Genomic DNA, 72,089 nt, shown 5'->3' with positions numbered 1-72,089 from the left:
CATATGTAGTGCTGAAAGGCGTAAGTAGCACTGTACATTTTGACATTTAGAGACAGTCCCTGCTTGGAAGAGCCTACAATCTAACTTGGACAGACAGACATGACATATAGGGTTGGGGATGCAAAACCCAAGGTGAGATGATTTAGGAGTTAAAAGCACTCTCAAAGAGGTGGACTTTTAACTGGACCTTGAACATTGCCACAGATGGAGCCCGCCGTAGGGATTTGGGCAGCTTGTTCTAAGGATATGGTGCAGCAAGGCAGAAGGGATGGAGTCTGGAGTTGGCAGTTGAAGAGAAGGGCACGGATATAAGGCACTTACCAGCTTAATCTGGTGTGTTTTCCTTATCACCTTATGTACCAAGGAGATGCTTGAGGTTTCAGAAAGCAACACCCTTGACTGTGGATTCTGAACATTATGGGCCAGATTCTGCAAATGGCACCATAAGTTAGTTTAATCGGCACACTAATTGACTGTGCTGATTAAAAATCAATTAAAATCTCATTTAAAAAATGTAAGCACCTGGCATTGGAATTGCATCTACAGAGATGCATAGTGGTGCCTAAGGTCAAAGTAAGCATGGTTTGGGCTGGAAAAGAGCTTAGGCATCGTTAGGCATGATTCTCCATCAAAGGTAGGCACCAATAATATAGGCTGTTAAAACCCTGGCCTACATTACTGGCACCTACATAGAGTGATTGACAGGAATTCAGTGGTGTTTTTGCAGGTGACCACCGATCTGTGGCATAGCAAGGGTGAGAGGCGCCTGGGGTGGAGGTGCCCCTCCCCACTCTCTTCCCTGCCACCTTCCTTCCCCACCCTCACTGCCGTGTGCATGCATGCCCCTTCCCTTGTACCTCTTTAAATTCTCTGGTGCGAGCAATATCATTGACTTGCTGCTCACTTTGGTGTCGGCTATCCCTCCGACGTCACTTCCTAGGTGCGGGACCCAGAAGTGACATCAGAGGGATTGCCAGCACTGGCGCATGCAGCAGGTTGGAGTTGCTGCTCGTGCCGCTGAAGAGCTAGAGGTATGGTAGGGGAAGTGAATGCGCATGCACGGTAGGGGGAGGATTGGAAAGGAACGGGGGACAGAGAGGAGGAAGGGGTGCCAGCACCCCCACCAATATGAACATAAGAATAGCCTTACTGGGTCAGACCAATGATCCATCAAGCCCAGTAGCCCGTTCTCATAGTGGCCAATCCAGGTCACTAGTACCTGGCCAAAACCCAAGGAGTAGCAACATTCCATGCTAACGATCCAGGGCAAGCAGTGGCTTCCCCCATGTCTTTCTCAATAACAGACTATGGACTTTTCCTTCAGGAACTTGTCCAAACCTTTCTTAAAACCTGCTACGCTATCTGCTCTTACCACATCCTCTGGCAACGTGTTCCAGAGCTTAACTATTCTCTAAGTGAAAAAAATTTCCTCCTATTGGTTTTAAACTAAAACTAAAACTTAACTTTATATACCAGGTCAACCAGAGGAAGCTCGACACGGTTAACAATAAGTTAAAAAAATATGCTAAAATACAAGGGGATTAATTTTCAAAGTGTTTAGCAAATAGAAAAGTTTTAAAGATTTACGAAAAGATTGGAAAGAGCTGGGACACCTCAAAATTAAAGAAAGTTCATTCCATAATTGGGGGAATTTAAAAGCCAGAGAAAGGCTGAAATTCTTGACTCCTTTAATTCCTTTCCTAGAAGGGAGGGAAAGTTTAAATCGTTGAGTGCTTCTCTTATATGAAAATCTATAGACATTCCATAGAAGAGGAACAAGAGGAATGAAAATACCATTTAAAATTTTAAAAATAATACATATAAATTTAAACTGGATTCTGAGATAAACTAGAAGCCAATGGAGACTCAAAAGCAAAGGAGTCACGTGGTCAAATTTGCTTTTTCCATAAATCAGCTTCGCAGCGGTATCCTGAATCAATTGTAGTCTTTAGAGGCAGATCTTTTGATGCCAAGATAAATAGCATTGCAATAATCTTCATCAAGTGTACTATAGTCTTTGTAATTTTTGACGCAGTGAAAAATCGATCCACTTGTACCTGTTCTACTCCACTCAGGATTTTGTAGACTTCAACCATATCTTCCCTCAGCCGTCTCTTTTCCAAGCTGAAAAGCCCTAACCATTTTAGTCTTTCCTCATATGATAGGAGTTCCATCCCCTTTACCATCTTGGTCGCTCTTCTTTGAACCTTTTCTAGCACCACTATATCTTTCTTGAGATAAGGAGAACTGGGGCACTCAGGCAAATGGTGTGGTTCACCTCCTGCCATACCAAGGCTTCCTGTCTGAACCCCATCTTTGGGTGTGGTGAAGCAATCCTTTAGCCCCTTCAGAGGCACCACAGGAACAGCAGGGTAAGCCTTCTGTTTGCCTCTTCTTTTAGGCATAAATGAGGGTAATTGAGGAATTAATAGGGAAAAAAGAAGGAAGCAGTCATAGAACTGTCTCAAAGAACTTGCTTCATGCTACCATCTTCACCCCAAACTTTATATATATATATACATATATAGGTTTGATAATATATCTTTGGCTATTGAAAGTGTAGTGTGTAAAATCAGAATTTTCAAGCTACCAATATTCTTGTGAAGGCTATTCTTTTCCATAATTACGCACACAATCCCTTTAGCCCATATACTGTATAAACAGCATACTTTTTTATCTTTACAACTATTCATATGTGAAGAATGAGTATATGTGGTATTGAAAGCTAGTATTTATTATTTTGTTAACAGCATAACAATAGTAAAATGACCAAATATAATCTTAAATAAATCAGTATAAAGACATTACTAGTTGAAGCTCCAAATTCTTGTAAGTACCTTCCAAACATCCAGTGATAGATGCATTCATTTTTTTAGAATTTTATAAATACAAGCTATCAAACAGTAGTTTCTAGAGATCCATCATATAAAAGTGAAAAAACGTTAACTTTCCTTGAAGAAACTTTTATCCTACCTCATTACATTAATTTGAGCTCCTGTCTCATTTCTCAAAGACTAATACATTAAAGATGAGTATAATTGCAATATATCTATCTTTATATGTATTACTTAATCAGGTTTCAAAAGATGAAAGGCAAAGTTCTCTATTGTTAGATTTTAAACCATGATCCAGAAGGCAACATAAACGTTTCAGCTTAATGTCATAGAAGGTCATCAGTAGAGCGTTCCTTCTGCAATATTTTCTCACTTATCATTCTCTTTAGGGCCATTTTCACATCTTTGTTCCTCAAGCTGTAGATGAATGAGTTCAGCATAGGTGTCACTGCTGTGTACATCACACTGGCCACACGGTCATATTCCAGTGAGTAACTGGAAGAGGGCCGGAAATACATGAAAAATATACTCCCAAAATACAGAGTAACATTTGCAATGTGGGATGAACAGGTAGAAAAGGCTTTAGACCTTCCTGATACAGAAGAAACTTTCAATACAGTGCTGATAATGCGAATATAGGAAATAATGATGAACATAAAAGCCACCATGTCTTGCAATGATCCCTCTGTGAAGATTATTAGCTCATTGAGGAAGGTGTCTGTACAGGAAAGCTTCAGCAGTGGGGGAACATCACAGAAGAAGTGATGAACTTTGTTGGAGCTACAGAAGGATAAGCGACAAGTCAATAAGGTATGTAACAAGGAATTCAGAATCCCAATGAGCCAGCATACTCCCAAGAGACAAAGACAAGTCCTCCTATTCATAAGCATGGGGTAATGCAAAGGGTTGCAAATGGCCACGTACCTGTCATAAGCCATAACGGGAAGTAGTGTTACCTCAATACCAACACATAAAATGAAGAAAAATAACTGTGTCATGCAGGCAGTGTATGAAATGATCTTATTCTCTGAGAAGATGTTGGTTAGCATCTGGGGGATGATGACTGAACTGAAGCACATGTCCACAAATGACAAATTACTGATGAAGAAATACATAGGGCTGTGTAGGTGGTGATCAGTGGCTACTAAAGTAATCATTGTCGTGTTCCCTAGTAAATTGAGTACATACATGGATAAGAACAGCAAAAAGAGGGGAACCTGATGCTCTGGGAGGTCTGAGAAGCCTAAAAGAAGAAATTCTTTCACAGTTGTCCAGTTCTGTGGCTCCATATGTGCAGATTGCTTGCATAGATTACCAGTATATCTGTAACAGCATTGGGAATACAAAGAGGGAGAATTTATCACAAACAGGCCTTAAACATAAGAAAAAGACCCCCCCCCCCCCACCTAAGCACTGTTCGGTGCGGTTGTTAATCAGCTGCTAGGCACCCTTCATAGAATCACACCTAGCAGTGTCTAAGTGCTCTGAGGTGACAGTAGGCATTGAATACTTTGGTACAATTCAGAATTTGTTGCTTCATGGCCCTTAATTTGAATTTCTGTTTCTACCCTACAATATGAAAACAAAAACTGTGGATACAGATGTTCTGGAGATAATTTATTAAACACTGACATATAAAACCATGAAAATTCAATTTAAAAAGTACAATGGTAAAAAATACTGTGATAAAAATCCAACCGGACCCTACACGGTCCGTGTTTCGGCGAACACACCTTCCTCAGGGGTTCAATGGTTTGCAACCTCACATATAAAGAATTGGACTGAAAACAGTCTATTGTCTTTAAACATGTGAGCAAAGAACACCGCAGACAAGCTGAAGTAGCAAAAAAAAAAAAAAAAAAAAATGCATCTACCCTACAATAAGCAACATTTTAAACTTTTTTTCCACATGTAGCTTTTGCCATTTGAGGCTTTCACAAATAATAACATTGGCTGAAATCATTCTCTAATTCTTAATTAATGAGCTTCTGTGATGCAGGATCATGCAAACCATTTCATGAATTCAGAATTCCCAGTACAAAGATATCTTCACATTATTACATCTCTATAAGGTGTAGTTTTCTTTGGGGGGTTAACCAAGAAGCAAAACTGCACGCAAAAGTTTGCTAATGAGCTCATTTAAATAGGTAGCGAACTTTTGCATCATTAATACTGGTTACTTTCGACCTGTCCTTGATGAAATCATACTTACTGCAATTCTAAAAATCACAGAGTTTAGATCTAACTCTGTTCAGTAGCTCTTGACTAACCATCAGTATTCCTTTATTTGCAAAATTACTTAGAAATATGACATAGTACATTCATCTTAATATGGGCTTTGTGCATTACAAGTTCTGAGACCTTTTTGTTTAGTTTCCTGGTTAAAACATTACCTACTACAGGTTCTCAGGTTTTTTTATTTTATTTATTTATTCATTCAATTTTCTATACCGTTCTCCCAGGGGAGCTCAGAACGGTTTACATGCATTTATTCAGGTACTCAAGCAGTTTTCCCTCTCTGTCCCTGTGGGCTCACAATCTATCTAATGTACCTGTTGTGTTGCTGCAGTTCAATTCGTCAACTGCTTTCAACATGGTCAAACATACTCATGCTTTCAAAATTAGAGGTGATGGACCCAATAGGGGCTAGGGGGTCCTTTTACTAAGGTGCGCTAGCCGTTTTAATACATGCTAAATGCTAACGCATTCATAGACTATAATGGACACTTTGCTGTAGAATCTAATGCTTGGGAATGTTAATTGAATTGCTTACAGCTCGATTGTCCTGTGCCCTGAAACAAGAAACAAGTAAAGCAGCTTATGAAATGCATTTTCTGGATATTTGAGAAAACCTTCAGGTTAATGCGAACAAGGATTATTGAGCAATGTAGAGAGAGAACTGGGAACTAAGATTTTAAAGGATATGGCTTTTAGATGCAGAATGGGTGATGGGCAAACACGATCAAATATTCTCTATTATGTAATGCACTAGTGATGACTTTTGTGCATCTTCCATGGAACAACATTATCACATCTAATCTAGTCCTGGTGCCAATGTCTGGGTTTTTTAATGGGTTTTAGTTGACATGAAAATGGCCTCACTAAGGCAATGAGATTAATGGCATATTGTATCAGATCCAAAAAAGCAAAAAAGAGAGAATATCTCCTATAAAATAAAAATTCTCACACAAAATATGTAATTAACTAGAGAATTCATATAAACATATAAATAAAAATATATATATAAATGTGTTCAGTGACGTGAACAAATCATGTAGCCACAGGGAGGCTGAAGAAAGTTCAACTTATAACATTATCAGATGACATGTTGATTGGCAACTGCTTGTGCAATTTTGACCTAGATTCTAATAAAAGGCAAGAGGCTGCCAGGAATTCTTTGAGACAGACCTGAGGATTCAGTTACATTTAAACTGACCAGGTTCTGTTTTCTAAAAGCTTTTATGATTATTGCAATTGATCCTTGTTTGAAAAGCAAAAAATACAGTAGAATCTACAAAACAAGGATGTAGTTTCAACATAGCGAAATGAGGTCATTTGGCACGCTGTAATCATGGTAATAGATTGGTATATTTCCCGGGGATTCTAGAATGCTCTTTTCTGGGCTTTCTTAACCATTGATATTGGACATCCTTGAGCTGACAGTTTATTTTGTAGTTCCCCTGCTTTCTTTAAATATATATATCATTAGTGCCACATATCCGCTGATAGCGCATAAAGGGGTCCTTTAACTAAGGCGCTCTACCGATTTAGCATTCGATAATCAATTTAGCGCGCGCTAAATGCTAATGTGTCCATTATATTCTATGGACGCGTTAACATTTAGCACGCGCTAACCTTTAGCGCATGCTAAATTGGTTAGTGCGCGCTAAATCAGCTAGCGCACCTTAGTAAAAGAGGGGAAAATAGCGCAAAGGGGACATTAGCTTTCATTGGCAGTGGATGCATGCTAGAAAAAGACAGGAGGGAGTTTCTATCTGTCTGTTTAGAATAGATTGTCTCAAACTGAGTGCCCCTTATCTCCACTAAAACATCTAAGAAGGTAATCTTCACGGGGGTCATACTGCATCTCAAATTTAATATTCACGTAGCACGAATTCAAAGAAATAGCAATTTGAGTGATATTTTGTGCCCCAATATGATATAATCTGATATTAGAAGTTTCAAAGGGGGTTCTGGTGGACACAAGGGCCCACCGAGACAGACAGGGAAAATGCTTAAAGTACCTGTATGCAAACCGCTTTGAGTGTGGTTTTAAAACTGCAAAAAGGCGATATACAAGTCCTAATCCATTTCCCTATCATATACTGTAGTTAAGTTTGAAACACACACACCCCATTCACTTATCTCCCAATCAAAGAAGTAAAATGGAAAAAACTATACGACAGCCTACTATCCACTCAAGCAGCAAAAATAGATAACCAAATCTCAAACCTATTGATAACAACCCCAGACTACAAGATGTTCAGAAAGGAAATAAAAACTATACTCTTCAAGAAATCCCTGAATAAAGCTTAATACCACGAATACCTCCTTCTTACCATCTCCTCCCTAACCCCTGATCCTACTTAACCCTCTCTTGGAAATGATCTCTGATCTAACTTTGTAACCCTTCTTCCATAACTCTTTTTTGTAATCCGCTTTGAACCGAAAGGTAATGGCGGAATAGAAATCTGTAATGTTATGTAATGTTATTGCACTGATTCTTTGGAATAACATCCTTGTAGACATTAGACGAGTCCTTTCACAATATCTTCAAACAAAAATTCTATAATTCCTTTTTGTTGTATTTGCATGCATTGTCCTGTCTCCCAACCTTATATTTCCCTTCTTTTTCTGTCACATCTGTGTAGTTATCATTGGCGTGCGGTCAGGGCTTTCAGGTGATTCCGTGACTCTTCAGCTCTACAGCCCTGGTGTTTTTGTTTACTTTTTGTTTAATACAGTTTGATTTGTTGAGCAGGAATTTAAAGATGTTCTCCCCATGAAGCTGGGTTATATGTTCTTGTAGGGTCTCCGCAACTGGCATTGTGCTTGTTTCAGATTTCAGGGTCTCGCTGTGTGTGTGCAGGTTCCATCTACCCAGACATGGCAAGACCTGAAAAACTGCAACAATTAAAGAATTTCTTACTTAAGCTGAACATCATTCTGTTGATTTTCCTGATTGATCCTTCTTTTCAAGATGTGGTCCTTTTTATGAAAATGTGACCTCAAAAGAAGGGACCTGTACTGTATGGTCTCAAAGGCTCATGCACCACAGTTTTTGGGAAACCTACATATTCACAGAATAACAGTGACATGACCTGCATTTAATTCAGTTTATCTCCAGAACTACACAGTTGCAAGATTTTAGAACTAAGTAAAGATTAATTCCTTCAACTAATAACTAATAGATTGATAAACAGCCTTACCAGAGATTGCAACAAGGTGATCTCAGATCAGGTTTGAGGATTTTCTCGACACAGCAAGATGTTTATGAAAAATACAGTATATCATTCTTAAATCTAAGGAGTAATGATTAAAATCCTCTCCATATGCAAAAGAAAAAGATGTATATATTGCCTTATTAGATGAGTTCAGGGATTTGCTATCTCAGTATAAATTTTAGATCAAAAGTGTGGACAGAAACAATTACGGTTTCTAATCTTGAAGTCCATAGTGGTGGCTGTTGAACTATCAAAGTCTCTAAGGCATCAAGCTACAGTTTAATTTAGTGGAGCTACATAAAGTAATTATCACACTCTAGAAATGCTGATTAAGCTGAGATATTTATATTTATTTCAGACCCTAAGGGATCAATTTCTTATCTCTCAAACAAAAATCAGCCAGAGGAACAACTGAAAAACTTACTTAGAGGGAAGGCTGAAGGAGGGAATTGTGTCTCTGGATATCTGTCTGTTCACATGGTGGAACAATACTCTGACAAACAAGATAATTTTTGAGGGGGTGCCTAGATGTGGAGAAGCATTTCAATATGATATCTAAATTTAAGTTTATATACTCAGCAGTAAAAAAGATTTTAAAGGAAAGATGTTTTCTTTAAAGATCATCAGTAGCGGAACTCAGGATCAATGAACAATTTACACTGTCTTTGCCACTAGCTTCTTTATCAGTCAATTACCATTATTTAGTATTCCATTTTATAATTTGATGACAAAGCAACAAAATCCAAATAGCACCAAAAGGTTCCACAAAGGACATGAAGCAGCAAAACAACAAAATGATTGTGTAACAGAAGATCGGATGTACCAGTTTGTAGTTTAATAAGAGTCCAAAAACAATCCATAATTGACCAACATGATGAAAACCAAATAATGTATACAATAAAAATGACCCTATCAGTCACTTGTGACTGTATAAACCCTTTGTGGATTGTTTTTATGATTATTGTTTTTAAGTTATTTTGACGCTTATTAAACAACAAACTGCTACATCTGATCTTCTGTTCTACAATCTTTTTGTTGTTTTGGTAATTTTATGTCAACCATAACCTATATTAACTTCTCAAAAAAGTAGAAATAACAAAACTTATCTTTGAATTCAGGTTGTCTCATAAAGCCATTGCCAACTTGCATGTTTCACAAAACTCTGATTCAGGGCATTGCTTCTACAATAGAGAATGACACGGGGAAAAAATTTGTCCCCGTCCCCGGCCGACTATCCTCTGCACCGCCCCGTCACCGCCATTCCCTTCACCGCCCCGTCACCGTCACCCCTTTCACCGCCCCGTCACCGCCACTGCCATCCCATTCACCGCCCCGTCACCGTCACCGCAGCATGCATAAAAGCCTCAAACAGGTATGATTTTATATACTTATCTTTATTAACGTATAAAGGAAACATTCTTTACAACTTTACAACTTAGTTAACTATACAAAAACAAAACACAACCTGTACTTTTAATTGTCCTTATTTTTTAACCCGTGGATGAACAACAAATCATCTGCACAAGTGGGTTAAAATGCAAACCTGCTACCATGAAATCTGATTTTTAAGGGCATGCATTCGTGCAATTGTGCCACAGCAAATGGACTTTGGTGCATTTGCCAAGGGAGAATCGCTACTGTGGCTTTGTAAAAGGGGCTCTTACTGAGTGAAGTCCATAGTCACCTACACCAGTGTTTCTCTCAACCAAGTTTCCCAGGCCAATCTCCACCCCTGACCCCCATCCCCATCATAATAGTAAATAGTACTAATTGTAATGCAATTTCTTCCATTCATTTTTCATGTACACTACTGTATATAATATTAATTCATTATGGTAACCACAAAATTAAAAGAAACACAAAGCACACTGTATGCAGAGAAAATATTAATTAATATTTGTTTCATTTTTCAAAGAGGTCAAGAGAGATGACTAAAATATGCAATGTCACTTCAGAAACAACTATAGAAAAATAGACAAATATAATGCAAAATATAGATAACTGATATAAATTCTCAAAACTGACACATTTTGATCATTAAATTGAAAATAGTCATTTTTCATACAATTTTTCTATCACTAATCTTCCCCCACCCCATACATATTCCGCAGGTTTTCAAAGAGGTCAAGGCAGATGATTTTATGCAATGTCACCTCAGGAACAACTATACAAAAATAGACAAATATACCCCCTCCCCTTTTACTAAATCGCAATAGCGGTTTTTAGCGCAGGGAGATGCGCTGAATGCCTGCACTGCTTTCGATGCTCATAGGCTCCCTGTGCTAAAAACCGCTATTGCGATTTAGTAAAAGGGGGCCATAGTGCAAAATATAGACAGCAGATATAAATTCTCAAAACAGACACATTTTGATCAGTAAACTGAAAATAAAATCATTTCTCCCACAAGTGGACATGCTTAGTTACATCAGCTCTATGGCTGCTTTAACTGTAAGGCGCCTGAATCTAAGGCTATATGCTACCATTCTGTAAAGGAACCTCTGGGAGCCCATTCACTGCTATAGAATAGGCATTCCCTGTACAGTCTCAGGGTGCCTACAAGGAAGAACCCACTTGGAGAATTGCCCCTTATTTTTTTAAGGATTATAAAAACAGAAGCAATAATGTGAAAAACAAAACCCAGCCTTAAAACAGGCTGAATTAATTTGTGAACTATTATTTAAAGGATACTCAGAAAAAATATTGTTTTCCCTTAACTTAAATGAAATAAACATATTCCTATCCATCATTTGACTATAGCTAAGGGCAAAAGAACCTCATAGATCTGCAGTGAAATAGAAAAGTGATTTCGTTTTACTGTAATTTCTGCATTAAGTGGATTTGCACACCCCAAGCTCCTTAAATCCTGATGCACTTCTAGCTTTTCCTGTATCAGACTTTGCAAGATTAATAAATGGAGCATCCTTCTGCCTGCCAGTTAAAGGATGGAAAACAAATGCCTATAAAGTTCAAATCACAGCTTGACTAAACTTGAACTTTCTTGATTTCATTCTTCCTGGCTGACCACTTTATCTTTCACAATAGGCACCAAGGTTGCTTGGATCAGAACTTTAAAAAAGCAAGCAGAATCGGGTCCGATGTCCATGCGTTTGGTTTTCTCAAATGGTATACCACTACACTTGCTGCTTTTACTTGCTTCGGGCCTTCCTCGTTGCCGGGACCTGCCTACTTTCTGTTTCCGCGAAGGCAGGACCCGGCAGCGAGGAAGGCCCAAAGCAAGTAAAAGCAGCAAGTTGTAAGCTTCCCTCCGGGGCTCTATTGTGTGCGTGCTGGCTTCCCTTCTCTTCCCTCCGAAACCAGAAGTAGCGTCCTGGGGGGGGGAGAAAGAGAAGGGAAGCCGGCACGCACACGATAGAGCCCCGGAGGGAAGCTTACAACTTGCTGCTTTTACTTGCTTCGGGCCTTCCTCGCTGCCGGGTCCTGCCTTCGCGGAAACAGAAAGTAGGCAGGTCCCGGCAATGAGGAAGGCCCAAAGCAAGTAAAAGCATGCTGGCAAAAAAAAAAAAAAAGGCAGGCGCCAAACAAAATTTTCGGCGGCGAGTCAGCCCGGGAAGGAGCATCGGCGGCAGCAGCAGGATTAGCTGGGCGGTCATCTAAATCAGCCGGGGAGAACACTTACTTGTACCTGATGAAGTTTTCAGGCTTTCAGCTCCTCCCAGTGAAATAAGTGAATCCAATCGAGCAAAAAGAACTGACCAATGAAGAGCCTGTATATTAGGGGGCGGAGTCAATGCGGCAACATGCAAGTCGGGTAGAGAGTTGGAGGAGACAAACATGGCGGAGACAAACATGGCCGCCGGAAAAAATCTGACACCCGGTCCCGAACCAAAGACATACGGTGAAGACAAGGTAAATAGCGGTACATAGAAGGGGGTACATTTGCCTGCGGGGACAAATCTTTTCACCGTTTTTGCGGGCGGTGAAAACTTTTGTCCCCGTGTCTGCGGCGATTTGGCTATAGAGTCTTCATAACCCGCAGCCAAACCGCAACCACACCGCGGCTCCCTGTGGGGATCGCTCCCCGTGTCATTCTCTATTCTACAATATAAAGATAAGAAAATATAAATGTGTCCAAAAGGAAGTTTCTAACTATTCATTATAGAAGCAATATGGCTACTCAGTGTTCCTCTGCCTCACATTTCACATACATATGTCATCAATTACACGGAGATGTTTGATAGGCAGTATTAAGTCACCGACATCCAATCAAGCTCCATATTTAATCCGTTTGGTGCTAAAGTTTGTAGCTCAAATATCCATTGTTATTCCTTGGAATTTAGAAGTGCTTCCATATTACCAACCGAGCAGCTCATGGTCCATCTCTTCCCAATGTGTTACTAAACGTGCTGTAGAAATATGACTTTTCAATTTTGATTTATGCTCTGTTAATCGAGTACTTATAGAATGCATATATAAAGTTTACCACAACTACATTCAATGGAATAAATTACACATTTAGGCAGACATGTTGTATTTGTTCTTGAAAAAAGTAAAGTTAACTGAACAGAGGTATCAGGTTGGTCCTTCAATAGTAGAATCACAGCACTGGCAGGTTCCACACCTGGTGTGTTCAGTCAATGGAGTCTTTATTGAAGCATAGTCTAACCTTTTCTATGTCAACATTTCTCCAATCATTTTTCCTCTATGATGGGCAAATAGCAAAGGAGTACTCAGCTCATCATAGATAAAATAGACCAGTGTTTACAAAGAATAGATCTTAATTTGGTGGCTTTAAATGAAAATGGAAATACTGCCACTAGTCTATCATCTTGTGATTTAGTTTGATATTGCAACAATAACTCACAATTTGCTTAACAGGCTTGCAAATATGCTCTCTTCAAAATCACCTCAGGATACCCATGCTCCACGATATTTAAAATCTTCTAAAGATGAACAGGTTCTTCTCATTCTCAAAAATTGACTAATTGATAGATTCTGCTTCAAATGGATCAGATGAAAACTGTCATAATGTACGTAAGAATTACCGTATATACTTAAATATAAACTGAGATTTTGGGGCCATAAAATTGGCCCACAAATGGGGTCTCAGTTTATATTTGGGCCAGCGCCCAGCGACCCCCTCCTGGACTTGTCGCAGGCCTCTGCTGGGCTGCCAGGCTTTGCACCCTGTCCCCCCTCCATGCCCATTATACTTCCTCTCTGCCGCGTACCTGAAATCCCTAGTGATCCAGAGGTGTGACGGACAGGAGCAAGCTTTCCGTGCTCCTGCCCTGCTACTAAACCGATCGCTGCTGCGAGTTCTGGCTTCAGCTGTACCATGCAGTAGCTTGCTTTGGTGCTGCTACTCAGTGCTGAGCGGCTTCCTGAATGGCTCCCGTGAATTCTCACGAGATTCGCTGCAGCCATTCAGAAAGCCGCTCAGTGCTGAGTAAAAAGCACCAAAGTGCGCTCCTGCTTGGTGCTGAGCAGCTCCCTGAATGGCTGTGGTGAGTCTCATGAGAATTTCAGGCACCTATCGTGGCCCTAGGGAGATGTCTAGGGCCGCTTAAGCTCACCTAAGACCACTTCCGGGAGAAACCATGCCCAGCCTTGGATGAGCTTAAGCATCCCTAGTGAGCATGGGTATTGGACGCCAGCACACTCATAGAGCTGCAGTTGCCAATTAAGCTGCTAGCTTCCACTCAAGGTGTGAAAAATAACAAAAATATGGAAAATGAACGCATAACGCATGGTTACCAAAGTACTTTTATTTTTCCATCATGAAACTCAAAAGACTAGGTGCGTTAGCGGGAAGTCGTTATAGTTGCCAAAATGCTGGCCTTCTGATAACGAGCTCAACTCGATACTTCGAAGCTCCCCATTATATACCTTAAGTCCAGTATGACATCATTGGACGTGTGGGCCAATCAAAACTAACAGAGGTGGTCTTCAAAGTTAGACAAAGAAAATTCCTTTACATGTTTAAAAGTTTCAGAAATCATATTTGTTTTGTTTACATTCATTTCTGAATATACATTAACATTTTATTACATATCCAATATTCTTTCTGTCCTTTTCAAAAAAGTATATTAAGAGAACCTGCATTTAAGTGCTGAGATATTCTCAGCCTCCCTGTCAGCCTTAGAGAAAAAGGAGAAGGAGGGGCTGTTTCCCCCTCTCCCTGAAACCTAACAGCTTCATGTTACACCTACACAGTGCTAAGCGTGGGCTCCCAATGCCCTCTTCCTATGCTAGAGACTGCTACAGATCTCTGATTCTAACTTAACCATTTCCAGATGCTGTGTTCAGGATTTTTCATTAGTGTTCTTTTTATAAACCATTTATATCACCACATATCACATTCAGGGGCCCCTCCATTCATTCATAATTTCATTCATACTTAATGCATGTTATATCTTAGGTTGGGATACGTAATCTAATATACTCTTCCTAACCAGCATCTGGTATCAATTAGAACCACGATGCTAGAAGCGGGAAACCTGAATAAAAGGACACAGGCTGAACACAAAATGGAGTACAAGACACAGAAGATACAGAAAGACAGAGAACAAAATGGAGTCCATATATATCCTGATTTCCTTTATGATCTAGCTTAATAGCAAAGTACATAAAAATAATATTATTATGCTTTTCCTTACTATTAATCTGTAGTGTGTTTTTCTGGCCCTGGCTACATCCATATTCAGATTTTTATTCACCAATTTTTCGTACACTTCTATTGGGTGTGACCTTAACTAACACATATGCTTGTATCTAACTAGAGTTACCCAGAATCATATGAAAAACAGGCTCTTTTTTGTAGAAAAATTCCACAAAATACTGCACCATCATGTCCTGACGTCCATTTCATTACCGTCCCATAGACATCACCCCCTACTGGCCACGAGCCACTACTCCTCACTAGGCAATCACAAGTGTATACGGCCTGCCTTTTTTTTTTAATATGAAACATGTGTCCTGATTAGCTGGTTAGACAGCAGTAGGATGCCTACCACTGCTTACAATTGGGATGCCATTTATAGAATTTGCCCCAAAGTGTTCATACATGCTTCCATTTTCTAACAGAGACAAATTTAATAGATTGGAGTTTGCTTTTTAGTTAAGTACTCGCATCAGGTTCCCTGAAGCAGGAGTTGAAACATAGTCCATGTCGGAACCCTGATATTGCTAAGTTAAGTAAAAAGAGCTCTTTCATACTTTTTTTTTTTTTTTACATTATTCATGTTTTGGAGATTTGCTATGACTAAGAAAACATTGTGTGCAATGATTATATCTTGAGCCTAAAGTTGAGACTAGTAACACTTTTGCTGTCTCTGGGTCATAAGGAATTAGTATTTAATGTACTAACTCCTTTTGATACATCTTAGAAATTGTAGAAATTATGAGTGTTGAACACTGTGTTGGTCACATATTCTTATACAGTAAAACCTTGGATTGCATGTAACTTGGTTTGCAAGTGTTTTGCAAGACAAGCAACACATTTTATTAAATTTTAACTTGATATACAAGCAATACAAGTACATACACTATACACACATCACAACTGAGCCGATGGTTCTCTCTCTGACACTTTAGGAGTGTAGTGACTGTTCTAAATGAGCGAGGTCTTACAATATGAGTACGTATAGTATTTTATATTAAAGATTTGGGGTTATGGATCGAATCGTCTGAATTTCCATTATTTCCTATGGGGAAATTTGCTTTGATATATGAGTGCTTTGGATTACAAGCATGCTTCTGGAACGAATTAAGCTCACAAACCAAGGTTTTACTGTATTTCATATTGCCCTTAATATTTTTGTGCGAAGTTCTTTCTCCATTTTTTTGTTAGTGAGCATTCTGGCCACTAGACTTAACCAGTCAGCCAATGAATATTGGTGGAGACTGAATGTCATGTAACATAGGCAGTCACTGGCCAATCTGCTGACTGGGATATTCAGCAGGAGATAGCTGGCTATCTCCCACTGAATATCAGTGGTTAGCTGACTTAGAGGTATTAGCCAGCCAAGAGCTGTTCCAGGATGACCAAGTATTGCTAAATATCAAGAAGAATGTAATGAAATACAATTGTGAGACCAAATGATTCCCACTACAATCATAAAGATAAGAATGCAGGATCTCATGAATGAAGACAACACTGATTTTATCAATGTGAAGTAATTTAATGGCAGATGTTTAATATTATTTTAAGTACTATCAAGACTAAATTAATTCAAAAATGGTTTGAATTAATTCAAAAAAGCATTTGAAGAAGAGATAAGCAGTCACTGAAAGGGAGTTTCCTGGAGTCAAGTTTTGCATATGAAACCAATTAGATCCCGGCCTTTACACGAGTTTACCCAAGGGTCCCTTAAATAAAAACAGAGAAGCAATAAGTTTAAAAAATGAACAGATGAAATCATACCATTCAATATTTGCAGCAATTTAAGTAGGCAGAAGAAGCTCTGTCCTGCTTAAATCGCTTCTGTCTGTCAAACTGCCAATATTCAGCAGCACAGCTAGGGAGTGCTATTGAATATTGGCTCTCACCTCCCCCCTTCCCCCCCCAAAAAAAAATAGCAGGCAAGTCAGGGGCAGTACAGGGTGCAGCATTGAGGAGGAACTGAATGTAATGTGGGTGTTGGGAAAATTCAGTGCTGAGACTTAAAATTCACCCACTTAACTATTGGGATCCTGACACTGATTATTGGCCAGGACCTGCATAAAAAATGTTGCTTTTTCCCTCTGAAACTCTCCTCCCAACCACAAAACAGCACCTTACATTCCCTCTCCCCAACACAAAACAAGAAGACACTCTCCCCTTTCCAAAATGATGCATCTCCGGGAAGTCCCCCCTGCCTTAACCTATCTTAGATCCCTGGCAAATTGCTGTGAGAGGCTGCAGCAGCTTTTTTCTTGAGGTTGCTGCAAAAGGCAGAAGCAAGCAAGTCTCATTCCTTCCCCCATCACCCCCACTGGATCATTAGAGCTAAGGTAGGCCTTGCTCATGGTCTGCTGGGACTGGGATCTTCCCTAGGGTTACCAGATTTGTGGAAGCAAAAAAGAGGACATGTGGACCCACCCCCCATACCTGCCCCGTTCTGCTCCAGTCCCACCCAATTCTACTCCCATCCCTATGCAACCTTGTCTCTTCTTCCCTGAGCTTGGAGCCGCATCTAGAGGGCCTCTGAGCATGCACGGATATGATGCAATGACATCACATGCATGTTCTCATGCATATGACATCATCACATCACATCGTCACATGCTCTGAGGCCCTCCAGACACTGCCATGAGCTGGTGCCTTCCAAAACCTGGACAAACTGCCGGGTTTATAGAATTTGCCCTGACACCCAGCAGTGGAGTAGCGAGGGTCACTTCCTCCTGAAGTGATGTTACAGAAAGCGCCAAAGCCGACGCAGGCAGCTAGTTCGGCGTTGTTCGTGCCGAACTTAAAAAGGTACAGGGAAGGGGCGTGGGCATGTGTGGATGGTAGGGGGAGGAGTGGGATGGGGCAGAGAGGAGGAGGGAGGCCGGCGCTCCAGGGTGGACTGACACCCAGACAGTCCGGGCATCTGGTAACCTTAATCTTTCCAGAGGGGGATTCTTCCTATCATTGGCTAGGGGGGGGGAGGGGAGATCTTAAGGTGATAAATGTTGGGTAAATTAGAAGCATTTTAAACTTTTTTGGGTAGTTAGAAGCACATTAGAGTGTATTAAGGGTGTAGAGAGGGTTGGAGGGGATTGGGTAGGGACTGGTCGTGCTAGATGGGTTTTATGTATTTTTTGAAGAGTATGGTTTTAATATCTTTCTTGAAGGTTTTGTAGTCTGTGGTCGATGATAACAGAATGGTGATTTGTCTGTCCAGTTTAGCTGCTTTGAAGGCTATTAGGTTGTCATATAGTTTTTTTTCGTTTGACATTTTTGGATGATGGGTGTGTGAATAGTGAGTGCGTTCTCCTGTGCCTGGTTGAAGAGGATTGAGTTAGTCGATTATTCCAGTAGGTTGGACTTTCTCCGTTATTAGCCTTGAAAAGTAGGCAGTAGAATTTGCTTGCTTGTATTGGAAGCTAGTGTGAGTCATGGTATGCCTCTGTGATATTTTTTTAGTGAGTAGAGTCTCAGGGCTGTATTTTGTATTGTTTGTAATTGTTTTATCATGGTCGCTGGGCATGGGAGGTATAGTATGTTGCAGTAGTCTATTAGTCCAAGGATAAGAGATTGTACCAAAAGTAGGAATTGTTTCCTGTCGAAGAATTTTCGGATTTATCTTAGATTTCTCATGGTCATGAACAATGCTTTTATTACTTTGTTGATTTGTGGTTGCATAGTACAGCCTCTGTCAATTATTACTCCCAGAAGTTTTAGTGTGGGTTGAATTGTGTATGAGATCGAGTTTATTACTAGATTTGTTAAGGTTGGAGTTTTGTTGTTTTCTAGGAGGATAAAGTTTGTTTTGTCAGGGTTAAGTTTTAATTTGTGCTTTGTCATCCATGTTGCTATCGTTTCGAGTGTTCTGTGTATTGTGCTTGTCATGGTGGGTACTGGGTGGTCAAAGGGAAGGAGAATAGTGATGTCATCTGCATAGCTCTATGAAGTTATGCCATGTTTGTCTAGGTAGGAGCTGAGGGAGGCTATATATATTGAATAGTGTGGGTGATGGGGGTGATCCTTGGGGAACTCCGCAGGGGTTGGACCATGGTTCTGATTGTTCTTGCATTGTTTTAACCCTGTAGGTTCTGGATTCTAGGAAGCCTTTGAACCATGCAAGTACTTTGCCTGAGATTCCTATGGAGTTTAGAGTTTGTAGAAGAATGTAGTGATTTACCAGGTTGAAGGCTGCAGAGAGGTCTAGTTGTATGAGCAGGATTTTCTTCCCTGTACAGAGGTATTGTTTTGCAGTGTCCATTAGTGTTCCTAGTAGTGTCTCTGTGCTGTAGTTGGCTCTGAAGCCCAAATTTAGTGGAGGGTTAAGTCACATTTGTTTCCTAAAGTGTTTTTCTTTTTTATTGCATTTTTTTACTTATTCGTGTTTCTTTAACAATTTGATTACTTGTGTTGTAAGTTACTAAAATGTAATAAAAATAAAATAAGAAAATACCCCTCTTTGAACCACTTACAATGGGAGAGTTCAAGTGCAACTAGGAGCACAAAAAAATTTAGCATCTAGCCTGAGGCAGATGTTACATTTATTGAGCCCATAGGAAATGGCAAATGTAGACAGCATGTGGTGCAATTTCCCATGAGCAAAGTTAAGTTTCATTTGTACGTGGTGCTCCCTGATTCACATTTGTACAATTAGACTTTTTGTAAATGAAAATGATTTCTGCACATAGGGCTCCTTTTACTAAGCTGCAATAGCATTTTTAGCGAACGCTAAACCCGCGCTATGCAGCTAGAACTAACGCCAGCTCAATGCTGGCGTTAGCATCTAGCGCGCACAGGAATTCTGCACGCAGTAAAACCACTACCGCAGCTTAGTGAAAGGAGCCCATAGTCTTTCTGGATGAGAGAGAGAGATTTAAAGATCTTTACCAAGAATCTAGGCCTTTGGGATCCTGGACAATTCTTTTCACACACTGAATATCATCAGATATATTACTATCCATGAGCTCTGAAAAATATGAAGAAATTGAACATGGATTTCAGTATCAGGGTGATTGCTTTATCTTACACAGTAGATAAGTCCATTATATACTATAAACTCTATATATCACATTTCTGAAAGCTTTGTCCACAGTAGGTTTAACTTATGGTAAAATGTTGTTCACATCAGTAACAGAGGATTTTATACCAAATTTATTATATCCTGAAAATTTTTTTTTTTAAAGTCTCTTAAAGAATTTCATTTCCTTCTGTATTCCCATCTCATTTGTTGCTTGTTTTGAGTCTTTAAACTGAAAACAAAAATAAAGAACCCAGAAAAAATGTTTGGCCCTATCCAAGCTGCTGCTACTACCACTAGTTAAAGAAACTCCCCCCAACTATCCTCTTTTTTAGTCTGCTGCCTACCAAGGGCAGAACTGATCCTCTCATACTCCTACCCTGCTGCTACTTCTCAAAATGGTGGCGACCACAATTCCTGTTGATCAAGAGAGAAGCTTTCGCAACAACTATGGTTTATTGGTTACTGCTAATTGGACTACTGCACACAATTTAATGCAGTTATGCAGAAATGTTTTCATAAGCTTAGGCTTATCCGTTCTAGTTCTTCTTTTCTCAATCCCTCCTTAATTAATATCCTGATTCACTCTCTAGTAATTTCAACTATAGATTACTGTAATGACCTTTATCAAGGTTTAACCCAGAAAGAAATTTGTCATCTACAACTATTGCAAAACACTGCTGTTAAATTAATCTATCATGCAAAAAAATTTGACCATGTCACCCTCTCCTCCGCAAAGCACATTGGCTACCTATTGCACATCGTCTCTCCTATAAAATACTCCTTCTCACTTTTAAAACAAAAAAACTCTAAGCAACCAGCGTTTATAGACAAACTTTTGATCCCTTATTCATTATCCAGGACCCTCCAATCAAATAATCAAAATTTACTCTCCATACCATCAATACGGGAACTATTATACGATACTACTTGCAAATCCATCTTTTCAGTTAACTGCCCCCTCTCTGTGGAATGCCCTCCCATTAGAAGTTCGATTAGAGAACTCGCTTGAAAAATTTAAAGCCAAACTTAAAACTTTCCTCTTTAAAGATGCCTTTATTCTTTAGTATTAGCTTCAACCTCTTAATTCCTTGATTCATGTGAAGCTTTGAAACATCTAATACTTCTTTTTTTTTTTTTTCAATTGAAAAGCTTTTATTGAGAAAACACTCCAAACAGTACATAGCAAAAGCACATGAGATACAAAAACATAAATTCAATGAGCAGAACATCCCACTCCAGAAGCACACACGAAAACACAATCAGCAATGTAGTCATGTGCAGAGCGTACAAACTGAAAAGAACAAGCTATAATACCCACCCCACCACAACCAATACCCCCCCCCCCCCCCCCGGGACAAAACATCATACCCACAGCTATCAATAAGGTCAAAACTAAACAATTCCAGACACAACCCAAACAATAAAAAGGAATATAAAGAAGGGCCCCCCCAAACCTCGCCCACCCAGGCCCAACCCCCAGTGTAGCTCAAGGTCCCCGACCACCCCTACCACACACCCCCACCGAGGCCCGAAATTGGCGCCACACATGAGCATAGCCATGTAATTTACCATGCCTCAAAGCTGTTAAGTAATACAGATTCTGCCAATTAAGCATGCGTTGCTCCACCAGGGCCCATGTGGGTGGAAGTACCTGATTCCACCGAGAGGCAACAGCCAATCTAGCAGCAGTGAATGCAAGTTTGCAGAACAGAGAGTCCCCCCGAGCCAGGTCTAATTGATGCCAAAACAACAAGGCGTGTCGCCAATCAGCCGGAATCTGGACATCCAGGATCCGGGACACCCGAGCAAAAACATCAGTCCAGAATCCACACACCCTCCTGCACTGCCACCACATGTGAAAGTAGGTACCTACTTCCCCACAGCCCCTCCAGCAAAGCACACTCGCACCCTCCTGCCACCGAGCCACAGTCTGAGGAGTATAATACCATCGGAAAAGAACCTTATATCCGTTCTCAATTAGCAAAGCCGCTATACCCGCCGAGGAGATCTCCGCCCATATGTCACCCCAAGTGTCCCAGGAAATTACAGAGCCACAATCACCCTCCCAGGCCTTCATGTATGGAAGGGGGGCCCCCCGACCATTGAGACACCGATAAATCGCAGAGAGAGCTCCCTTCCTAAGCACTGGGCCCAATAATAGTTCAAAGGGCGTCTTACCACCCCTCAAGTCTCCCAAAATACCCGATGTCCTAACATAGTGAAGGACCTGCATGTAGGGGAACAGATCCCTTAATCCAAGCCCATACCTGCCCCTGAGGTCCGTAAAGGATCTCACCCCACCCAACACCGGGTCCCACAGCTGACCCATGCAGACTAAGCCCCGTGCCTCCCACTCTGCGAAAACTCCCCCCGCTCCCCCCGGTGGGAAATCAGGATTGAATCTCAATGGAGTAAACCAGGAATGACGCCCACGCCCCAGTAAACAAGCTCTGGTTTGATTCCATACCCTCAGGGAAACCGCTACCGAGGATATCTCCCCCATCAGGCGTGCCCTACCGGGTACCCACGGCCGATGTAACAGAGGCACCCCCCCACTTAACCTTTGCTCAATTTCCACCCACAGTTTCGGTGTCTGCGCCTGCCATTCTAAAAGGGCGCGTAGCTGAGCAGCCTGATAATATTTCACCACATCCGGGACTCCCAGCCCTCCGTCCCCTCTCCCCATGCACAAGACCTTTCTACTCACCCTCGGTCGTCTACCCGCCCAAATAAAATTAGAAATGTGCCTTTGCACTCCCTCTAATGTTTTCCTCTCCACCCATAAAGGCAACACCTGAAATAAGAACAACAAGCGGGGCAGAATCATCATCTTCACAATGGCCACCCGGCCCAGCCAAGAGAAATACAGGTCCTTCCATTTAAGCAAATCCTGGCGGATGCGACGAAAGAGCGGAGGGAAGTTGAGGTCATACATCTCCACTCCCGGCGGTCCAAAATATACCCCTAGGTATCGCAATGAATGCGAGACCCACCGAAACGGATACCGATCTCTAAGATAGGAAACCCGGTCAGCAGGTAGGTTGATGTTAAGAAGCTCCGATTTACCGATATTGACCCGAAATCCTGACACATTCCCATAAATTTCCAACTCCTGCAATATAGCCGGTAAAGACTCGGCAGGGTCTTCCACCGTAAACAGGATATCGTCCGCAAACAGAGCCAACTTAAAGTCCCCCCCCGGCACCATGACCCCCTGAATATCCGGATTCATCCGCACACGCTGCGCCAGGGGTTCCACAGTCAAAGCAAAGAGAATCGGGGAGAGGGGACACCCCTGACGTGTACCCCTTGCTAGGGAGAAAGTCTCCGAATAACTACCATTTACTTTAATACAACTCAGGGGCCCATTATAGAGGACTCGGATCCAGTCTCTCATTCTCGGGCCCAAACCCACAGACTCCAAGACCCGAAACAAAAAAGGCCAAGAGACTCTATCGAACGCCTTCTCAGCGTCGATAGACAAAAACACTGTCTCTCTTACCCCACCCCTGGCCCGGTCGTACAAGTTATAGACCCTACGCGTGTTATCACCCACCTGTCTGCCAACTACAAATCCCGACTGATCCGGATGGATCAGCCGAGGTATCCAACTCATCAATCGGTCCGCCAGAATGCGCGTGAAGATCTTAGTATCCACCCCCAATAGGGATATCGGCCTATAGGATGCACACTGGAGAGGATCCTTCCCCTCCTTAGCCAACACTGTCACACCCGCCAGACGCATAAAGAAGGGGAGGGCACTATTCCCCTGCAAGGAATTAAGAAAACGCAATAGAGGGGGCAGCAGCAGATCCTGAAATCGTTTATAGTACCGAACAGTAAAACCATCCAATCCAGGGGATTTACCAAGTTTCATAGAACGCAGCGCACTACGAGCCTCAATCAATGTGAGAGGGCGGTCCAACCTTGCCACATCTCCCTGTGCAATCTGGGGTAGCTCAGCTGATATCAAATAAGCATCCTGTTCCTGTGAAGGCCCTGGATCTTCCGGGGTATAGAGTTGAGAGTAATATTCCACAAACCGTGCCCGGATAGCTTCCTCGGTCTGTAACACTTCCCCAGAAGCAGCCCTGAGTGAGAGAATCTGATTTCGTGTCTGTCGCACCTTAAGACGGTGTGCAACCAGGCGACTAGCTTTATTGGAGAACTCAAAATATCGCTGCTGGAGGAGCTGCAAATTATGGTGCAATCTTTCCAAGTCTAAAGCCTGAAGATCCCTACGAGCCTGAAGCAAGCGCTCCCGCAATACCACATTCCAGGGGGAACGCTTATGTAAACTTTCCAACCTACCAATTTCAATCAGCAGAGTAGCGGCTACCTCCCGCCGCTTACGCTGCCTAGCCGACGCCAGGGCTATCAGCCTGCCCCTAAGGGTAGCCTTCAACCCCTCCCAAACCGCCTCCAAGGAAGCTCCACACTCCACATTCACCTCCAAATAGTCTTGTATCCACCCCTCAATCTGCATTCCCACCTCTGGATCATCTAGGAGACTATCATTGAAGCGCCAAAATTTCCGTCCCCCACCCCCTCCCTCCCCCTGGAATCGCAACCACACCGGGGCATGATCCGACCACGTGAAGGACTCAATCCCTGAAGACTCCACCCTCCGGAGAAGTCCCCTCTCCACCAATATATAATCAATTCTGGAATAGGAGGAGTGTACTCCCGAAAAGTAGGTATAGTCTTTCACCGAAGGGTGGAGCCACCTCCAACAATCCACCACATTCAAACCAGCCAGTGCCTCACGCAATAATTTGCGATCTCGTCTCCCATAATAATCCGCCCTCCCAGAATTATCCAAGTGAGGAGTCACGGTAAGGTTGAAATCCCCACCAAGGACCAGGGCCCCCCCCCTTGAACTTGAGGATCCGGGGGACCAACTCACGAAAGAAGATCCCCTGACCCTCATTAGGGGCATAGACATTAACCAGGGAGTATAAGACCCCCTCAATCGTAGCTTCCAACATAATATACCTGCCCTGGGGATCCCTCACAACCCTGTGCACCTCACAACGGATTCCCTTACGGATAAGAATGCCCACCCCGCACCTCTTAGAAGTGCCCACCCGGGAGGCCCAGAAGGCCTGCGAAAACCTATGATCCCCCCCCAAGGATTCATGGGCTTGCAGTAAATGGGTTTCCTGAACAAAACAAACATCAGCCCTCAAACGGATCAATTCCCTATAAAAGGCCCTCCGCTTGTTAGGGGAATTAAGACCTCTAATATTGTAAGATACTAGTTTAAACACCCCCATTGTTCAAAGGAGTACAGAGACAATGCAAGACCAACCCCAACAGACATGTCCCCCCCTCCCCCCCTCTCTCCCCCCATCCCCCCACCCCCACAGTAAGAAGCTCCCCTATATAAAACCCTAGCAATCCTCTCCCCCCCACCCCCCCTCCCCTCCACCCCCCACTCCCCCATGTGAGAGTCCGCAGATCTCCCACCCACATACCAGGAAAGTAACAATCCCCGAAGCCCTTATCACCCCACCCCACAACTATACAAAATTGTCAAATAACAAATATCAGCAATCCCAAACAAACACACCCGTCCAGCTACCCTCCACCACCAACCCCCCACTACTCCCTCGTAATCCCTCCCAACACTCCCTCAGCCCCCCACTCCCCCACCCCTTCACAGAGCATCCAGGTCGAGGATGACCCTCCAAGCACACCTCCCCATAGTTAAAACATAGTAACACAGTCACCCAGGGCAAACCAAACCCCCACAGGCGGGGGGGGCCTCCGGACAGTGCAAGGAGGAAGGGACAGCCAAGCAAATTATTGGCCCTCCCATCAGAGGAACCACATTAAGCAGAAGCATTGTTCTGAGGCGAGGGGCCACCGCCTCGACCCCCCCTCCCACTTCGTGGTCCCCGCTCCACACGCTGCCATCGTGAAGCAGATGAAGCTGATGGGAGTCCCACTCGACTGGGCCCCGCTCCCACAGAAGAAGCAGGTTCCTCAGGAATCTCGATGCCTGCTTGTTGCAGCAGGGTTCGGGCCTCCCGAACTGTAGTGACTCTGGTATGCACTCCATTGATAGTGATGACCACTCCAAAGGGAAAAGTCCAGCGGTAGCGCAGATTGCCTCGCTGCAGAGCCTTAGTCACTTCTCGGAACGCCCGGCGCTTCTGCAGCGTACTTGCCGCCAGATCTTGGTAGAATTCCAGCCGATGACCCTCCCAGGTCACTGTGCCCATTTCTCGAGCTCTGCGGAAGATCTGTTCTTTAAGCACAAAGCTCCGCAAACACAGCACAACATCTTTAGGCTGATCAGATGTGCGGGGCCCCAGTGCCCTGTGAGCACGCTCCAAGCCCGGATCCAAAGTGTCATTTTGCAGCAACCAACGAAGCAAAGTAGTGATGGTAGCGCTAACATCCTTATATTCCTGCAATTCTGGTAGGCCCCGCACCCGCAGGTTATTACGCCGGGTACGGTTCTCCAGATCCTCCACCTTGTCCATCAGAAGCTGATGTTCCGCCGCGGCACTCTCCAGGGAGCGTTGCATCCCGGTCACTGAATCCTCGCAGCAATCCAGTCGCATTTCCACCGCCTCTACGCGGTTGCCCACCTCCACGAGGTCCGTGCGCAGCTCCTGCACCACCTCCCGGACCTGCACTACCACCGCCGAGATTTCGGCTTTGACTTCGGTGATCCAGCCCTGCATATCCGACTTAGTGAGGGGGTCCGTGGGGGAGCACCCCGGGGCAGACGCGCTCGCCAGCGCTGTCACCTCTGCCGCAGCCCCACTCGATTGCGCCGCCTCACCACCGCCGGTCTCCAGTCCCCCACTGCCACGTGCTGTCCGGCTCAGCGCTTGTTCCAGCGTTCGCTGGCCGGTTTTTTCAGTCGGGATTTTTTTGCGCGTTGCCATGGGGTCTCCGCTCCCTGCGCTCTCCCCTCCGTCGCCAAAGAAAATATTTCAGCGCTTATTTCTCAGCTTATTTGAGCAATTTAGCACCGGGCCCGAACGGAGCTCTGAGATCAAGCTCCCGTTCGCATCGGTGACGTCACTTCCTTCCTAATACTTCTTTTGAAATGATTCCCATCCTAATGTTTTTGCCACTCCCCATTTACCGTGCTTTTTTTATTAATTTTACTTCAATGTATTTTAAACAACCTTTCCCTCCCCTACTTTCCTTCTGTCTCATGTACGTTAATCCGAATTTGTCTAGTATTTTTAATATTATATAAAATATTGCTTTTATTTACCTATATTAATTGTCCCTTACAATCTTTTTATATTGTACACCATCTAGACATTTGTTTTGATAGACGGTATATCAAAAATAAAGAACCTTGAAACTTGAATTTGCTTATTAGGATGATATTAGCTCAGGGATTGTAACACGTGGCATTTTCGATAGGACGTCTAATTCTGACTTTGGATGTTTCTCACAAACCATCCAAAATTGGACTTCCAGAAGGGTTCATTTTTCAAAAATGCTGAATGTCCAATTGTTTTTTTTTTTTTTTTTAAATCATCTAGTTGGACGTCTTGGCCACTAGAACGTCCAACTAGATATCCAACCTCAGGACATCTAACTTTATTCCCATTTTTTACTATAATACTGTCCAAGTTGAAAATGTCAAAATGAAGCCCATTTGGATGTGGGAGGTGCCAGCTTTGTAATGGACTGGCCACACAGACATGCCAATAGAACATTGGAACACATTTGAAGGCACTGCTGTGAACTGCACATAAACAGTGCTAGAAGTACATCTCACCTTAACCCACTTATAATGTATGGTCAGCCTTCGAAAAATTTCCCAAAATCTACTATACCCACATGTCCACCATCCTAATAGCCCTTAAGGCTGCAAGTGCCACCTGTATGTCAGTATAGTAAGGTTTTGGTGGGCTCACACTTTCCACTATAAATGTAGTGGTTAGAGCAGCTTATGGGCCTGGCTCCTCCTCTCTATGGTCTACTTGCCCACCCTGACTACTTAAGACATTTGTGTGATGCTCTACTAGGCTTTCCTATATCATATGCTGCTGTTCTAGAGCCAGTTATGTACTGTTTCATTCAAATTTTGAGGGGTGGGAGGGGGTGAGTGACCACTGGGGGATTGTGTGGGGCTCATGGCATTTAGCCGCTTCTTAAACAGGTCTAGTTGAAAACGTGTAGTTCCGTCACCCCCAACCCCTGAAGATCACCGGCAGGAGAGATACCTAGTCCCTCCTACTGGAACCCCTTCTGAAAACATGCCCTCACCCCGACACACCCAAGCCAACCTGGATCCCTCCCAATTGCAGGCAGGCCCACCTCCACAAAATGGCAAGTCTTCCCCTTCCCGGTGCATCCTGGAATGTACCTGGGAGGGGCCTAAACTAAACTAAACCTTAGGCTTATACACCACATCTTCTCCTGCCCCTGCCCCGTCCCATTCTGTCTCAGTCCCACCCTACATGAACCACATGTCTCCTTTCCTGAGCTCGGGGCCGTATCTGGATGTCCTAGGGTTACCAGATTTTCCCGAAGGATAAACCAGACCCATGGCCATGCTCCTATGCCCACCCAGTTCCGCCTGTGTCACATCCCATTCCGCCCCTCTAGCCCTACCCTCAGACAGTATCTGCGCTTGCGCGGACATGATGCAATGACATCACCGTGCTGCATCTGCGCATGCGCAGATGTCCCCCCACGCAATTTTGACAGGAAACTTTTCAAAACCTGGACAAAGTGCCGGGTTTAGAAAAGTCATCTGGACCCCTGGACATATCCTCGAAAAGGAGGACATGTCCGGAGAAATCCGGACGTCTGGTAACCCTAGGATGTCCACTGCGCATGAGTGGATGTTGACATCCATGTGCATGCATGTGACATCATCACATCAACTTCCACACATGTGAATAGGACATGCAGACATGGTCCCGAGCTTGGGACCTTCCAAAACTCAGACAAACTACTGGTTTTGGAAATCCCTCTGGGCACCCGGACAGTCCTCTATAAAGAGGACATATCTGGGTTTCCCGGATATCAGGTAACCCTAACCTGGACTATCTTGCTACACACCAGTAGAGAATGACACCGGGAACAAATTTGTCTCCGTCTCCACCTCGTCCCCATCCCCATCTCGTCCCCGCGAGCTCGGTCCCCATCCCGTCCCAGCAAACCATCTGATCCCATCCGCACACACCATCTCCTTTCTGTGTTCCTATTTTCCCCATTTCTAATATCTTCCCTCTGTATCTGTATACTTCCTCCTGTGTCCAGCATTGCCCCACCAGTGTCCATATACCATCCCCATGTATCTCCCTTTATGTCTCTGTCCCTATGTCCCCATTCACATAATTTCCCCTCTGTTTCTATTACCTTACTGTGTCCAGATTTCCCCTCTCTTCCTCTTCTACACCAATGTGTCTCTCTCTTCACCAACCCCATATAGCTTCTTTCCCTCTTTCTTCCCCCCGCTTCCAGCATCTGGCTCACTTACCTGTCCTTCTGCCCTTTCTCTTTCCTACTCCTCAACCAGTTTTGCTTTGGTGTCCTTTTTGAACCCCAAGCTCTATGGGAAACAAATATACTTTATATATTTTTTAAAAGGTTCATTTCAGCTGAGTCCTCTGTCCTCAGCAGCAGCCCCCTCCCTCCCTCTCACCCACCGCAGTCCGTGCATCTCCCTCCCTCCCTTGCTTTTACCTTCACTGGTGATTTTCCTCTTAACAAGCGGCGGGAGCATTTCCTGAAGTCGCGTGCGGCTAGCTGGCTGCCTGAAACTTCTTCTCTGCTCTGATGCAACTTCCTGTTTCCAGTTGCGATAGAAGAGAAGTGAAAGCAGCCAGCCAGCCGCACGCGACTTCAGGAAATGCTCTGGCTGCTCGTTCAGAGGAAAATCGCCCGCGAAGGTAAAGGCAAGGGAGGGGAGGGAGATGCTCGGATTGCATGATCGGATTTTGAAGTATTTTGTGCGTGTTCCCTCAATTAACTGCGGGGACAAGGCCATTCACCGCTCCATGGGGCGGTAAATGGCCTTGACCTCGTACCCGCAGCGAGCAGGTTTTCTTTCATCCCTGTTTCAGTGGGTTACCTGCGGCTAGCCACGAGTAACAGTCACCGTGTCATTCTCTGCACACTAGTTCCTTATACTGTGTCTGATTTAACTGTATAAAGAACTTGGCTTGAGTTTAGTCACCCGTCTATTTATTCCAACTAACTTTGTACCACCCATCGTGTCCCCCATCTATACATCTGCTCTTGACCCCTTGGCTACATGGTAAATTGTATTGTAGAAAAGTATTAGCCTCATATCTCTGTTATCTGAATGTTTTAATGCATACTTATTAGGTATTATGCCTACATTGCATTATATCTCTATTATTTGAATTTCAGTGCTGTTAAATGTGTTTAATTTTTTGATACTGTTTCATAGTAGTTCTACTATTAAGTTTCAATTTGCTGATTTCAAGTTTACCTCATTTATTGTATTTATGTTTATATTTGGTCATTTTACCATTGTTACGTTGTTAACAAAATTGTCAGTTTTATCTTAAGCTATATTTGTTGTATACTTAACGAGACCATTTATTTTTTTTCATCAAAATGGGACATCTACTGATTTTCTGCCCCGCCTCCAATCCCACCCTAGCCCCACCCCCAATTTCCTCCATTCATTTTTCATGTACACACAATATCTTATTAATTCATAATGGTACCCATAAAATTAAAAAAACCCACAAAGCACATTGTATGCAGAGAAAATGTTAATTATCATTTATATTCAGGGTTTTTTCAAAGCGGAAAAGACAGATGACTTTAAAATATGCAATATCACCTCAGTAACAACTATAGAAAAATAGACAAATACAGCAGACCCTCAATATTTGCGGGGGTTAGGGGCAGAGCCAGCCTGTGAATAGGGAAAAATCACAAATAATTTTTTGGGCCAGCTCTGACACCCCCCCAACCGCCTCCCTCCTGCAACCCTGATCTTACCTGGTGGTCTAGCAGTGATGCGGGGCAGGAGTTTTTGTTGTCTGGTGATTTCATGAGTCTCTGGTTACACTTCCTTCTTACTGTGCATCCTTTCTTTCTTTTTCTCTCCCTGCCCCCTTCTTTTTTGCTGTCTACTTTCTCCCTCCCTGCCCCTTTCTTTCTCCCTGCTCCCCCAAACCACCGCCACTTCCCTGTCCCCCAAGCCACTGCCACCACACTCCCCTAACTTTTTCTTTCTTTCTCTCTCCTTGCCTCCCTTCATGCCACCACTGCTGCCAACAATTTCTCCCTGCTTCCCCACTGCCGCCGCAGCAACAGGGCCTTGTGAGGCAAGTGCAATGATTGCACAACAGCCAGCCCAGAAGCCTTTTCCCCGATGTCAATTCTGACGTTGGAAAGGAAGTTCCAGGCTGGCATTTGCCTCGCCTTCCCCTATTGCTGCGTCGGTGGCGGGGAAGCAGGAATCGAGCCCGGGCTCTGCGATCACCTGTCCCATTGTCCCCATGCACATCTTCAGGACGCTCTATCTGAAAATGGGACATTTTGGTGTCCTGAAGCTGTGCGTGGGGACAACGAGACAGGGGATCTAAAAACAGGACAGTACGTATGGTCACATTATGTATACTGCCTTGGGTGAATCTCTTCATAATGGTGGTTAATAAATCCCAATAAATAAATAAACAAGTCAGCAATGCCATTTGCTTTCTACTACTCAATTCCTTGTGTAATATGTGAAAATAATAAAATAACACATAGAACGTTTACATACTAGCACATGAAATGCCACAGGGATTGTTCTCTCCTGACTTGCTGTTGCACCAGAAGTTGCTTATCTGAAACATCCCGTACTCTGATGGACTTCCCTGAAATGATGTGTTATACTGACTTGCAGAATTTGCCAGGCAAGCATCTGTGGAGACCAAGTACAAAAGCTGTTAAAAAGCAACAAAAGCAAACATCTATTACATAGGCCAATGTCTCATAAACATTCTGGCTGGCAGTACACTACATACAATGCCCCGGCTGGAAGGCACCCAGAAGTGCGCGGAGGCCCATCTGGCCACAACCCTCTTCGGTGGAGGGCTACGGGAGGTACGGGGAGAGGAGGAGAGATGCCGGCCAGGAGGAGAGTCATCCGTGCCGACTGACTGCCTAAAGGACGTGCGTCTCGCCGCGAGAGACACGTCCTGTAGGCAGTCAGCCGGGGTGGACGACTCTCCTCCTCGCCAGTGCGTCGTGGCACCCCTGAAACTTCAGGAGGCACACTGGTGTGCCGCGGCACCCAGTTTGCGATCCACTGATATAGGTCAAGCAAAGAACTCAATTCTTTGCAGATTGTACACGGGGCCACTGAAAAGCTCTCCGCCCAACCTAGAAGAGAATGATGCTGAGCATGAAACTTACTGCCACTACTATTTATCATTTCTATAGCCCTGAAAGGTGTACACAGCACTATACATTTAAACTTACAAGTGATTCCACAGTTTTCTTGATACTTTTCACTGAAATGAAACAAAAAGTGTACATTTACAGGAGCAACATCAGATTCTTATGGAAGTTCATTTGCCATTTGTTTTGTTTTGTATCCTCTAAATAATGTCATCAGACATGGATCCAAAATGACCTGAAAAAGACATTTCAGTTCCATTATACTCTTTGAGGATCCATAAATTTAGGAAGTGGTTTTATGTGTGAAAATGGCATTTAACTGACTAAGCAAAATAATTTAAAGGTGATATTTAGCAGCACCAGCTAACTGAATATTTATTTATTATTTATTTTATTTTTAGCATTTATATACCACTTATAACCTAAGTGGTGTACATTCAGGTACTCAAGCAATTTTTCCCTATCTGTCCTGGCGGGCTCACACTCTATCTAATGTACCTGGGGCAATGGGGGATTGTGACTTGCAAAACCTGTTCTCAAAAAAAGGGATTTCACTTTTTACTCCTTTACAATAGCATAAATTTAAACCTCTTCCTAAGGCTCAACAACGCACTGTGGACTTAAAACTCAAAAAGCCACTACTATGCTTCAGGAATCTTGTAAAGGGGGAGAAAAAGCAGACTCGCGTCTGCTGCTAATTTTATAAGCATTCAGGCTACTATTAGAGTTACCTCATCGGCATAATAAATATTTTTTTCAATAATAAATACTTTTCAAATATTCAAATATTTCAATAAATTTCCATCCACATGTGCTGGGAGCCCTACTCTAAACTCCTAAAGAACAGATGTGTCGGGAGCGACCATAAAATCACTTCCCGCTAATGTAATTGGACTGCGTCCGGATTGTGTGCCAGTATATAATGTTACTAATACTGTTCGGATAAACGCTTATCTTTCCCAGCGCTGTGCTGGATGAGGCCCACATGTCTTTCATACACACTGCTGTTCTTGCGGCAATTCTGCTCTGCCAAAACAGACGATGGCTTTTGATTGTTACAGTCCCTTTGTGTTTGTGAGTGTGGAGTGAGTTATTGGATTGAGTGACTTGACCAGGGTCACTGCTAACACAGTAATACACAGTGACACAGTAAAAGGTGGCAGAAAAAGGTCCATCCAGCCCATCCAACAAGGTGGCCAAAACTACACCTGCCACTCTATGCAGTCACCCATATTCAAGTGTCAGCTGTGAAGTCAACCACATGCCAACCATATGGGCAGCCAATATGATGGGAATGAACATGATTATAACCAAGACTCCAAGTATTGCTGACAGAATTCAACTTACTAGTCATATGTCTTCTCCTCCCCCCTGAGCTGCACAGCACCCCACTCACAACACGTGACAATAAAATGATCTAATACACGAGTTGCTGAAATTTCATCTGTCTCAGCCCATTAGCAGGGTACAGACTGTAGAAGTCAGTTTGGCATCGCCTTCAGTTCTCACGTACTGGATTTGGCTAATCTTCCTTCAGTGGGACACACACCATAGAAGTCTGTCCAGCATCAGCCTCAGTTCCCCCCTGCTGAATTTTAGCACCAACTGCTAAAAGATAACCAAGCAACCGTGGGGGCATTTTGGAGCAGTCCAGGGAGCAGCCAAAGGTTGAGTGGTTAACATTAATGCCTTGAACAAACGTCCTGAATCCCTATGGCGTGCTCCGTCGCTGGCAGTGTTCAAGTCCAAATTAAAAGCCCACTTCTTCGAGAGTGCTTTCAACTCACCTTGGATTCTGCATCCACAACCCCTCCAATCAGTGTTCCCTCTAAGCGGGCGGGTGTTGTGAGCAAACTTTTTTCACTGTGAGCTAAAAATATCGGGCGCCAGCAAGTTATGAGCCAAATAAATATGTTGCTTTCTACCACAGAACTTCCTTACGTTTGTATGGAATCTATCCCCTTTCAACTTTAGAGAGTGCCCTCTCGTTCTCCCTGCCTTAGCTACTAAGTCTATTCCCTTCAGTACCTTGAATGTTTCTATCATGTCCCCTCTCAATCTCCTCTGCTCAAGGGAGAAGAGGCCCAGTTTCTCTAATCTTTCGCTGTACGGCAACTCCTCCAGCCCCTTAACCATTTTAGTTGCTCTTCTCTGGATCCTTTCGAGTAGTACCGTGTCCTTCTTAAAGTACCAGTGCTGGACGCAGTACTCCAGGTGAGGGTGTACCATGGCCCGGTACAGCAGCATGATAACCTTCTCTGTCTCTTCAGTCCAGCATCTGCCCCTTCCATTCACTGTCTGTCTTTCCCTGCCATCTCTCCTCCTGCCCCCCCCCACCCTCCAATTTGGTCTAGCATCCATCATCTTCCTTCTGTTCCCCTCATGGTCTGGCATCTCTATCCTTCCCTCCCCCCTGTGGTTTTTAGCATATCTCTCTTCTCATTTCCTCCACTCAGATCTGATCATTCTCTGCTCTCTTCCCTTTTCTTCTCTGGTCTTCCTTCTCTATTTTCTGCCTCCATCTAAATTAAATTCTTTCTTACTATTTAGTCCCGTTTCCCTCTTTTCACTGTGTCTACACACAGCTTGTCACCCCTTTCCCTCACCCCTCCATTATCTTACTATTTTCTTCCCCCTTTATTTATCTCCTCCTTCCATCCAGTATGTGTTCTTTCCCCACTTCCATTCAGCATCTGCTCTCCCCTCTCAACTGACATCCATCTGCCTTCTGCTCTCTCTCCCTTCTTCTCACTTCCATCATCTGTCCCCTTCTCTCTCTCTCTCATCTCCTCCATTCCATCATCTGCCCCTTCTCTCTCTCCCCCCCCCAACTTCCATCATCTGCCCCCCTTCCCCTCACCTTTGTGGGTCACTTTCTTTCCCCTGAGGGTGGCTCATGTCACAGGGGAAGCTTTGGCCGAGCAGAACCGCTTGATTGACAGTGGAACTTACTTGATTGATGTCGATGCTGGGGCCCGTTGCCGTTTGAAGGAAAAAAAAAAAGGTGGAAAAAAGGAACCTGTAAGGCGAGAGGAAGGGAAACCTCCAGGATAGCTGCTTTTTGCCCTCCTTCAGCGGCCCAAGAGTTCAGACCAGCAGCGGCAGCTCTGTATGCTTTTAACTTCGGCACAGAGCTGCCCCTAATCAATAGTTTAGCGCGGTTTCATGAGGCAGCCTCGGGGCCTTTGATAGCCGGCCCGCTTCGATGATGCGATGTGGGCCGGCCTAGCAAAGGCCCCGAGGCTGCCTTATGAAACCGCGCTAAACTATTGATTAGGGGCAGCTCTGTGCCGAAGTTAAAAACATACAGAGCTGCCGCTGCTGGTCTGGAGGTGCGGAGACAAGGCAGGAGGCAAACGCGGTGGAAGGCAGGAGTCCCGGCGAAGGCAGGAGTCCCGGCACAGCGACTGCAACAGGAAGTTGCAAGTCAGCTGACGCCGGCCTTTCGTTGCGGCGGGGACCGAATCCTTCGCGGACCGGCAAGATTTTGTTTGCGGACCGGCGGTTGAAGAACTGTGCTCTACAATGTGTGCGCTGTGACGAGAAACTTGTGCGCTGCCAGGTAATATTTTGTGCGCAAGCGCACACCAGCGCACCTTAGCGGCTCCAATCCCTTCCTCCAGCCCACAAAGCAGCAATGGCAGTGGTCCTGACCAGACAACCCTCTTATGTCCCTCCATCCAGCCCCTTAAGTGGCAGCTTCTGACATGGCAGAGGAAAGGCCCTGCCGGGGCTGTCCTCAAGCAGCCTTTTTACAGCGCTGCCTCTGCTGACCAGCTGCCACTGCTGCTTTGGGAAAGTGAGGGGGAGTGTGTGTGTGTGGAGGGGGGGGGGAGGAGGCCAGATCCATATGGAGGGAGGTGCACCAGAAGGAAATGCAAGAAAGTAACAGGCCGCAAACTCAAGTGTATGTACATGAACGCAAGGAGCCTAAGGATGGGGGAACTGGAAGCTATGGCACAAAAAGATAACATTGACATCATTGGCATCACGGAAACATGGAGAAACGAGGAAAACATCTGGGACACTGTACTACCGGGATTCAAGCTATACCGCAGCTTTCAGAGGCCAAATCTTTCTTCAGAACAGTACATTATTCTGCTGTTATGGTATCCTGTCCTGACCTGAGGAAAGGGGTTTAGTTCAAAAAATTGCCTTATTTCCATTTCCTATTTTTAAACTTTTATCAATGCAGTTACAATACTACTTGATTCTAAGTAAAGCAACAAAAATTTCTTTCTACCTTTTGTCATTTCTGCTTTAATCATCTTCTCTTTGCTCTCTTCTTTCTATATAGCGTTTGTCCTCTCTCCCTTCCATGCAACATCTGCCCTCTCTTTGCCCCTTCCACACAGCTTCTGCCCTCTCTCTCTCTACCCCTTCCATCTACTGCCCACACTCTCTCTGCCTCTTCCATCTACTAATAACCCTCTCTCTCTTCCATATGGTATCTTCCCTCTTTCTATGTCCCTTCAATAAACTGTATATCCTGTGTCCCTTCTCTCCTTTGCACATGATTCATTTCAGTTTCACCCCCTCTCCATTTTTCTGTCTCCGCCCCCTCCCCTATGCTTTGGTATCTCTCGCTTTCTCTTCTCCTTTCCTTCCTTCCTTCCTTCCCACTCCACACCATGGTCTGGTATCTCTATCTCCTTCCCTTCCCTCCCCCATGCCATGGCATCTCTTCCTCCCCCTCCGTGGTCTGGTATCTCCTTTCTCAGCAGAGGACTTAGAATCTACAGTTTAAGGGACTTTCCTAAGGAGCAGCAGTGGGATCTGAATCCTGCTTCTTGGTTTGGGTCAGATGCACAAAGCCTCCCATGCTGGTAACCAGTCTAAATGCAACGTTCCCATCATGGGAGGCTTTGTGCATCTGACCCAAACCAAGAAGCAGGGTTCAGATTCCACTGCTACTCCTTAGGAAAGTCCCTTAAACTGTAGATTCTAAGTCCTCCGCTGAGAAAGGGAGCTCGGTGCCCGTCTGCTTTCCATCCCCCTTCCGCCTCTCCTCACCGTACTCGCTGGGCTCCGGGTCCGGGTAAAAAGTGAAGTGGGCCACCGCCTGCCTCTGTGGCTCCAGTCCAAGCCACAGCCTTTCCCGCCGCTCTCTGGCACAGTAGGACCCGGGCTGCCGCCGCCGCCATTGTTGTTGCTGAAAGGTGACAGAAGCACGTTGTCAGACTGGAGGCGGAACCTGCAGGAAGCCTCACTATTGGACGGCAAATGCCTTCTTTGAATGAGAGGCAACGACCAAAAAGAGACTAATCCGGGAGCCGAGGGGAGGTGGGAGACCGAGGCGCGAGGGGGAAGTGCGCGACAGCAGAGATTGGGAATTGGGCGTATTACACCAGGTCCAATTCTGTTTTGCGGTGGGGAGGGAATCTCACCTACTGCTAATCAACTTTGGGCTCCAGGCAGCCGCGGATCGCGCGAGGAGCCGACGCCCACGGCTTTGAGCAGGGGAGCCGGTCAGAAGTTGAACAACCACTGGAGGGAGCACCCGTGGACACCCCTGATTACTGCCGCTGCTGCTGGTTAAGGAAAGCAGCAGCGGCAGAATAGGGAGAGCGGACCGCCCCCCCTCCCCCCCATTGGTACGCCATTGGTTGGAAACAGGATACTGGGCCTGTTGGACCTTTGGTCTGTGCCAGTAAGGCAATTCTAATGTTTTTATGATTTGAGCAGATATTTTTCTTTTCTGTGAGAAAAAACATATCTGCCAGTTGGGATACTTTTTGAATGTTTTCCTGTTTTGAAAATGAGCCCCTAAATTACATCATGTTTTTATGTTTCTGTAGAAAGGGTGGTAGATGCATGGAACTGTCTCCCGGAAGAGGTGGTGGAGACAGAGACTGTGTCTGAATTTATGAAAGCGTGGGATAGGCATATGGGATCTCTTAGAGTAGGGGTGTCAAACTCAATCACATATGGAGCTGAAATCTAAAACATAGGCTAAGTTTCGGGCCAAATTTTTTATTAGTATACTTAGGGGTCCTTTTATTAAGGTATGCTACCTGATTTAGCACGCACTAAATTCGCACCTTAATAAAAGGACCCCTTAGTCTTAGTGGCAGTAGAGGGTTACAACCTCTCCAACCTCACGCCGGCTCTGTGATGTAAACAAAATAAATAAAAAAGACTATTCCTCTCTCTTTTAGGCCCTAGTTCACGCCTGCTGTCTAACACCAGCTCTGGCAGGATACACATTTCCAATCTGACATATTGTAATCACAAAACAGAAAATAAAATTATTTTTTCTACCTTTTGCTACCTGGCCAACAAACTCAAGTCACATGTTATTTATAAATATGTTTTGTGGAAGATACTCGATATTAAAGAGGAGAGAACAGGTCAAAATGAATAGCATTCTAGCTGCGTTACCACAGTTACAAATAATGTTAATACCCAATTCCCTTAGGGCTCCTTTTATGAAGCCGCGTTAGCGGTTTAACGCACGTAATAGCGCGTGCTAAACTGCCGGCCGCGCTAGCCACTACTGCCTCCTCTTGAGCAGGCGGTAGTTTTTCGGCTAGCGTGGGGGTTAGCACATGCTAAAAAAGTCGCTTCGTAAAAGGAGCCCTTAGAGTTGGATCTGCTCCAGGTGGTGATGGTTTCACTGTAGAGTTTTATAAATCATTCCAAATTACCCTATTACCTCATCTATTAAATTTATATCAGGCACAACTATCTAAAGTTTGTATTACAGGTACTTTGGCAGAATCTTTAACTATAGTTTTACCAAAGCCAAATAAAGATCCCATGTTGGTTTCAAATTACAGGCCCGTTTCCTTGATTAATGTTGATGGAAAACTTCTGGCTAAATTACTGGCTTTACGCTTGGCCAAGGCTCTCCCTTATATCATCGGTATGCACCAAACGGGGTTCGTTGCTCAAAGACATTTTTCAAATAACACCAGACTGGCTTTTCATATGTTAAATTTGACGAAAGCCATGGATGATCCGGCCTTCTCTGTGTCCTTGGATGCAGAGAAGGCCTTTGATCATGTGGAATGGACCTTTATGTATCAAGCAATGGATTGGTTTGGTATTGGTTCTGGATTTCTATACAAATGATTCAAACCTTGTATGGTTCCCCTTCTGCCAGATTATATATAAATAATACTTTTTCAGAATGTTTTCGTCTGGAGAGGGGAGTTAGACAAGGGTGTCCATTATCTCCTTTGCTATTTGATATTGTTCTGGAACCCTTGCTATTGGCTATCCAACACGCAGAGGAGATACAGGGTATTCCTTATGCAGGTCGGGAATATAAGGTCTCTGCTTATGCAAATGATATTTTGCTTCATTTGAGGAATCCTGAATCTACCACTCTGCATTTACTGGATCTGATTGACCGATTTGGAAAATTTTCAGAATATAAAATAAATTGGAGTAAATCGGAGGTTCTTCCGCTAAACGTACAGTCCAAAAGGATTATTTCCTTTTGGACTGTACGTTTTTTTGGAAGGAAAAGGGTATAAAATATTTAGGTATTTGGATTCAAAAAACATTGGAAAAGACGATGAAATTAAATGAAAAATCCTTGTTGATAAAGGTCACAGAAATGTGTGAGAAATGGAAATCTTTACATCTGTCTTGGTGGGGGAGAGTTCAAACGGTTAAGATGACGATTTTGCCTGTGGTTTGTTACCAAATGGGTATGTTGCCAGTTTATTTTCAGGGGTCCTTTTACAAGAAGTTGAATAGTATTCTTACCAAATTTATTTAGCTAGGTAAAACTGTGAGAATTGCTTTAGTATCTTTACAAAAACTAATTGCGGCTGGTGGGATAAATTTTCCTAATTTTTATAGGTACCATCAGGCCTATATACTGCATCAGGGTATGTATTGGGTCCTTCCTGAGCTCATGAAACATCTTCCTGATTGGTGCTCCTTTTACAAAGCCGCACTAGGCCTTAACGTGTAAAATAGCACGCGCTACATTGCCGTGTGCGCTAGCCTCTACCGCCTCCTTTTGAGCAGGCAATAAATTTTTGGCTAGCGTGCGCTATAGCGCGCGCTAATCCGATACGTGCGTTAAAAACACTAGTGCACCTTTGTAAAAGGAGCCTTTAGAGTGGCAAATTATGTCCCCATTACGGCTGTCTCATGTGTTGAGTATCAAGTTACCTAGTTATGTTAAGGATAATAGTATTATATTTGAATCTGGAAAACCTTGAAATTTATTAACAATTTAACAGAAATTCCAGTAGAGAAGTCCATGTGTCAATCCTTATGGCTAAACTCCAAGATTCAAATTGGCGAGTCTAAGATCGCCTGGAAGCACTGGATGCAGGCAGGCATAGGTACAATAGATAATGTTATATCATATGGGAAAATGCTTGATTTTTCACAACTGCAACAATCTTTTGGTATTTCAAAGTCTCAAATTTATAAGTGGTTGCAGTTGAAGCAAGCCATTTAGAAGGGGTTCCCTGATTGGTGAAATCTAAAAAATCATTATAGCTTGCATGTTCTATGCTTCCAGACAGTTTTGCTAGGATATCAGGCTGCTCAGTGGAATAAATTAATATCTAAATTCTTGAATAAAAAGCCAAAAACTAGTCTTAGAGACATTTGGAGCATTGAGATAAAGCAGCATAATATATCTGCATCTCAATGGTCACGAATTTGGACTTGGAGGATGAGATGTACAGGATCAGCATCTATGAGACAAACATGTTTTTTTTTTTTTGTTATATAGAAGTTTCTGGACCCCTGTTCATTTACAAAAGTTAAACAGTTCTAAATCTAATAGATGCTGGCACTGTCATCTAGACATTGGGACACTGGATCATCTGTTGTTCTATTGTCCTGTGATACTCAACTTTTGGATGTCAATAGGGGGACAGAGCAATACCATACTGGAATCATCAATTCCATTGACATATATAGAATATTATTGCATATTAAGCCCCCCATGGACCGCTATAAATGCCGGCTTTTCCTAATTATGACAGGGATAGCTATGTAGCGGGTAACTCGTAATTGGAAAAATTATGATCGCCTCAATTTTCCTTTTTGGTGGGCGAATTTATGCTCCAGCTATAGGTATGAAAAAAATGAATGCTGACATGTTGGGGCATAGTCATTTATTTAAACTGGTTTGGGGCCCGTTGACATCTTTTATTACTTCATTATAATTGTCTTTTGCCTTTAATTTTTGTTTATTTCCACACACATCCAGGAAAGGGTGAGAGGGTGGGGGCGGGGGGCTATTTCTATCTTAATCTTAGCCCTTTGAGTATATACATCCAGGGTGGGTTTACATTACTATTTTAAATAGGGAAAGGTTATTGAAAGAATCTATGTAATTGTGTTTTTCTTGATTAGTCATTGGGTGGGTGGGAGGGATAAAATGGTTGCTCATGTATATCTGTAAGTTGGATATGCTTTTCTTGATTTATTATATGTTTATATACTTGTGTATTGCACTGTTAATATTTGGAAAATCAATAAATAATTTTTTTTTTAAATACCCAATGAGAAATACTTATCACATCCAAATCAGATTTTAAAAATCCAAACAACTAAACCCTTTTAAAGAAAAGTGTATTTAACTTTATGATAATCCAATATATTTTTTTGCGTCTTTTGTTGTACTACAAACAGAATTCCGACAGTATTGATCCTAATCTTCCGAAAGTGCACTGATCCCTCCATATATCCTGGACTGGTTTTTCTCCTTCCCTGTTCAGTAACCATAATTGCAGAGCCAGTGAAAAAAAAATATACAAAGCTTACACCGGCCACAGACACTGCTCTCACCCAGCAGGACAGTTAGTATACAGACAAAAACCGATTGTGGTACTTACCAGAGCCCTACCATGGCGCACTGGTGATTGAGTGAAACAGCATGACAAAACGGCAATAAAAAATAGGAAAAAAATATAAAACGACCACACTTCCTGCGGAGATCTAGCATGAACAGCTCTAAACTACCTGCGAAAATGACGTTAAGAGGTCCTATTGGTCGAACCAGGCCAGCAGGCTTGGCATGCTCAGCTGGCTTCCACTAGTGAGATCACTTCCGGCCGCCGCTCTATGGCTGTCGGGTTGTCACGCATGCGCGGTAGTGCTTGCTCTCCTAGCTGCAATCATGGCTGCAAGTCGCTCGTTTCTGGCTGATGCGGCGCTTGTACCTATCTGCCAGCAGGCCAGCTTAAGTGAAATTTTGTAATTGTCTGGTGGGCCAAATTTTATTACACTGTGGGCCAGAGTTTGAAATGTCTGTCTTAGAGAGAGGAAGAGATAATGGTTACTGCGGATGGTCAGACTGGATGGGACATTGGCCTTTATGTGCCATCATGTTTATGTTTCTTTTTTTTTTTTTTTTTAGTTCAATATTTTTTATTAAGCTTTATGAAAAGATACAGTCCAAATATACATTCAGATACATGTACGACATCGTGATCTCAAAATTAATAACACTTAGTGTAACACAGCAGTAACTACAATCAACTGTAATTAGGTTTGAAATCTTCTAAGAGATCCAAAGTATTTGGACTGCTTATAAGAAAACAGTAAAGAAAGAAGGAAGGAGAGAAAAGAGAAAGGAAAGAGAAGAAGAGAAAGAAAAGAGAAGAAGAGAAAGAAAGAGAGAAAAAGAAAGAGAGAAAGAAAGACAGGAGTGTCTATGAAAGAGAACTAACATAGGAGTCTAAGAATTTCCAAGGTGAATTGCATAGTGTCATGTTCATGGATAGTCGAGCAATATTTTTCTTCTCATAAGCATATGATTCAAATTTATGATACATGCATAAAGATTTCCACCAAAAAGTATAATCCAATGATGAAGAGGATTTCCAATTCTTTAATATATGCATAAGGGCAGTCACAAACATAGTGTCAATAAGTTTAGGAGGACAATTCGAAAGAACAAAGCAGGGGTGTTGAGATCTGAGAATTATAATATCCAAGGATAGTTCATCCGAACAGTTAGTAACGTGCTTTATAGTGTCCCAAATGCGAGACCAGAAGGAGCGAACTGGAGTACAGTGGAAGAGCATATGATCAAGGGTTCCGGCCTCCTTCATACAATTCCAGCATACAGAGTCTTGTTTAAGGTTGGCTTTCCACATCCGAAAAGGAGTCCATACCGCATTCCACATGACGAAGAACATTGACTGTGAAACTCTGGAGGATAAGAGAGGACGATTTGTCGAGGACCAAAAAAGATCCCAGTCAACATCAGTAAGAGGGGTTGTTAGTATGGATTCCCAGTGTTTCATGGAATGAGGAGAAAATATAAAGGAGTTGTCCCTTAGTATGCTGTAAAATAAAGAGATTGCTTTGCCCTTCGATATAGCCAGTAGAGACCAATGGCGTATAGTGTGAATGGATGACTCAAAGTCAAATCGTAGGGACTGAGAAGATATTGTTTCAGTGAGGGAAAGCCATTGAGAAAATGTGGAAGGAGGTAATAAGTATGTAGAGCAGAGTGTATTGAAAGGAACAATAGAGGTCTGAGTAATTATTTGATGAGGAAACCACAGCCCAGCCCGCTGCCATCTTTTCCATGAAAGTGATTTTCCATTGTGTTGGAGTTTGGGGTTGTTCCAAATAGACACAAATGGGCTATCTTTGATTGAAATTTCTGCTATCGCATCTAATAAATGAAGGGCATGCTGCGTCGCACTCAACAGAGAGTATCTTCTCAAGTGTCTAGGGATTGGAATTGTTGCCATACAAGAGACATGTAGTGGTGTACATATAGATCGTTCTATCTCAAACCAAGCTGGAGGGTCCTGGGAGCAGGGGTCAGTGATCCAATAAGCTCCATATTTGGCCATTGATGCAATATAGTAAAAGTAGAAATCTGGTAAATTTAAACCGCCATGAACTTTGGAGGCTTTCAATTTGGCAAGAGCAATTCGAGGCTTTTTCTTATTCCAAACAAATTCAGAAATTTTTTTATCCAACCATTGAAAAAATGTTTTCTTACATAAAGATGGGAGCATTGAGAGGATATAATTTATTTGGGGGGCAAGAGTCATTTTGATGGAAGCAATCCTGCCCCACCAAGATAAATACAGTGGAGACCAACGAGATATCGTGTTCAGGACTATGTTTTTGATTTTAGACAGATTAAGATCTTGAGCGTGAATTGGATCCTTATGTATCAAGACACCTAGGTATTTCACAGCCCCACGCGACCATGGGAAAGAAAATTGAGTGAGGTCTGAGGGAGAGATATGATCATTAAGGGGGAAAATCTCCGATTTTTCCCAATTAACTGAGTATCCAGAGAGTAAGGAGTATTGAGAGATGATGTTAACGAGAGCTGGAAGGGAATTAGTAGGATTTTGGATAAAGAGGAGAACATCATCAGCATATGCCGCTAATTTAATCTGTCGAGAGGAAGTGGAAATGCCTTTAATTGAGGGACATTGACGAATGGCCGAAAGGAGAGGTTCTAGAGCTAGGTTGAATAATAAAGGGGAGAGTGGACAGCCTTGGCGAGTGCCTCTGTGAAGTGAAAATTTGTTGGAAAGAGAGTTGTTGATCAAGATTCGAGCTGTGGGTTGTTTGTACAGGGTTTCAACCCATTTTATAAAGAACGAACCAAAATTATACCATTTCAGGATTCGGAAAAGAAAGAGCCATTCGACGCGATCGAAAGCCTTTTCAGCATCAACAGCCAGGCCGATTACAGGATCTGAAAGAGTTTTAGCATGGGCATTAACATGATGGAAGAGGCGTAAGTTGTCACCTATGTATCTGTGTTTAATAAATCCTACTTGATCTTTGTGAATTAGAGAGGGGATCACTCTATTGAGTCTCAGAGAAAGAAGTTTTGCCATAATTTTATAATCTAAATTAAGAAGAGAAATGGGGCAGAAATTTTTAACCAAGGTGGGATCTCTATCAGGTTTAGGAATAACTACAATAGTAGCCTCAGTAAAATTAAATTGTTTATCTGGAGTAGAATGTAGAAATTCATAATAAGTATGAAGGTGAGGGGCCAAAAGAGTTCGAAATTGCTTGAAAAACTCATTAGTGAAGCCATCTGGGCCCGGTGCTTTACTATTGGGCAGGGATGTAATTGCAGCTTCTATTTCAGATATAGTGATAGGGGAATCAAGTTCCATTTTTACAGAATCTGATAAGGATGGGTGAATCAAGGGAGCAAGAAAGGAGTCTATCTCAAAGTCAGAGGCTGAGTGTTCGGATTTATATAAGGAAGTATAGAATTGTTCAAATTGAGAAGAAATCAGAGATCTAGTTTTAACCATCTGTCCTGAGCGGTCTTGAACAGCCGCGATGTGCAAACGTTTAGATTTAGTTTTAAGGTATCTAGCCAAAGGACGGCCCATGAGGTTGTCACCCATGTAATGACCGGAGGACGAAATAAAAATATCCCTCCTGGCTGTGCACGAAACCAAGGTATTATATTCGTATTTAAGATTTTGTATACGTTGATATATGGACGGGTCATACAAATGAGCAGACATGTGTTGTAATTCTAACTTTTTGATAGATGATTCTAATTCTTTCTCTTTTTGCTTGGATTGTTTATTTTTCCAGGAGGCGAGTTTAATTAATTCACCTCTAATGGTAGCTTTGTAAGCCTCCCAAACAATGGAAGGGCAAACTGCAGGGTCATTGGAATTAAATTCAAAGAATTCAGTGGTAAAGGATCTTATTTTTTCAGCTATTTCAGTATCTAAGAGTAAAGTATTGTTCAGTCTCCAGGATGGAGATTCTTTACGAGGCGCAGAGAGAAGTAGATGCAGAGAAATAGCCGCATGATCCGCAAGAGAGATCGGATGAATAATGGTGTTTGTAAGGTCATGAATTAAGGAAGAGGATAAAAGAAAGAAGTCTATTCTGGTGTATGTATTGTGTGGTGGTGAAAAGTGAGAGTACTCCCTACCCTTTGGATTAAACAACCGCCAGGGATCGATTAGTGAAAAAGCATCCTTAAGGGCATGTAGGGCTGCGAGGGACCTGGACTTCGAATATTTACAGGATGATGATCTATCAATATATATATCCTGAACTTGATTGAAGTCACCACCTAATATTAGAGGACAAGATCCATATTCCATCAATACCGTCTGAAGCTCATGAAAAAATTCTGGGTGATCTAGAATTGGAGCGTAGATATCAAGAAAAACAAAATCCATCGAGTGCAACGCAGCATGTACCAAGCACCATCTACCTTCTGTATCTATTTTAGAGGAATGAATAACAGGAGAAAGTTTATCATTAAACAATATTGATACCCCATTTTTTTACGTAGAGTTGCAGGAGAATATAGATGAGTGGAATATCCTTTAAGTTGGAATTTCAAAGCGGTAGCAGGCGTGAGATGGGTTTCTTGTAGAAAAACCACATCAGGATGTTTATTAAAGATATAGTTGGCTATCTTTTTCCTTTTAATAGGGTGATTCAAACCATTCACATTAAAAGAAAAAATGTGTAAGTCAGTCATAAGTTATAATAAGTATTACTACAATGCAGTAGGATCTGCCCATTTTCAGAGAAAGCAGAGAGTCAACATAATATATCAAAATATAAAGGACACTCCTGTCAGAAAGCAGAAAGAAGAAGAACAGAGAGAGATATGAGAAGAAAGAGTAAAAGCTAGAAGTATCAGCATGCAATGTAGTCAAAAAGGACCCCATTGCTATGTTTATAGTATAACATTTCAAGGGTGCTCCTATGAGCACGGAGGTATACATAGGTGAACAATTAGCTAACCTCACACCTATACATTTTCTACCAGAAGGAAGTGAAAGAAAGAAAGAAAACATAATAATAAGAGCAAATATCCTATTAGTAACAGTATATTGTAAGGTCAGAAAGAGATGTGACCTTACTATCATGTTTAAAATAATACAGTTTAAGAGTGCTTCTGTGAGCACGTAGAAATAGATCATATGGAACAACTTACTTAATTCACACTCATTAAAATTTAGGGAACCTAAAAGTGGTGTGCTTATTTATAAAACAATAAATTATATAGTCATATAGGTTATAGCAAGAGAACATAATGGCAAATCTAGATATTGAGAGTTCAATGTGTCAGTGTATTTTCAAGGAATCTAGGAATACGGCCAACTCTTCAGGATCAGTGTAAGATGTAGTATGGTTGTTATAAGTTACTTTCATCCTGGCTGGGTACATAAGACCGTATTTGGCTCCAATATCTTTAAGTTTCTGTCGGTGTGAGAGAAATGCTTTTCTCTTTAAAGCTGTAGTTTTAGCTAGATCTGGAACAATGAAGAACTTCTTGCCTTGATGTAGCAGTTGAGAATTAGATTTAGCTGCTGTTAGAATTTGGAGCGTTTGTTGAGATCTGAGCAGTTTAGCAACTATGGGTCTGGGAGATGAGGCATATGAAGACAGATGAGACGGTACACGGTGAGCTCGCTCTATTTCCAGAGGAGGTGAAAAGACAAGACCCAGGGTAGCAGGCAAAAGAGTAGAGAGAAAGGAAATCATATCAGATCCCTCTGATGATTCAGGCATTCCAATGATCCTTAAATTGGATCTTCTGCTGCGATTAGAAAGGTCTTCAAAGTTTCTTTGTAAATTGATGATAAGTTTATCATGTTTAGTTACCGTTTCATGTAGTGATGATATGACAGATGTTTTTCCCTCCAGGGTGTCTAAACGGTGTCGGACATCTACAAACTGGGAATTAATTGCCTCAATTTCACTTCACATCTATCCTTTCCATTCCACTCATTCTCCAAGCTGAAGAGCCCTGGCTGTTTTAGATTTTCTCTTTTCCCCTACATCTCTGCCAATTTTTTGATCTCTTTGTTTATGTTTATGTTTCTATATGAGAAAAACAGATAGAGACAGACAAAAGAAGCGTGCAAGTAAGGAGAGTGATAGTCAAGAAAGATAACTACTACTACTACTACTATTTATCACTTATAACACCTACAAAAACAAGAAAAGGAAGGGCAAAGAGGAAGGAGAAGGAAAAGAACACTCACAATTTTCTGCAGAATAACCCTTGAATCCATCTAGCATAGCTATTCTGGCAGCTTCAATCACGTCACATGCTCCTAGGGCTTCACTCCTCCGGACACAGATGCCAAGAAAGATAAGAAGAATACAAATCTTCATCTTGGCAGAGTTGTGCTGGACTATGAGATGTTTCTCCCTTTCACAGGAGGAGTTCAATCAAACGTCACATGAGCAGTTTTCTGACTCACTGCTCTGAAGGAAATTAGCGTAATTATGTAACTAGTTTCATCATGTTGCAGTTTCATCATGTGCTGTTCTGTTGTGAATTTCTGTGCTTCTCAAAATAGAATTTTTGCCTTCAAACTTTGTCTTAATCTGAACCTGTGCACACAGCTTAGACTAACTTTTCAAAATTGTTAAATTTCTGTTTACTACCAGCCTTGGTGGAAAGAGACTATTAGAGCCAAAAGAACAACCTTTAAAGCAGCGTATAGCAAACTGTGTGCCAAGGCACACCAGTGTGCCTCCTGAGATTTCAGGTGTGCCGCGACACACTGGCGAGGAGGAGAGTCAGCCAGTGTGGACGACTCTCCTGGCCAGCGTCTTTCCTCCTCTCTCCATACCTCCCCTCCTCCAAGATCCCTCCAGCAAAGTGGGTCATGGCCAGATGGGCCTCTGCGAATTCGTGGTGTCATCGCGTCGATGGCCACGCACTTCTGGGCGCCTTCCAGCCGGGACACGCCAGTCGGAAAGTTTGCGAGACACTGCTTTAAAGAATAGAAAATGATCCAAATACTGATCATTTATATTTGGATCATTTTCTATTCTTTAAAGCAGTATCTAGAGATAAAGTTTGGTGATAAAGTGGTGGATATGAACTTAACAACGTTCTTGGAAAGTTCATCTGAAGTTATAACAGAAAGGAAAACCTTGCTGTTAACTCTTGCTTTGGAAAGTGATAGAGAACATGTATTATGTATTTATTTCCGACATATAAATGATCAGTTTTTGGGCTCTAATGTGTGTATATTTCCTGACATGTCTCAGAGATCCCAGAGGCGGAGATAGGAATTCTTGGCATTAAGGCCGAGTTCTTGTCCTGGGTGGGATTTTTTTTGTTGAAGTTTCCTAAAAAATGTTTAATTACGTATCAGACAAAGAATTTCTTGTTTCTAGAGCCTAAACAGCTGTTAGAATTTGTAGAATCTAGAAAGGGAATAGCATCTGTAACTAAAGATATGTAACTTGCAATAATACCGGCTTTAGGATAAGCAAAGTATTGCTGTTTTTTCGATTTATTATATAGATTTCTTTATATTTTGTTAATTTCCTGTCCTCTTCTGGTCTAAATAATTGAATAGTATTTCTTTTTCTTTCTTATTTCCATTGGAAATTATCGATCTGTTTCAAGTTGTAGTTATTATACTTGATTGTAATAAGAAATGCTATAAATGTTATAAATAAAGAATTAAAAAAGAAAATGATCCAAATTCCTAAAAAGAAAAGGGGATTGAGGGATACAGATAGAGGTAGAGATAGGCTATGATAGGGCATAGACAGAAGGACAGGGGGGGCTTAAATGATTTAAACAAGGATCACCTTACAGGTCATGGACCTGATGGGCCGCCGCAGGAGTGGGCTGCTGGGCGCGATGGAGTTCATTTTAGTTCTTTTTTATTTTTTTACTCTCCCCCCTCCCTATTGTTCTTTCCATTCATGTCTTCTCTTATATTCTAATAAATACAATTGTAGTTCTGCCCTTCTTACCTTATGTATCTGTTAGTCTGTCAGTTAAACCCATTAGATTTAATGACTAAATTGGTATATGCTTATACCTTTTTTAAATTTGTAAATCGCTTAGTAAAGTAAATAAGCAATTCATCAAGACAAAATAAAACTTGAAACTTGAAACCTCCAAAGGTTCACCATCTTCACCCTCACCCACCATACCTGCTGATGCTGCCTCAGCCTGTGTTGGTGGCAGCTCCTGCTGGCTCTCACCTGTGACTTGCTGGGGTTGATTCTCTATCTCATCTCCTCTGTTCCCTAGCCCTCCATCTTGCAGCCAACTGGGTCCAGCTTCCTCTTCTGAGCTGACATCTGTATGAGGAAAGGAGATCGTTTGCTGGTCTTGAAGATATATATATTTTTTAAATCTTGCCACAGCATAAAAATTGTTCTGTTATTGCCCCTCCAGTGCAAGTCTGAATCTATTCCAGTGTCATGCACCCAGCTGTCTGAAACTACATATAAACCTACCAGAGGCCAGTGTGCTGTGAACCATGTCCCAATGATGTCAATGAGCCTCATACAATCACTTGAAGGTGAGCAAGCAGACAGTGGAAATGTGTGAGGAGTGCTGGAAAAACAGAGTAGTGGTGGGAAGGGGAAAGTGTTCTAAGAATGGGGATGGGTGTTAGCAGGTACAAGCCCTCCCCAGGTGGGTGCAGCATGGCCCACAGCAGATGGCAGACACTCCTACTCTGTGTTGCATCCACAATGCCCTGTTATCCAGGCAGTCAAGATGGACACCAGGCTTCTTCCTCCCCAGGATTCTGCTCCTCACATGGTAACCATTTGGATGCTTTTACCCATTCCCCCACCACTATCTTCCCCCCTTCCCTCCATGGGGGAGTGGGTGCAGCACAGAACAGACACAAACACAGCACTGCCTCCTTCCCCATATAATGTATCTGAGGTCTGAGCTCCAGAAGAGGTGTCATGGGTGTCCACACCATCTGTGGTAGTCAAACATGTAGCTGAGTACGACCTGCTCAAGTGGGGTGAGGTTCGACATATCAGCCCTTGCAGACCTGTTTCCCACCTTTGCATTTACCTCTCCATTTTTTCTTGCAGTCCTCAATATTACGGTTGTAGTGGTGAACAGCACTGAGTTGAAAGGCAATGGCAGCCCACTCTCTGCCTTTAGAGTAGGCTCCAAGCCTTTCTCCCTTGGGAGAAAACAAGTGGGCATATTGGGCCTGAACCTCCCTTACCAGCATTTCTGTCTCAGCCTGGTTTAAGTTGGGTTTACGGCTGACAGGTTGGTTCATCCTCTGCTGCTTCTTTGGAGCCATGTCCCTCAAAAGCTGAGATTCAAAAATGACGTTGTGGGACATTTATGCAGGTGGTTCTGGACATCTAGTGTCTGGCTCATTTGATGACCTAGAGATCAGTGTCCAACATTTTTGTTATTGCCGATTCAGAGGGAAAATCTGCTCTTAGACATCATTTTTGAACACTCACTAGGACATTTAAGGTCTATGTGCAGAACTTGCAGAACGTGGACTACGAATTGAATTTCTATTCTCTATCTCCATAGGGTTGATGCCTGATGCTGGTGCTGCCCTGAGCCTCTTGCAGCACCTGGGTTCAGGTAAGCTACCAATCCTGCTCCACCCCTGGCCTTGGACAAGCAGCTGCTCCACCTCTCTCTTAATAGTTGCCTTATTTATTGCAGAACCTGGTTACTGGAAAGCAATTGCTACAGGCACTGGCCACATAGAAAGCAATGGACTTGGATCATATCACTCCCATCCTTTGCCCCTTTCTTCTCTCCTGGTCTGTCCGGTCAACCCTTCCCACATGTCCCACCTCCCTCTGTGTGTCCAGGTCCCTTCCTGCACTTCCTTCCTCACCTACTTTTTCCATCCTGGTCACATCATGCATGACTCCCTTTCCCCTCCTTTCTGTCCTGGACCTATCCAGTACTACCTCACTCCTCCCCTTTTGTGTCTCCTGGCCCTCATTCCTCCCTCTATGTCTCTCCTTCCCCTCCATGCATCCTGGGCTCCTACTATACCCCTTCCTACCACTTTTATCTGTCCTGGGCCCATCCAGCAGCACCGACAATTCGGTGAAAAGGTTAGTGGGTGATTCTGTGGTAGTGGGGGGTTCGCGGGGGGATGGGTGCCATCGTCAGCAATCACGATCCCCCCTCCCAAAAATACCCCGAACCAGAAGGAGGTATCCCAAGCCCTCCTGCCGGCATTCATAGGGGGTGGGTGGGTTCGGGGTGCCATCTTCGGCAGAGGGCTTGGGATCCCTCCTGCTGATATTTGTGTATGTGTGTGTGTGTGTGGGGGATATTGGGGTGCCATCTTTGGCAGAAGGGCTTTGGATCCCTGCTGCTGGTATTCATGGGGGGAGGTTCGTGGGGGCCATCTTTGGCAGGAGGGCTTGGGATCCCTCCTGCAGGTATTGTCAGGTGGGGTGTCGGAGGGCCATCTTTGGCCGAAGGGCCTGGGCTTCCTCTTGCCGGTTTGGGGTTTGGTCGGGGAGGGGGGATTATGGCAGGAGAGATGCGGTGGGAGGTGGGCAGGTTGCCAGGGCTGCTGAGCTGATCGTGGCAGTTGCGATCAGCTCAGCGGCCCCTATTTGGAACCTATACTTATTTTGACTTGGTCTAAGTCAAAACGTATAAGTTCCTACTGGGCAATTTCCTAGACTTTTGGTTATACTTGAAGTACGACTAAGTGTAGGTCAGCCTACCTCCCGCCCGTTCCCCTCCTCTAAAAACGCCTCTTTTCGCTCTAGGCATTCAGAGGCAGGGTAAAGGCCTAAGCTGGTTTTAGATACGTCTAAAACCAGCTTTGATTATCGGTACTTGGGCGATCTGTCTTTTTGATCATCCAAGTACTGATTTAGGCCACTGTTTGAATGGTTTTCTTTTTTGATTATGCGCCCTTTAAAGTACCATAGGTTACTAAGGAACTTTTGTGTGTCTAAGTGCTTTGAAAATGAGCCTCTATTAGTGTACAAAATCGAAAATAAATAGCATTCCTCAGGTACAAATAGAGGTCATGTTGAAATGAATCTCACATAGATTTTATTACAGAGAGGATTCCAGCTAATATGAACCAAAACTGAAGTGAGGTCTCAGGATCTCAACCCAAGAGTCTTAAGAAGAGGTGCAGTGTGAAGCCTGAGGTTACAGAAATATTTGCAAAAGAGGTATACATGCTTTTGAAAGGGCAAATGCACCACCTCTGTTGGATAAGTCTTATCTTGTGCTTAGTATATGGTCTGACAAACTGAAAAGAATCCGGTTACCCAAACAAGAAGGTCTCAGAGTGAATGCAGTAAATACAATTCAATCTCTAAAATATATGATTTCACCACGAAAGATGAAAACACTGAATTGATGTTTGCAAAGCAATTTAATGATAGAAGTTGAATGCAGAATGTAGGGCAATGATTGAACTTATGGAAATGTGTTTTCACAATTTCGTTTAATGCAGGGTATTTGAGGATGAGCTGACGAAGGCACTGAAAGGAAGTTTTCCAGAGTCAAAGCAGCAATCAACAGTCAAATCTTTTCAGATTCGTACCCTTACAGTAACGTACCCAGGGAGTCCTTGAATAAAAACAGAAACAACAAATTGAAGAAATGAATGCTTAACATATGGCAAAAAGACAAATATCAGGCTGACACATTCCTCAGAAGCTCTTTCTGTGAACAGATTTTAATGAACCCCCCCTTTTAACCAAGTTGTGTTAGGCTTTTTTATCGCTGGCCGCGGTGGTATTAGCTCCGACGCCTAATACCGCCATGGCCAGTGATAGAATAGCCTAATGCGACTTTGTAAAAGGGGTCCGAAATTTGGTATGAAAGCTTGAACCTTAACAGAAGGCTGTCCCAAAATACTTCAGCTTTATCGTAGGACCAATCCTTCCTCTAATAGCTTACTCGATTTATTTTAAAAATTTCTACACCGCCTAAGACCGAAGTGGCTTACAAAGTAAACTCATATGCTAAGATTTGACAGCCATTCTAAGCAAGAGTTACATTTTAGGCTTCAGCAGGCAAGCAGGAAACCTAATCACATTAGACATTATTCGTTTACATGTATGTCCACACTAATTTTTCTCCTAAGCTTTAAACATTAATCAGAGGCTCATTTAGCATTTTAGCTAGGGACAGAGCACTTACGGGTCCTTTTACTAAGGTGCGGTAGACGATTTTAGCGCATGCTAACTGATGTAGCGCATGCTAATCGATTTAGCGCGTGCTAAACGCTAACACATACATTATATCCTATGGACGCATTAGCATTTAGTGCATGCTAAATTGATTAGTGTTAAAACACTTAGGGCTCCTTTTATCAAGGCGCGCTACGGGGGTTAGCGCGTCGGACATTTCATCCCGCGCTAACCCCCGCGGCAAGCCAAAAAACTAATGCCTCGTCAATGGAGGCGTTAGCGGCGAGCGCGGCAGACGGAAAATGTGCACTGTGTAGTCTTAACATGCACTGAACTTTATCAGAAGGATATGAGAAACATTTACCAGGTCACTGGTGCAAAAAAAAATGTGTGCCTCACAAACTCTGTTTCAGAGTACCAGAGTTCCATGTCTGTACACTGTAATCTTATCTCAGGGAACTTTTATTAAGCTGCATTAGCTACTAACATGCGCCTAACATAGCTTTGAATGGCAGAAGCCATTGGCGACTTACAATCAGGCGTCCTTTGGCAAGTTGCATTTTAGCATGCGTCAAGGCATGCGCCAACATTTTTTTAAAAGTTTTTTTTGGGAGGGAGCATGTCCGGAGGGAAGTCCTATGCTAATTAATTAGTGCAGCTATATTTCAGCAGCCGGATTAATTAGTGCAGCCGGATTTCAAGAACAGATGGGATGCTCATGTCGGATCTCTACGAGGGAAAGGTCATCAGAGAGCGATTAAATAGGGGGGTGGGTCAGTGGTGTGGGCAGACTCGATGGGCCTCGGCCTTTTTTTGCCATCACTTTCTATGTTTCTAAGCACAAAAACAACAACGAAGGAGACCAGATGGCGCTCAATCCTTTTGTTTTATAACAGGCTCGACAAGAACGTGTTTCGGCCTATGAAGGCCTGCATCAGGAGTCTAAAGTGAAACATACATTAAAAATTATAAATATATCGAAAACCTCCTCATAAAACAAAATAAGCATACACATAAATAAATGCATACCAATCAGAAAATCATAAAACATTCATTTATAGTATGTCATAAAAACCACTCATTTATGTGATAATGTTACAAATAATTAAAATAAGTTAACATTTATTAAAAAAGAACATTGATATATTAAGAGGCATTTATGAAATAAAGACATATATAGTCACCCTAATTACACTATACAAGAAATTAAATAATTACAGATAAAAGAACATACTTTTATTTATAATTGTTTCATTTGTTGTATAGTATAATTAGGGTGACTATATATGTTTTTATTTCATAAATGCCTCTTAATATATCAATGCTCTTTTTTAATAAAGATTATCCATAACATGTTTTGTAACATTATGACATAAATAAGTGTTTTTTTTATAACATATATGAATGTTTTATGATCATTTGATTGGTATGCATCTATTTATGTGTATGTTTACTTTGTTTTATGAGGAGGTTTTCGATATAATTATAATTTTAATATATCAATTTTATTTCATATGTCATTTAATATATCAATGTTTTTCTTTTTGAATAAATGTTTTAACTTATTTTAATTATTTGTAACATTATCACATAAATGAGTGGTTTTTATGACATATATGAATGTTTTATGATTATTTGATTGGTATGCATTTATTTATGTGTATGTTTATTTTGTTTTATGAAGAGGTTTTCGATATAATTATAATTTTTAATATATGTTTCACTTTATACTCCTGAGGCAGGCCTTCATGGGCCGAAACACATTCTGGTGGGTGGGAGGTAAGGCAAGGTGCGGGGGTGTGTGTGGGGGGTTGTGTGTTTAAAGTCAAGCAACTGTGTCATGGGGAAGGGGGTGAAGAGCAAGGGAATAGTGCCATAATGGGGAGGGGCAGAACAAAGTAAGCGTGTACAATGGGGAAGGTAGGAGGAGTAGCAGAACAAGGTAAAACTATAGTTTGCCATGGGGAGGGATAGAATGAGGCAGAGGGTGTCATGGAGAGGGGGGATTAATAACAGAGCAACAGTAAGGTGAGATTGTGCCTGGGGTTTTTAGGGGGAGGGGCAGAGAATGGCACCTAAGGGTGGTTAACACTCGGCTGGCGCTTTTTTTGTAGGCAGCTGCAGATTTAACCACTGTTTAAGAATCCAGCTATAATTGCCCACAGTTAAGCGCGAGCATTTCCTTTTGGCTGGCATAAGTGCTCGTGCCTAAAGTCAGGCATATGAATGTTGACTTATGCAAATATTCTATAAAGGTAGTTGTGCGTGCAACTGACGCTATAGGATCTGTGCTTAGCACACCTTATCCTGGGGCTTAAATTTTGGCAACCTGTTGAGAACTACCCCCTTAGTGCTTAGTGGGTTTTTTGTTTTTGGTTTCAAAATCTTTATTCATTTTAAGAACCAACATCAAGTGCAACATATTATCAAACAATTTACAAAATAAACAGCACTTAATTCCATCAATTGATATAATAAGTACATATCCCTTCCCCCCACCCACCCACCCTTTCATACAGTATAAAGAAAATTAAGAGTAATACAAATGACCAAGATAAGCAAATTACAATTAAAAAATAAATCAAATATATTCCCCCCCACACAACCTTCCTGGATGTATATAATTGGCGGGCAAAATTAGTAATCAATCTTAACAAAATTTTGTCAATGGGTCCCAAACCTCCTTGAATTTCTTATAATCTCCCAATTGTATTGTACTCATATGTTCAAATTTATAAGTTTGGCACAAGGATTCCCACCAAAAACTATGTGCTTAGTGCTGTTAATTTCAAAGCTAATTAATAAATCATTTTGATTAAATCATTTACCAAGCATGAAGGCCATTGGGATCCTGGACAATTCTTTTCACACATCTTAGGTCATCATAAATATTACGGTCCAGCAGGTCTGAAAAATAAAAAGAATTCTGATCACTTTCCATTTTCATTACAATAACATATTACATGAAAGCATTAAAAAAAAACAAGCTTTGTCCATCCAATCTCCCCAGTTACTTCTGTCTACACTGCCAAGGATATATCTCAGTTCCATAGAATGTGACCACCTGCAGGATGTCACTTCTTATCCAAGACAATCTTCCACCATTCTTCTCCATCCTCCTGCAGAGACACCAAGGGTGGCCCATCTCAAAGCTGGAGATTTACCACCACTATGCTCGAGTGAGCTTTTTTTTTCTTGTGGGCCCCAGACATGTCTAAAATCAGTTCTGGCAGAAGCATATTCCAAAAACTGACATATTCTAATCAATAAATAGAAAATACAATTATTTTTTCTACCTTTGTTGTGTCATTTTATTTTTATGTTGGTACTAGTCTTTGGTTTCTGCTTTCTTCTTAACCGTCTTACCAGAGTCTTCTTGTCCATTTGCACTTCTTTTCTCTCCATATACACCATCCATCTTTTCTCTGCATCCCTATCTACCTGACCAAGCATCACCCCTGGGTCCTTGCTGCTGCCTTCCTATCATGTTGAGCATCTCCCATCTCTGTGTCCTGCCCCAATCCTGCCCTAGCCCCGCCAACCCCCAATGCCTGCCCTGCGTGATTTCGAGGAAGCTTTTTAAAATCCGGACAAAGTGAAAAGCTGTCCGGACCCTGGACATGTCCTTGAAAAGAAGGACGTGTCGGGGAAATCCGGCCGTCTGGTAACCCTAGTACTGGGAGGTGCAGATTCCCCCTCCCATCAAATGCCTGCCCGTGAGATTCTCATGAACAGTAGCAAGACAGCCTGTTAGAGTGCCAGAATGCTGAGAGACCAAAACCTCTTGATGTTGAGACAGTGCAGTAATCCCTACTAATTATCGACTTAATTATACTTTCTGGTGGGAAAACTTGTGTTCTTGTTATAAATATGAAAGAATGAACGCTGAAATTTAGGCCCATTGGCATCATTTATTGAGTCACAATAGATGTCATGTACCTTTTCTTTTTATCTGACCTCCTTACACATCCAGGGTGGGAGGGAGTGTGGTGGGTAATGTATTATTGTTTGTTATTCCTATTTTATTTATTGTATGTAAATTATAAATGTATATCTACTTTTATTAGTTAAGGGGGAGGGGGAGAAAATGAGTGTTTTTTGAATTATTTGCATATTTAAATTGCGTGTTTTGATTTGTTTATGTTTAAATTCATTGTATTGCACTATTTAAATTTTAAAATTAATAAAGATTTACAAAATAAAAAAGAAATTCATGGTATTTACCTCTAAGTATTCACCCATTGCCAGTAGCGTGAAGTTGTCCTCTGCCCAGCCCACCCTCTTTGCCTGGATAAGAAGTGCTGATCACAGAACAGATTCAAAACTAACGACAGAAGCCTTAATCCGTTGCATCTCACCAGAGAGGCGGACTGCCCTGGGCATCTTGGTGGGGGCCCCTCTGATCTGCCCTGCTCCTTCCAACTCCTCCTCCGCTATGCGCGCACCTTCAATTCCCTGACACAATACCTCTAGTTCTTGCCGGTGTGAGCAGCAGCTCCAGCATGCTGCTCTTGCTAGCCTCGGCGCTCCCTTCTGATGTTACTTTAGGAGGTGACGACAGAGGGAGAGCTGACATTGATGTGGGCAGCAAGTTAGAGATGCTTAAGAACATAAGAACATAAGAAGTTGCCTCCACTGGGTCAGACCAGAGGTCCATCCTGCCCAGCGGTCCGCTCCCGTGGCGGCCCATCAGGTCCGCGACCTGTGAAGTGGTTTCTGACCATTTCTTTAACCTACCTCAAGTTCTATCTGTACCCCTCTATCCCCTTTTCCTTCAGGAACCTATCCAAACCCTCCTTGAACCTCTGTACAGATTTCTGGCCTATCACATCCTCCGGAAGCTTGTTCCATGTGTCCACCACCCTCTGGGTAAAAAAGAACTTCCTAGCATTTGTTCTAAACCTATCCCCCTTCAATTTCTCCGAGTGACCGTGCTTATCGCGCTGGGGAGCTAAACAGGTATGGGGAGAAGGGAAGGGGAGTGCACAGCAAGTGGGGGTGGGGAAGGAGGGTGGGCATAGAAAATGCCGCGTAGGGGTGCCTCCGTCCCGTGCACCTTCCACCCTCACTACGCCACTGCATCTCACTATAAGTGTAGCTTTCTCTTTTACTTGTGATCAATTGTAGTAAAGAGAACAATTGGATTAGGAGTTTGGAGTCTTCTCTGGTAGGAGAATAACAGGATTGACTTAGGGTTCCTTTTACTAAGGTGCGCTAGCATTTTTAGCGTGCGCTGAAGATTAGCGCACAAACCCTGCGCTAAATGAAAAATACTAACGCAAGCGCTATGGAGGTGTTAATGTCTAGTGTTGCGCAGCATTGTAGCGTGCGCTAAGCACACGCTAAAACCGCTAGCGAACCTTAGTAAAAGGAGCTCTTAATGTATGGTGAAAGGAGACTCACCGTAAAGTTCAGTACATTAACCCCTGCTTTAATTGTATAGGGAGGATTTTTTTTTTTCCTGATCGTATTTTAAACTAAACTAAACTAAACCTTAAGTTTATATACCGCATCATCTCCACAATCGTAGAGCTCGGCATGGTTTACAGGAACTTAATGGGAAGAAGGAACTCCATAGTAAGGGTTACAGGAGTTGAACTACTTTACTTATGCTATTGAAAGGACAGAAAGAGTAGATTCATTATTTCCTTTATAAAAAAATAAATAAAAAAAAATAAATAAATAAATAAAAAAATTTACTTACCCGAGCACAATACATTGCAGGGTTTTTTGTCGTTCCAATGTTTTTTGCACCACCAGCCACTGTTTATCTGAAATATCCCATATTCAGTGGGACTTCTGTTCAATGATGTATCATAGTTACTTGCATAGTAAGCCAAACAGGCATCTGTGAAAGCCAATGGGAATAAATTCAGAAGGCAATGAAAACAGAGGCCTAACAACTGTATTGATCCAACAATAAAGTGGATTCTTTCCAGGTTGTGATATTTTTATAAAAGCAATATCCTGGCCTGTTAAATAAGAACATAAGAACATAAGAAATGGTCCAGCGTGCCCAGCAGTCCGCTCACGCAGCAGCTCCTAGGTCAAAGACCAGTGCTCTAAATGAGCCCAGCCTCACTTGCGCACTTTCCAGTTGAGCAGGAACTTGTCCAACTTTGTCTTGAATCCCTGTTTTCCTCTACAATAGACTACGGGAGAGTGTTCCAGTTTTCTACCACTCTCTGGGTGAAGAAGAACTTCCTTATGTTTGTACAAAATCTATCCCCTTTCAATTTTAGAGCGTGCTCTCTCGTTCTCCCTACCTTGGAGAGGGTGAACAACCTGTCTTTGTCTACTAAGTCTATTCCCTTCAGCATCTTGAATGTTTCAATCATGTCCCCTCTCAATCTCCTCTTTTCCAGAGAGAAGAGGCCCAGTTTCTCTAATCTCTCGCTGTACAGCAACTCCTCCAGCCCCTGGTCAGCCACTAATATTCCAAGCTTGATAGCACCCAGCACCATACCAAATATCAAATATCTCAATCTTCAGGCCTCTGCAGTGACTCGTTTCACATGAAGTACTTTGATATTTGGTGTGGCGCTGGGTGCTTTCAATCTTGGAATATCTTTTGCCCCTGCTATTGACCCCTTATAATTCTAATATGATCAACCACTAATATTCAGCCCGAGATAGCCCAATATAGCCAGCTAACTGCCTGAGATAGCAGTATGCATCTATTTATGTGTATGTGTATGGTTAAGTATATGGCATCTATTTATGTGTATGTGTATGGTTAAGTGTGAATATTCATTGCTAACTGGCTATGTTTTACCAGTTAAGATAGACTGCATAGATAGCAGTCTCATCTTAACCATTATGCATTTAACTAGTTAGTGCTGAATATCGGCTTAATTGGTTAAATTGCTGCAGACAAAAAATGAAACTGAATTCAATGCTGGTCATTGGAGATGGCCCTTAATTAATATCCTTTTGCGCACATGTTTCCAAGTTTCCAAGTTTATTATATAGTTTGATTAATCGCCTATTCCACATTCTAGGCAATGTACAAATTGTTAAAAATATCTAAAATATGGGTAACATATTACATAGATATACAGTATATCTTATTGAATTAAAAAAAAAAGATATGGACATTCTTATACAGAGATTAAATCATTTAAATTCTTATACAGAGATTAAATCATTTAAATTAAATAGTTTGTAAATACAATATCAAAACAACAGGGAAAATTATTTAGTGGTTACAATCAATATTAAATTTAATATATTAAGGTAAAAACATTAGGAGGGAAGACAAACATGAAAAGAAAAAAAAAGAAATGTAAAATAAAGAGAGATAAAAGAATTATTTATTCACTAAAAGCATCATTAAAAAGGAAACTTTTAAGTTTGGTCTTGAATTTGTCTAAATTCTTTTCCTCTCTTTGTCCGGGTTTTGAAAAGCCTCCTCTCAATCTTGTTGGGCAGCATATGCGCAGGTGTCATGCAATGACATCACACGCACACGTGTGTGTGACATCATCGCATGATACCATGTATGCGCGGATTGCCTCCTGCCTGACCAAAGCAAGCAGCGTGGGGCAGAGCTAGGGTGGGACTAGGACAGAGATGGGCAGGACTGGGAGGCGGGTCTAGGGTGTCCAGATTTTACATCCTAATCACCGAAATATGGTTCAAGGATTATGATGGAACCACCCTAGGGCTGCTCTGCCCCACTGACTACCAAGCTCTTGCATGCTCACGCATGAAGGCAAGAGAAAGATGAGTAGACACCTTTATCAAATCTGACCTCATCCCAAAACTAATAGATGCCATCACACTAAACACACTGGAATGTCTCATCTTCTCAATGGGCCACAACAGAGATCTCACCTTTGTGCTGATATACAGAGCACTCTATTCCCCAACAAGCACCCTAGATGATTTACTATCCGCTCTCAATAAGCTGGTAATAACCTACAATCAGATTCTTATCCTAGGAGATTTTAATTTTATAGACTACTCGAAGCTGGCAGGATAAACAGCAGATTTTGTTCTATCAGTAACTGACATGGACTTCCAACAAATAGTACCCTCACCAACTCACACAGCAGGTCACATCCCAGACTTAATCTTTATGCAGAAAGATGCACTACCTGACAAAATGACTTTTAGCTGCTCCATCACACCAGTTCCCTTGTCCGATCACCATCTGATCAACTTGAACCTCAACTACCCAGTGAAACAATCATCAATCGGACATTGTCTCCAACCCATGAAAATTTATATCAAAAACTGAATCCACATAGGAGACCTTGCCTCAGGCCTTTCCACCCTAGCAAAAACAATAAAACTCAACACCAAAATCCATTGATAAGGCTGCCATAACCTGGCACACAGAAGTAAAAGCACTATATGAAGACTTAGCCATGATCAAAGAAATCAAATGCTGTTCCCAAGAACTCTCCTTCCCCTAGTTTACAACATCCTTAGAGCCAAAAAAAATAGAACTCAGAAGAGTGGAAAGAAAATCCAGGTTGAATGAAGATAAATCCAGTTGGAGGAAATTGCACCAAGAATACAAAACAATAAAATTATTTGTTTTTGAGATATTTAATAAACTGTGTTAAAAAAAATAAAAGTGTGGAAACTTTTTGAAGATCCCTCATAACTCTAGCTGGGATTATTTCTCCCTACGTGCATCACTGTACTCTTGTCAATGTTAAATGTCCTCTGCCATTTATATCATTTATGAATCTGTGAAACAACACAGGAACCTCCCAGGAAAGAGACTTGGGAGTTACGATCGACAAGTCAATGAAGCTGTCCACGCAATGTGCGGTGGCGGCGAAAAGGACGAACAGAATGCTAGGAATGATAAAGAAGGGGATCACGAACAGATCAGAGAAAATTATCATGTCGCTGTACCGGGCCATGGTGCGCCCTCACCTGGAGTACTGCGTCCAGCACTGGTCGCCGTACATGAAGAAGGACACGGTATTACTCGAAAGCGTCCAGAGAAGAGCGACTAAGATGGTTAAGGGGTTGGAGGAGCTGCCGTACAGTGAAAGATTAGAGAAACTGGGCCTCTTCTCCCTCGAACAGAGGAGATTGAGAGGGGACATGATCGAAACATTCAAGATACTGAAGGAGATAGACTTAGTAGATAAGGACAGGTTGTTCACCCTCTCCAAGGTAGGGAGAACGAGAGGGCACTCTTTAAAGTTGAAAGGGGATAGATTCCGTACAAATGTAAGGAAGTTCTTCTTCACCCAGAGAGTGGTAAAAAACTGGAACGCTCTTCCGGAGTCTGTCATAGGGGAAAACACATTCCAGGGATTCAAGACAAAGTTAGATAAGTTCCTGCTGAACTGGAACGTACGCAGGTAGGGCTGGTCTCAGTTAGGGCACTGGTCTTTGACCTAGGGGCCGCCGCGTGAGCAGACTGCTGGGCACGATGGACCACCAGTCTGACTCAGCGGCGGCAATTCTTATGTTCTTATGTCTCTTAGGTAGGGATACCAGATGTCCATATTTACCCGGACATGTCTTCTTTTTAGAGGACTGTCTGGGCGTCTGGATGGCTTTTCAAAACCTGGCACTTTGTCCGGGTTTTGTAAAGCTTCCAGCTCGGGAGCACATCGGGAGGGCATCTGCACATGCATGGATGCAATGCAGTGATGTCACATGCATGTGTGCATGCGTGTGATGTCATCACGTCACATCTGCACATCTGCAGATGCCCTCCCAACACGACTCCGAACATGAGAAGAGGTTGGGGTGGGGATGGGGTGGAAAGGAGCGTGCAGGGCCGGATTTAGATGAAAAGAGGCCCTAGGCTATTCCACTTATGAGGCTCTTTCACCTCCCATTTTTAAGTTTGTAAATTACATGAGAGATAATAAAATACATCATTACTGTGATATATATCAATATGTTAAATGAAACATGTTGTTATTGGTACTAACCTTTATAAAAAATGTGACACGGATCTTGAGGCCCTAGGCTGAAGCCTAGTTAGCCTATAGGAAAATCCGGCCCTGGGAGCGTGATTTGGGTAGAACAGGGCAGGGCTGAGTGGAACTGGGCAGGCCTGGGGTTGGGGCTGTGGGCCCAGACTATATAATCGTAAAATCTGTTAACCCTAATCTTAGAGCATGCTCCTACTGACCCTTGTCCTTGTGGACAGCTTACCATTTAGTCCTACTCTTTGCTTCAGGTCTTTGAGTCAGATTGCAATTTTCAGTAGGACATTGCCTTCTATCTCATGACTCATTAATTTCCTAGGAGTCTATCATGGGGGAATTCTGAAAATCTAAACACACTCTGGACATTATTTTAAAAACATACCCACATATGGCTTTCTGAAATAGGAGGGCATATGAGAGGGTCTCCTTCCTGAATGAAGTGAATGGGAACTTGTAAACCATATTTTTGGCATTTCAAAACTGGCATTCAAAGCGGTGGGCACTGGAGACTTAAGTGACATGCCCATGGTCATAAGGAGCAGCACTGGGATCTGATCTCCCAACCTCTGGGTGCAGAGGCAGCAGAAGCTCTACCAGTGAGCCACACCTTCCCATATGTTATTTATTTAATTTTCTATGCCATTCTTTAATTTTTTCAGGTACTCAAGCATTTTTCCCTGTCTGTCCCGGCAGGCTCACAATCCATCTAATGCAGGGATGTCCAACCTGTGGCTCGAGGGCCACATGCGGCCCAGTGAAGTATTTTGTGCAGCCCTGGTCGAGGGCGATGCAGTGTTTACCGTCTTGCCGGCTCCCTCCTCTGTCTTGCTGCAGCATTTGCGCGGCCCCAGAAACATTTTTTTCGGCCAATGTGGCCCAGGGAAGCCAAAAAATTGGACACCCCTGATCTAATGTATGTGGGGCAATTGGGAGATTAAGTGACTTGCCCAGGGTCACAAGGAGCAGTGTGGGTTTGAACTCAGAAAATCAGGGTGCTGAGGCTGTAGCTTTAACCACTGCATCACACTCATATAAACCTGTAAATACAAATTTTAGTAAGCAACTATTTACTTGTGAGAAGTGTAGTTGCGCTATTTGCTAATTCAGTTACTGCTAACTGCGTATAACTTACAGTATCTTATAAGTTACAGATGTGTGAGTCCCACCCAGACTCCATCCTTTTCTATGCAAACTACATACTATCAAAGATGAAGATATATGTCTCCTGATATTGAGCAACAAGGAGGGAAAATTGAGAAAGAAGTTGAATAAAAGAGAAAACTGAAGCTTGAAACAAAGGAGGAGAGTTGAAGATGGAATGTAGAAGACTCAAAAAACAGGAGAATCCCATAATAGAAAGAAAGGGAGACAGGAAGCCAGCAAGAGAGTTATGGAAATGAGGCAGAGATGGCACAAAATAAAAAGAAAAAAAGGAGGCAAAAGTGACAGAAGAATGAAAAAAGAGAACAGCGAATGTGATAAAAGAGAGAGAGGGACAGAAAGGGATTAGAACAGGGGTGTCAAAGTCCCTCCTCGTGGGCCGCAAACTAGTCGGGTTTTCAGGATTTCCTCAAAAATATGCATGAGATCTATTAGCATACAATTAAAGCAGTGCATGCAAATAGACCTCATGCGTATTCATTGGGGGGAAATCCTGAAAACCCGACTGGATTACTGCCCTCGAGGAGGGACTTTGACACCCCTGGATTAGAGGAAGAAGAAGAAAACTAGCACTTACAGTTCGCAGCAGAATAACCTTTGTATTCATGTAATCCAACGCTTTTTGCAGCTCTAACCACGTCACATTTTCCAATGGCTTCACACTTCGGGATGCAGATGCCAAGAAGGACAAGAAGAGCGAGAGTCTTCATTTTCTCTGAAAAGAGCTGAACGTTGAATGAAGTAGGAAAACTCTTCTAAAAGGCAACTGTAAGGTTAGAATGAACGATAATGATATTAGTACAGCAAGATTAAAAGACTTTCTGTCAAAATGAACTCTTGTCCTGGAAATCTCTTGGGTCCATAAACTGTATGTATGGACATTAGTCTGAAAACGATGGGATGACTGTGTTGCAATGTGGAAGGTGTAAGATTGTGGAATGCCATCCTGGAGGTTTGCATAATGTGAAGCTATTTATAGTCATCTCAATAAAGCCTGAACAACAAGAATACAGACTATGGGCTCCTTTTACGAAGCCGCTTTAGCGGCTTTATCGCACGTACGTTTTTAGCGTGCGCTAACCCCCACGCTAGCTGAAAAACTACTGCCTGCTCAAGAGAAGGCGGTAGCGTCTAGCAAATTAACTTACACTATTATGCACGTTAAACGGCTAACGCGGCTTCTAAAAGGAGCCCTATGTGACAGTGATTTCACTTACAGACATTCATTGCTCATGACCACCACGATCGGAATACTATTGGATCTCCATTTTATGTGTTTCTATTTGTAGTTCTTCTGGAGACCTATTGTTTTCTTTTTGTGTTATTTATAATTTCATTAGGCTATTTAGATGGTTGACATTATAATTTCTTCTTTTTTTTTTTTTTTTGAATCTTTATTAATTTTTTAAAACTAATACAAAGTGCCAGGAATTATACATACATTAATAATCAAAGTAAGCAGTTAAATTCAATCAATAACAATGCAGAAGAAAAATAACCTTCCCCTCCCATCCAACAATTTAATCAAAGAATAAACCAAAAAGAAATCCCCCCCCCCCCCCGTCCTGGATATGTATAAAAATAAACAAAAATAAAACAAAAGACAACTATGTTGAAGTAATAAAGGATGTCAATGGGCCCCAAACCAATTTAAATAAATTGACATTATAATTTCTGCTTACAGGCAAAACCATTTCTGATTTTTATTTCCTTTTATTATTTTTATGGATTTCCTTTTATTTTTGTTTTATTTGTAAAGTCTTCATTTTATTATGGACATTAATTTGTAAACTGCAACTAATGCTATATAGCAGTGTTTCCCAACCCTGTCCCGGAGGACCACCAGCCAGTGTAGTTTTGGGGATAGCCCTAATGAATATGCATGAGAGAGATTTCCATATAATGGAGGAGATAGGCATACAAATCTGCTCCATGCATATTCATTAGAGTTGTCCTGAAAACCTGACTGGCTGGTGGTCCTCCGGTGGTCCTCAGGGTTGCTATATAGAAATAGTATAATAAATAAATAAATAAATATTGAAATGAATGAAACCATTTTCAGTTTGTTCCCTTTAAACAAAGCAAATGGAATTAATGATTCAAAATGCCATTTGGTTTTAGTATCATGATAGTCTATATGGTAAGGAAAAAATACACTTTTCTTTTTTCTGGACACTGTGAGGCTCAGCAGGGACCAAATGCATGGCCTTTAGGATTAGCGCAGGGGTAGGGAACACCAGTCCTCGAGAGCCGTATTCCAGTCGGGTTTTCAGGATTTCCCCAATGAATATGCATGCACTGCTTTCAATGTATATTCATTGGGGAAATCCTGAAAACCTGACTGGCATACGGCTCTTGAGGACCGGAGTTTCCTACCCCTGGATTAGCGACTAAAGACATTCAATAGAAACTACAAGTATTACTGCCTCTGGGCAGAAGGTGAGACATGTCCTTAAAGGAGATCAGCAAACCAGCAATGGGCATGTAAACAGGGATACACTGCAAACTGGTCCAATGAGCTCCTCTGGGGTATGCTTCACTTATTCACTGGCTTCTACTTTGATAGTGCAGTTCCTGTGGTTTCAGGTGTAATTTCCTAGCTGCTACACCCTGCCCTGGGAACTCCGTTCTTCGAGCAAGTCTCTCTTGTCCTTACCCTTCTCTTCTATTGCCAACAAATGACTCCCCCCCCTTCTGCATTGCTGCACCGTACGCCTGGAACAACCTGCATGAATCAATATGCCAGGCTCCATCTCTGACAGTATTCAAATCCAGGCTCAAAGCCCACTTTTTCGAAGCTGCGTTTAGGTCCTAACACTTCCAACTTGTAATACACTATGTCTTTTTCCCTCTGTAGCCTCTACCCTCTCTACCTCTTCATCCCTTTGTATGTCCCTTCATGATCACCATATATTGAGCCACCCTATGTCTTATGTCCTGTGTGTCTGTATTAACTTAGATTGTAAGCTCTTTCGAACAGGGACTGTATCTTGCGTGTTTAATGTACTGTGCTGCGTGCAGCTGGTACCATGATAGAAATAAATACTGTAGAATTAGTAGTATTTGTAGCAGTAGTAGTAGTAAGATCATGTATTTGATCACTGGTGAGATAACAATCAGACAGAGTAAATGCATTTTGAGAAGGATTAAGAAAGAAGTAGCAGTCCCCAACCTACCATATTTAAATTTTTGACAACTAGCTAACAAAGGACTGAATGAGACATTGCCATACCAAACTGTAACCAATTCAGGAGGGGCAGAGATGGCACAAAAATGGAGGGCTAGCCCGTTACACGAAACCCAGTATTGAAGCAAATGAAATAAAGTCGGCTTGAGGAAAGGAGGCAGCAATATGGGCCATCTGGGAAAGAGAAGATGGACATTCCACTCAAACGGGCGTTGTCTACAGACCTCCATCACCTCCTGCTGGCAAATACATGTGCATTCCTGTATGCCCTTATATGTGTTTTACAAATGGTCCATATTTGGCAGAGCTTTTTGCAAAGATTGCCCAAGAATTGAGCATGTCCCAACTTGAATACTGTATTGAAATTTAATCTCAATAGTCTATGTAAAATGGGCATCCATGCTTGTTACCATTTTAATTTCAATAGAATTTTACCTTCCACCTTATCTTTTACCCACCAGCCCCACAGCTTGCCTTTCTTATATACCCCCTATTTTACTAAGGCGTGCTAGCCGATTTAGCTAAATGTTAACGTGTCCATAGAATATAATGGATGCATTAGCATTTAGCGCATACTAATATTTAGTGTGCGCTAAATCGACTAGCGTGCCTTAATTAAAGGACCCCATAGTCTTCCCAATAACGTGGAGTGGCAGTTTAGAAAGGACGTCCAAATCAGTACATCACAAATGGGCATCCATGTCACATTAATTTTTAGTATAGCATACAGCCTGTTCTAAAATACATGTGAGGTGGACATCCATGTGCTAGAAATGTCCACCATGAACATACAAACTGCAATGTTCAAATTATGAATAAAGACCATGGACTTCTTACAAAATGGCCACGCAAACATCCAAGCAGAGCTGAGTGGCCAATTGTAAAAATAAAAAAAAATAAAAACCACTTCCCTCTGTAGCTGAATATTGTTGACCCATATATGTTATGTTATGTTAATCAGGTTTTCTGTTCTGCCTTTACCTATTCTGGGAGAGTGTGGCGCAGTGGTTAAAGCTACAGCCTCAGCACCCTGGGGTTGTGGGTTCAAACCCACGCTGCTCCTTGTGACCCTGGGCAAGTCACTTAATTTCCCCATTGCCCCAGATACACTAGACAGATTGTGAGCCCACCGAGACAGACAGGGAAAATGCTTGCGTACCTGAATAAATTCATGTAAACAGTTCTGAGCTCTCCTGGGAGAATGGTATAGAAAATTGAATACATAAAAATATTCAATTCAAGGTCAGATTAGATTACAAGAGGTTGAGTCAGATACCCAGGAAGTTACAATGGATAAGTTGACAGGAACATTCAATAGAGTTGCTAGTACAGGTAGATCAGTACAACTATTAATACAGTTAGGTCATAGTTACAAATATATAGTGCTCCGTTTACAAAGGTGATTGCGTGTGCTTTCCGAAAAACTACCGCCTGCTCAAGAGGAGGCGGTAGTGGCATTTTAGCGTGCGCTATTCCGCGCGTTAAGGCCCTAACGCGCTTTTATAAAAGGAGCCCATAGTTACAAGTTCAAGTAGGTTGTGTTAAATAAAACAAAATAAGTCTCTAGTATATAAAGACCCAAAGAGAATCATACATAAGAAAAGCAAAAGGGAAAAGAGGAAAGAAAACCAGATAAAGGGATGCAATTAATATACAGTGGTGCCTCACACAATGAACTTAATTCGTTCCAGGAGCAAGTTTGTTATGCGAAAAGTTCGTTATGTGAAACGCGTTAAGCGCAGTGACTAACGACTGCCTGCAGTGCCTGCGCGGAAGGATGCAATACATCGGCAGCGATCGTGGAAGCTCGGGCGACTTCGTTGTGTGAAACGAAGTTCGTTGTATGAATCATGACATGAAGTTCGTTGTGTGCAGCGTTCGCTGTGCGAGGCGTTCTTTATGCGAGGCACCACTGTATATAGAAACATGATGGCAGATAAATGCCAAATGGCTCATCTTGTCTGCCCATCCGCAGTAACCATTATCTCTTTCTCTCTCCGAGAGATCCCACATGCCTATCCCAGGCCCTCTTGAATTCAGACACAGTCTGTCTCCACCACCTCTTCTGGGAGACTGTTCTATGCATCTATGAAGAAACTAACCTTACTACTCACTGTTCTTTGTGAATGATGCGGCTCCACTGAGGAAGATAATTCCCCTGAGCTCTTTCGCCCTTTTTATCTCCAGCTGCCTCAGAAAGCAACAAATCAACACAACTGGGCAGGGCTAGAAAAAGATAAAGAAATTTGGGGCAATAGCCAGAACATTTAAGATATTGGAATTTTTTTTTTTTTTTTTTTTGCATAATGTTTCTGTTTGCTTTGTGCTCTTTTATCAATTCCTGTATGAGAATACTAGCTGTTTATCTAGATAATCACCTGTCCATGGAAAATCATACTCTGTATGTGATTAAGGGAGCATTCATATAGTGAGGGTTCTGTCAAAAGTTAGATCAATGTTACATTAGATTTCCAAGTTGTGGTTCCAAAGCCTTGTTATCAGCAAAATAGAATTTTGTAATGCACTGTTTTTAGGCATTAATAAAGCAAGGGTTCATGCCTTGCAGGTGATACAGAATACAGCTGCGAAGTTAATTACTGGAGTGCCAAGATATGATCATATTACTCCAGTTCTAAAAAAATTTACATTGGTTGCCCATTGAATTTTTAAATTGAGTACAAAATTTTGACCATCATACATCATGTGTTCTCTGGAGAGGCACCGTGGTATTTGACCCAAGCCATGAGAAAGTATGCTCCAAATCGGGCTTTACGATCAGAATCTGCTATGAGATTAACCTTAGAAAATAATCAGGATGTACATTATAGAAAAACCTGTCAGCTGTCTCTTTAGCAAATCCAATGTTATGGAACTCAATGAAAGTTAGTTGCCTATGGTGTGTATGCTTTCAAAGAAGAGAGTTTTTAATTTTTTTTTTCGGAATCTATTGTAGAATGTTTCCATTCTGATGTCAGTTGGGAGGTTGTTTCAGGTCTTGGTGCCAAGTTAAGTGAAGAGCGAGTTGAATGTGCATTTGTATTTAATCCCTTTGGGAGATGGAAGGAGTAGTTGAAGAGATTCTAGTTTTCTGGTTGATGTTTACCAGGAATTGATGAATAAGTTTATGAATGGTTCAGTGATTTTTGCATATAGCATTTGGAACATTATGCATGATAATCTAAAGGTGATATGAGTTTTGACAGGTAACCAATGTAAGTTCTTATAGTAAGGTGAGATGGAGTCAGATTTTTTTTAGTTTGAATATTAGTCTGATTGCCTTGTTTTGAATCTGTAGTTTGTTCAGGAGAGTAGAGTTTAGACCAGACATGGGAAAACTACGGCCCGCAGGCCATATCCGGCCAGTTTAGTTTTTTAATCCGGCCCGCGGCATCAGAGGCAGCCGTAGTTTGCCCTTGTCTGAAGCCCTTTCTCTTACCACTGAATAAAGCACCTACTGTAAACTTTTAGCTGTTGCGCGAGCAGGGCCAGCGTTAGGGGCTATCTGCACCAGTCTGATGCTGTCTTTACCTTCCGTTGCTGTCAAATCCATTTTTGCTGCAGGTCTCCAGCCGTGGCAGCCAATCTGAACAGCTGCCTACAGATCCCTTCCCTGCTTTCTTTTGCCCTGGTCCTCCCAGGCAGAAACTGAAAGTTGCATCATTGGGGATGGACTGTGCAGAAGGAAAGCAGGGAGGGGAGCTGTAAGCAGCGCTTCAGAT

At 42.5% G+C, this 72,089-nt stretch overlaps 3 protein-coding genes across 4 annotated transcripts; all 3 read right to left on the bottom strand.

Annotated features, from left to right (window-relative positions):
- Positions 1 to 3,035: 3,035 nt before the first annotated feature.
- LOC117357556 (olfactory receptor 1G1-like) lies at positions 3,036 to 4,132 on the bottom strand. The gene has a single exon (XM_033938332.1). It carries the CDS (start codon positions 4,121 to 4,123, stop codon positions 3,161 to 3,163), a length of 963 nt encoding a protein of 320 aa, XP_033794223.1. The 5' UTR covers positions 4,124 to 4,132; the 3' UTR covers positions 3,036 to 3,160.
- Positions 4,133 to 16,404: 12,272 nt separating this feature from the next.
- LOC117356613 (lysozyme C, milk isozyme-like) lies at positions 16,405 to 48,394 on the bottom strand. 2 transcript variants are annotated; one of them, XM_033936073.1, is made up of 5 exons: positions 37,276 to 37,593; positions 32,344 to 32,375; positions 31,643 to 31,783; positions 19,773 to 19,851; positions 16,405 to 16,606 (listed from the first exon to the last, which is right to left on the bottom strand). In XM_033936073.1, the coding sequence occupies exons 1-5, from the start codon at positions 37,404 to 37,406 to the stop codon at positions 16,546 to 16,548; spliced, it is 444 nt and encodes a 147-aa protein (XP_033791964.1). In that variant the 5' UTR covers positions 37,407 to 37,593; the 3' UTR covers positions 16,405 to 16,545. The 2 variants fall into 2 exon arrangements, with proteins under 2 accessions (XP_033791964.1, XP_033791965.1); XM_033936074.1 differs by lacking the exons at positions 32,344 to 32,375; positions 37,276 to 37,593 and adding an exon at positions 48,216 to 48,394.
- Positions 48,395 to 53,383: 4,989 nt separating this feature from the next.
- Positions 53,384 to 70,503, bottom strand: LOC117356716 (lysozyme C, milk isozyme-like). The gene is made up of 5 exons (XM_033936324.1): positions 70,485 to 70,503; positions 65,761 to 65,949; positions 59,816 to 59,959; positions 56,940 to 57,018; positions 53,384 to 53,545 (listed from the first exon to the last, which is right to left on the bottom strand). The coding sequence occupies exons 2-5, from the start codon at positions 65,891 to 65,893 to the stop codon at positions 53,491 to 53,493; spliced, it is 411 nt and encodes a 136-aa protein (XP_033792215.1). The 5' UTR covers positions 65,894 to 65,949; positions 70,485 to 70,503; the 3' UTR covers positions 53,384 to 53,490.
- Between the last annotated feature and the right edge of the window lie 1,586 nt (positions 70,504 to 72,089).

Source organism: Geotrypetes seraphini, chromosome 3 (assembly GCF_902459505.1).
Source record: "Geotrypetes seraphini chromosome 3, aGeoSer1.1, whole genome shotgun sequence".
Taxonomy (NCBI): Eukaryota; Metazoa; Chordata; class Amphibia; order Gymnophiona; family Dermophiidae; genus Geotrypetes; species Geotrypetes seraphini.
The sequence above is the reverse complement of the archived record's forward strand: the minus strand, read 5'-3'. Positions and strand labels throughout refer to the sequence as shown.

Coding starts and splice junctions, on each gene's coding strand:
- LOC117357556 (XM_033938332.1), bottom strand. CDS start 4,123: ATGGAGCCACAGAACTGGACAACTGTGAAAGAATTTCTTCTTTTAGGC.
- LOC117356716 (XM_033936324.1), bottom strand. CDS start 65,893: ATGAAGACTCTCGCTCTTCTTGTCCTTCTTGGCATCTGCATCCCGAAG. Junction 57,019..59,815: donor CTGCAATGTATTGTGCTCGG/GTAAGTAAATTT, acceptor TTTATTTTTCAG/ACCTGCTGGACCGTAATATT. Junction 53,546..56,939: donor CCCAATGGCCTTCATGCTTG/GTAAATGATTTA, acceptor TTTTTATTCAAG/GACTCCCTGGGTACGTTACT.
- LOC117356613 (XM_033936073.1), bottom strand. CDS start 37,406: ATGGCGGCGGCGGCAGCCCGGGTCCTACTGTGCCAGAGAGCGGCGGGA. Junction 31,784..32,343: donor AGAAAACTGTGGAATCACTT/GTAAGTTTAAAT, acceptor TGGTCTCCACAG/ATGCTTGCCTGGCAAATTCT. Junction 16,607..19,772: donor CCCAAAGGCCTAGATTCTTG/GTAAAGATCTTT, acceptor TTTTTATTTAAG/GGACCCTTGGGTAAACTCGT.